The 72,089-nt window shown below is 34.7% G+C and overlaps 2 protein-coding genes across 4 annotated transcripts in view; one reads left to right on the top strand and one right to left on the bottom strand.

Moving 5' to 3' along the window:
* The window catches only part of LOC131157756 (sulfite exporter TauE/SafE family protein 3-like), a 4,359-nt gene extending 3,141 nt beyond the window's left edge, over positions 1-1,218 (top strand). The window contains exons 10-12 of one of the 2 annotated variants that reach the window (XM_058112116.1): positions 323-416; positions 582-722; positions 868-1,218. In XM_058112116.1, coding sequence (XP_057968099.1) covers positions 323-416; positions 582-722; positions 868-953 — 321 coding nt within the window. In that variant the 3' untranslated portion in view covers positions 954-1,218. Of the gene's footprint in view, positions 1-322; positions 417-581 lie in introns of both variants that reach the window. The other variant, XM_058112115.1, reaches the window with a different exon arrangement.
* Positions 1,219-12,698: 11,480 nt separating this feature from the next.
* Positions 12,699-55,219, bottom strand: LOC131157755 (protein disulfide isomerase-like 1-6). 2 transcript variants are annotated; one of them, XM_058112113.1, is made up of 12 exons: positions 54,423-55,219; positions 53,969-54,098; positions 20,468-20,633; positions 20,112-20,230; positions 17,969-18,049; positions 17,779-17,868; positions 17,593-17,664; positions 17,438-17,506; positions 15,286-15,366; positions 14,657-14,791; positions 13,194-13,247; positions 12,699-13,101 (listed from the first exon to the last, which is right to left on the bottom strand). In XM_058112113.1, exons 1-12 carry the CDS (start codon positions 54,944-54,946, stop codon positions 13,006-13,008), a joined length of 1,617 nt encoding a protein of 538 aa, XP_057968096.1. In that variant the 5' UTR covers positions 54,947-55,219; the 3' UTR covers positions 12,699-13,005. The 2 variants fall into 2 exon arrangements, with proteins under 2 accessions (XP_057968096.1, XP_057968097.1); XM_058112114.1 differs by lacking the exons at positions 12,699-13,101; positions 13,194-13,247 and adding an exon at positions 14,298-14,370 and having other exon boundaries at positions 54,423-55,151.
* Positions 55,220-72,089: the final 16,870 nt, after the last annotated feature.

The raw sequence follows: 72,089 nt of genomic DNA, 5'->3' as shown, positions 1-72,089 counted from the left end.
AGTCTATTAAATCTATGTAATGCAATCCTCTGTTTGATTGATACCTGCAAGTAAGATCATTATTGAAGTAATTCCTGAAGAGGCAAAATTGCTTTTTTGGAGAAGTTAAAAGAAAGAGGTGTTTTGTTATTGAATGAGAAATATTGATTTAAATTGTGTCTCATTTCCATGTCCAATGCTTATAAAGGACATTTGGAAGTAGCAAGAAATTATTCTAATGTCCATTTCAAGCTATTCATCCTATGAAGTTGCCATTCAATATGTCATCTTATAGTTGATTTAGTTTTTGTGGATTTACCAGTTTAGAACTTTTTTTGGTCAGGTGTCAAGTGCCACTGCCACTTTTGCCATGACATTTTCCTCGTCCATGTCTGTTGTAGAGTATTACCTGTTGAAGCGTTTTCCAGTTCCTTACGGTGAGTCATTGGGCCAATTTCATTCTGTTTCTGTAAGGTTCAGTGATTGTGCATAGACCATAAGCCAAACGCATTGTGCAGATATTTTCTTTTCTTTATTCAAATTTGTATTTGCCGATGTTTGTTGGGTTGATGCATTTATTGTTTTCCAATCCATCTTCGCAGCTCTCTATTTTGTTGCCGTTGCTGCTGTTTCTGCTTTGGTAGGGCAACACTTGGTAAAAAAATTGATCATCATACTGGGAAGAGCATCTCTAATTATTTTCATCTTGGCTTTCACAATTTTTGTGAGCGCAATCTCACTAGGTAAGCATGATTCACTAGGATGCAACTCCACTCAAACATCCAAGATTCTTATATTGAACCTTGAAACAGTTGGAATTATCATAATGGAAGGATTTCCCACCATTGTTCTTAGCTCTGAAATGTTTTTGTTTTGTCCTTTTAACAGGTGGAGTTGGCATTGCAGACATGATTAAGAAGATTGAGGAGAAGGAGTACATGGGATTTGAGAGCCTATGCTCAAGTGATGCTTGATGTTGAATATTTCTCTTTTTTTTTTTCCTTCCTCGTCCTTCCTAACCCCTCCAACACACTAGTTTAAATCTCCTTGTTGCAATTCTATCTTTGTAAGCTTCAAGATTTTCTTGATATTTTTGTTCCAAATTTTGAATTAGTCGGATCAAAGAGATAATTGTTGCTTTCAGTGCAGCAGCCTCTTAAATTTTATGTATGCTTGGTGTTACGGACCCCAAAAATGTTGAAATATTTTTTAAAATATATGATATTATGGGTTTTCAAAGTCTTCCTTTTATGTGCTTTCTAAAACATTTAAGGAGTATTTAATGTTATATGGGTTTGTCCCACATTGAAAAAAGCCAGAAAGGAAAGGTCATTAATAAATGATAAAGTGGAATAATCTCTTAAAGTTGGTTTAGAGAAATTGTTAGTGTGTACTCTAATGCTTCGTACCGTCCACAAATGCACTCGCGCACGCGCATGGCATGGGCTATAGGGGGCTAGTGGTGCATTTCTAATTTGCAATATTTTTCTATTTTATTCTTACAATTTTAAAACGCAGAAAAAGTTGCATTTTCTTCTTGTAAGTCTCAAAGTGGTGTATGTACTTACCACCCCTAAACTTGTTGTGAATGAGAATGAGACTTTGGCTCAAGGACGTACAAGGCTTAAATGGGAATAAGATGATTATATATGCAAATGCCACATTTGTAATTCAATGTCAAACAATCTGTTCGATCTTTATCAGAATATGGCTATTGAAAAAGAGTTTTTGGGTTTTATGGGTTCTAAAATATATGATTTTATGGGTTTTCAAAGTCTTCCTTTTATGTGTTTATATAACATTTATGAGGAGTATTTAATGTTGTATGAGTTTGTCCAACATTGGAAAAAGTTGGAAAGGAAAGGTCATTAATAAATGATAAAGTGGAATAATCCATAAAAGTTGATTTAGAGAAAGTGTTAGTGTGTACTCTAGTGCTTTGCACCGTCCACAAACGCACTCATGCACGCGCGTGACATGGGCTGGAGAGCATTAGTGGCGCATTTTCTAATTTGCAGTATTTCTCTATTTTATTCTTACAATTTCAAAACGCAAAAAAATATGCACTTTCTTCTTGTGAGTCTCAAAGTGGTGTATGTTCTTCCACCCCTAAACTTGCTATGAATGAGAATGAGACTTTGGCTCAAGGACGTACAAGGCTTAAATGGGAACAAGATTATTATATATGCAAAGGCCTCATTTGTAATTCAATGTCAAACATTATGTTCGATCTGTATCAGAATATGACTACTGCAAAAGAGTTGTGGGATGCACTTGAAACTAAGAATTTCATAAATGATGCGACTAGTAAGAAATTTCTGACTAGAAAAATTTTCAATTATACCATGGTTGATAATAGGTCTGTTGTAGAGCAATTTCATGAAATTATGCATATCCTTAACCAGTTTACTCAACATAAAATGAAAATGGATTAATGTATTTCTGTTTAGTCTATTGATAGGTTACATCAATCCTGGAAAGATATTAGAAAATCTTTGAAGCACAGGAATGATGATATGTCTCGTGAACAATTGGACCAACATTTCCAAGTTGAAGAAGTGTTTAGGCAGAACCAAAAGGTGCAAAAGAGCATACTTCCAAAGTGCATATGATGGAAGAAGGAGACAGTTATAAACAACCCCAACATCCCAAAAAAGACAAATTGAAGAGGAAGTACAATTTTGTCAAGAATCAAAAGACCAACACGCATCTCTAATATCATTCACGCAGTGGAAATAATAATATAACCTCAACAAAATATATCAGAGTTCTATATCTACACATATAAATCCATAATAATTACAAACTCATTCCTCATTTTACAAAACTTGAATAAAATATATATGACATAAAAACTGAAAACATATTCGTTCTGGTACCACTCACAAAACTATCTCGCCCTGAAGCTATCTAAACTCGATCACCCGGATAACCTGAAAAGATTAAATCATTGACGGGGCGAGACATCTCTCAATAAGGAAGAAATAATTTATAACAATGTGTGACTAAAGTGTTTAATATATAATCAAAATATCCATACAAATGCGTTCACAATCCACTAGTAGCCAAAGTAACATGCTCATAATCACAACATGGTCAACGTCTTTGTCATCCAATCATGTGCCCACCTTCATAAATATTTTATTGATAATTCCCGAGAATAGAGAAGTCTACCCGCCCATACAAGTAGATTTCCTCTGCTTTAGTGCTAACACCAGAGCACTCACCTTTCTCAACAAACCCTCGGGTTATGTATCCAGGTAAAGTCTCCAAGAATAGGGAAGGCCACCAGCCCATACAAGTGGCTTCCTTCTACTTTGGTATTCACAAGTAATTACCAGAGTACTCGCCTTCCTCAGCAAGCCCTCGGGTAGAGTAATCTACTTTACCCAAAATACTTAATTATTTAAAATCACACGTAGCCAACAATATTCATTTCACGGAACCCCACACATATATGCATTTCACAATCAATCCACACAGGATAATCATACATTCCTTAATCATACCCACACAGGGTCTACATCCACACAATATGTATTCGTCTACATAGAACTCTAACACACACATCCATACAGACAAACCAATCACATAGCATATATATCCACACAAGACTGGTCCACATAAGACTAATCAAACCACACAGGTTAAAAAAAAACACTATGTTCATGGTAAATAGGTAAACAACCTCCTCATATCACTACCAATGTTTACCTCCCAATATAAACGCTCATATAAGGACCTCCTCATACCACTGCCAACGTTATATGACGGTTATACTAGGTACGATATAACGACCTTTTCATACCACAACACAAGTCAACAACAAACCTAATATTTCAACACATCCACAATTCTACCACAGTACACACAATCATCCGGCATTTTCAACCAAATAGAGTTCGCAATCCAACAGTATTCACAATCACAATGATTCATTATTCACCGATGCTCACAATCATTCAATTAATAAGAATGGTTTCAACCACATAGTTTTTCCCAATATAATATATATATATATATATATATATATATATATAATCAGTATTTTCAATACCAGGATGTTTCATAAAATTATACCTAAATATGTAGAAATTATACCCGAAATTAGTCATTTAAAATTGTTAAAAAGCTATTATAAAATATTTCCTCTTACCTGCTCCTCGGGATTCCTGCCTAAAATCCAAACAAAATGAGACCTTGTATTCCAAAAATTCCACATTCCTCAAATCTTAGAAAAAATACTCATATAATACTTCTTAGGCTCCAAATAACAATATTTGTTAAGAAAGTTCCAAAATAACACACTTACCTTGGTTTTGGGATGTTTCCCAAACTTCTCAAATCGAAAATCCGCTTCACCTATATTGTAGAGAATCTTCCCAAGAGTCTCGTGGTAGCTTTCGATCGTCGAATTGAGTTAAATCCGGCCCAGAATCAAAGAGAGAAGGTAGAGGATCTGTGGCTTAGAGAGAGAAACAAAAGGAGAAATGAAATTCTCGCTGAAAAATTTGATTTCTCCCTATTTATAAGCAACTTGCCACATGGCCTTGTCGACGAGACACCTAGACTCGTCGACAAGTCCAAGAACACCACTCGTGGACAAGATCGGGAACTCGTCAACGAAATTCAAGTATTCAAAACCCTCTCTCGGTAAACCCTCATCGACGAGACATGCTACTTGATGACGATGCTTTGAAGACTGCTTGTCGATGAGAAAATCCAACCTGTCGACGGGCACCTGCTCATTTCCTTTTCCAACTTCTTTTCCCTTTTCTTCTATTTCCTCTTTTCCCTTATTATCCTTCTTTGTTATTTTAAATAGTCAAAATTTTTTGGGTCATTACAATTATAGCGGATCAGATCTTTGCTTTGAGGATTTCCAAATTTTACCCTAAAATTGAGGGAAGGGTCTAAATCCGTTTTTGGTTCGATATATCTATGTTAAATAGGATTGTATTGAAATTATGTTCTTCAATTTTTAGGTTTTTGGGATCCCGTGTTGCTGTTTTGGACGGTTTAGGTTCGTATTTCGGTTTTCGAGAAAAGGTAAAGAGATTCTGTTTATATCAGTTATTTTTAAAATCTGAATTAGTAAAACTGTGGTTTACGATGATATGTACGTTTTGAATACTTATTTTGGAAATTCTACTAGGTGAAATTATGGGATTTTTCGGGTTTACAATTTTTGGAAAAATTGGGGTTTCGGATATCATCTCAGTTTCTATTGGAAAATCATATATTTGAATAAACTATAATATAGAGATGACTGCACCTTCATTTATGTTAAAATGTATCCTTAGATCAAATGTTGTGTGATTATTTATGTACCCAAATAAGTGTGGCATGAGTTGGTATATTTGAAATAATTTGAGTTGTGAATTGTTGAAATGAGATATAGGAACTGTGGTTCCAAATTGCTTTCAGGAAACTGTGGAAAACTAATGCTAGTTAAATACCGAGGTTCTCTGTGATGATTGTTACTATTTGGTTAGCATCCGGTTTAATTATCGACGAGTTGTGGCATCCTGTTCGCTACCGATGAGCCAAGACATCCGGTTTAATTCCAATGTGGACAGGTGTGTAATCTGGTTTTAATTCCAATGAGTCGAGACATCTGGTTTAATATCGATGAATCAAGACATCTGGTTTAACTCCGATGTGGACAAGTGTTGTAATTCGGTTTAATTACGGATGTGGACGACTATTTGTGAACATACTGAAATTGCGAAATGTTATGTTTTAATGTTGAAATAACACTCATATGCTCACACACCGATATAACTTGATTCGCCCTTACTGAGAAGTGTCTCACCCCAATTTTACACATGTGTTTCAGGTCCTTCAGGCAGCTGAACCTAGCGTTCTAGCGATTTGGGAGTGTGGTTTTGGTTAGCTTTTTATAAGTACTTGTGTAAGTACTAAACTGTAGTCGTTGCGTCATTTTGGTTATGTAGACACTCGAGAGTTATGTTTTGTATTGTGTTGGACGTAGACTCTGGTATGGTATGATATGGTATGGTATAATGAATGTAATTGGTTGAATTATTCTGCTGCGTATATCATGTGTATGTGATTGTGTATAAGGTATCCATGAGCCCTACAGGGTCGGACCTTCGTTTTGTATAGTATCATGGATGTTTGTATGATACAAAGATAGGTTAGGTTATCGAATCACACCCTGGGGCCCATTTCTAGGTTCGGGGCATGACAATAATGGTAAATTCAAACATATTGGCCTAAGTCATAGTTAAGTGAGGCAATTAATTACTAATGGTGTAATTACCATAGATTTTGTGAGATCAAGACAAAATTTGGCTAACCCATTAACAAAAGGACTTGCAAGAGACATGGTCTAGAAAAAATCAAAGGGGATGGGACTTAAATCCATAACTTATAGTCACCAATGATGGAAACTCGACTTAACATTTGAAATTTTCAAACTCTTGAGTTCAATAAGTAAAGTACATTATATGTAGTAACTGAAAGCACTAAAATGTATATGTGTCACATAATCCATCCCAAAGAAAATAGTGTCTTGTACCTGTAATGTGAAAAAAGGTAAAGGTTGAGCTTAAGATCTTAATAGGATTATAACAGGTTCTATGAGGTTCTTTAATTATAGCTGTACCTTTGATAAACCTACCTATATGAGTGTCAGAAGTGGTGTCACTTCCTATGAGAAAAGGATTTATCTCTAAAGCACTTATCAAATTGATAGACGCAAGGCCAATCCATGTGTCGGCTTTTAGTAACACCCAAAGATCTGATAATTTGTGTGTGATATGTATCTGGTTAATCAAAAGAGGATTGTTAGTCCAAAGTTCGTTTACTATGAAATCCTAATCAACTTTGATATTTATTCATTAAGTAAAGGTTCAAGTTCTAAAAACACCTTCATTTATGTATAAATTATCTCTTATATGAATAAATAGTTTTTCATCTATATTTTGAAAATGGTGGGGGGAATGTTGAAATATTTTCTAAAATATATGATTTTATGGGTTTTCAAAGTCTTCCTTTTCTATGTTTTCTAAAACATTCATGAGGAGTATTTAATGTTATGTGAGTTTGTCCCACATTGAAAAAAGTGGAAAAAGAAAGGTTATTAATAAATGATAAGATAGAATAATCCCTTAAAATTGGTTTAGAAAAAGTGCTAGTGTGTACTGTAGTGTTTCGCACCGTCTGCACACACACTCGCACTTGCGCGAACGTGGTGTGGGCTGTAGGGTGCTAGTGGCGCATTTAGTTGGTTTACAAGCACTTAACACTTTGGACGCTTGCATTGTTACGAGATTGTGACCGTTGATCATGATCAGATAACTTAAAAATTAATCTTATTATATTTTTAAGATCAAGTAGCGCAACCAGGAGACCAGGTGCAACCTGGTTTACGGTACCATCGACTGAACATGAATGAATAATTGATTTTCCTGAGAGTCTCGATCAAGGCACGACTAGGTCAATGCCTGGTGCGACCCGGTCAACACCTGGCGCGACCAGGTCCACGCCTAGTGCGAGCAGGTCGAATCTGTTTCGTGATTTAAACAGATGCAACCTTTCGAAAAAAGCATAATTCTATCTATTTAACGCAAACTAATATCAGATTATATTTTAGGTTTCATTGTATCCTGAAAACGTATTTACTGACTTAATACACACCAATCTGGTAGAGACAAATAACGTTTTAAGGAAAATGACATAATAACGTGCTTTGAAGCATTTTCTAATGTGTAATATTTCTCTATTTTATTCTTACAAAAAATAGGACTCAAGCAAGGGTCGTGTGGCACTCGTTGAGAGCTCTCCCCCCCCCCCCCTCCTTCTAAAAACACCAAAAAACGAATTAGCAAATAGTCACATGTTCAAGCCTGCAAGCACGGGTGCCACATAAGTCTCAATACCTATGAGAAACTAGGACTGATACAATATCACACGAGCAAAGACGTTCATATATACGAAATGATACTAAAGTAATAAGATATATCACAATCCAAGGCAATAAAATACCATAGTAAAAAAGACTACTTGTATTATTCATATACAAGAAAATAACCATATAAATATTAACACAAGTAATTAAAAATTCATTATAAATCCTTAAAAATACAATTAGAACATATCTCTCTCATCCCTTTTACCCCCATTACATTCTCACTCCCTACCACTTGACCCTTTTGTTGAGTTTTTCCCATTTTATCTTTTTTTTTTAAATATTAAATAATACCTTTTTTGGGAAAATAATTCTCGGAATAACTTTGATATAATCTCGATAGTCGCTACTTCAAGTAGCGAGATTTGCCACGTGTCATTCCGCTCCAAAAAAAAAAAATTTAATATATATTTTAAAAAAAATGATAAATCGGGAAATAAATTTTTCTGGGTAATAAATTCTCCTGTGTAATAAATCGGGAAATAATTTCTTCTGCGTAATAAATCGGAAAATAAATTCTTTTAATATATATTTTTTAAAAAATGATAACATGTTTTGGAAAGATAATTGAGCAAAGGGACTAGTCTATTAGCACCTGCACTTTGGATTTAAAAATTATTCTCCCAAGAAAACGAAAGAATATTCAAAATATCGACACGAAAGTTATCTTTTTTATTTTTTTAAATGCTCGCAACCTTAATAAATTATCTTTTAATTATAAAATTTATGGATTATTGATATATAAATAATGCAATAAGATAACTTTAATTTAAAAACTCAAGCAAAATTTTTTTAAAACTTTATATTAAATCCTCCACTCCCATAATCTCCTAAAAAATAATAAAACTGAAAATTAAATCTAGTTTCTTAAAGTGAGAACCGAAATCAAGCTATAAAATAATGTTTTAAAGAATTTTTTGAATCGATATTTGGGCAGTTTGTCATTTTTATTTTTATTTTTATTTTTTAGGTTTTAAACTGATTTACTTCTATTTTATAACTTCTAAATACAAATAAACTGCTCACTCAACAAATTAATTTGTTTAAAAGCATTTGACCTATTTTTAACATATATATATATATATATATATATATATATATATATATATATGATTTTTTAATGGTTACAAAATATTCACTTTTTTAATTTATTTCATATTATAAAAATTTAAAAATAATTAAAATAAAATTTAAAACTCTTTTATAAAAATGTTGAAGAATGAGAAGGTAATATTTTATGACGCCCAAATATTAAACTCCGGCCCTTAATTCACGAATATCTTGATTACGTTTAATAATTGAATTCTAATTTTACACTCCTATTAAAATTTTCATTTTTACTTTAGTAATTGTTTATTTTGAGTAACTTAATTAATTGCTTTAAATTTGCAATTAATTATCATCACAATTCAAAATCTTAATAACTTCATGCTAATTGAAGTTACATTCAAATTATGGTTAAATGTATTCATTATTCAAATGGGAAAATAATGAATACCAATTATCATTTAACCTTATATTTGATTTTCCTAAAGTGGGAAAATAATTGTTATTGTAAAACGATATTATTTTAGTTTTGTAACCACAAATAGTAATTGAAGTACTATTTTTATAATTGCTAATAATAATTGAATTATTTTATTAAATATATAATATAATATTAATATTTTAAATTGTATCTTAAAATAACTTATTGCTATAAAGAAAACTCCCTATAATTTTTTAATTTTATTTTTTTAACTAATTATATTTGAAGTAATATTCTTTAGAAATGGTCAATGATCGCATAAATTGACGGAAAATGATTCATATAATCGACCCCACTTAGTGTGATTAAGGCTTGGTTTTGTTGTTGTTGTTATTGTTGTTGTATTTGAAGTAATATTTTTTGTGATGGCAATTAACAGTCAAATTAATAGATTAAGTATTAAACTATTTTATTATTATAATTCATAAACAAATATTATTAGTGTCATTCTATAACTCTTTTCAAATATTCAATTGTAAAAAATACTTATATTACATTATTATATTTTAATTTTAATGTATACATTTTTTAAAAAAATTGATATTGCACAAGGTCTCTACTAGTAATCAAAATTATAATGATTTTAAAAATACACATTAATCCATATAATCAAAAATCTATTTTCTCAATCATACTAAATAAAATCAAACATAAATGCAGTATTCTTTTAATTTTCTTTTTTTTTTTCTATATTTCTTTGCTTGTAAACGAATAAATATATTTTTTGAATGTTAGAAATTGAAGAATGCCCCAATCCACTATATGCATAAATATTTCCCGATTTATCATTTTTTTAAAAAATATATTAAAAGAATTTATTTCCTGATTTATTAAGTAGAAGAATTTATTACGCAGAAGAATTTATTTCTCGATTTATCTTTTTTTTTAAATATATTAAAGAATTTATTTTCCAATTTATCACGCAGGAGAATTTATTACGTAGAAATATTTATTTCTTAATTTATCATTTTTTTAAAAAATATATTAAATAATTTTTTTTGAAGCGACACGTGGCAAATCTTGCTATTTTAAAGTAGCGATTACAAGTTATTTTCAGAATTATTTTTTAAAAAAAATATATTATTTAATATATTTTTTATAAAATAAAATAAAATGGAAAAAAACTCCCCTGCACTAGCTGACTTGGTCCCAGACGACCTCAGCATAAAGCACATGTCTGCCTTCATCCATCCCATCCGCCTGACATTGCCACAGAGTTGGTCTCTCTCTCTCTCTCTCTCTCTCTCTCTCTCTCTCTCTCTCTCACACCATTGATCTCAGTTCACAGTTCATGATTTAACCAGAGCCTGTGGGATTCAAAATTCAGATGATGTCAAATTCATTTAGGTCTTTGTGCCATTGATTATCATCCAAAGGGTAACTTTCCTTACTCTTTCTCAACCATGCCGAACGATGACTTGTCCGGCGCCTAAAACTTGACAATGACTCTTCATGGATTCTCCTGTAAATTTCTTTGCTTAAATTCTAGGTCATCTAATGATAAGAATGATCAGTGACATCATACAAAGTTAAACCATCATTACTCATATTATAAAGAACTGATAATTAAGAACCACACCAAACCCAATTAATCCCAATATAGGAAGCCTCCCTTTCAAACTTGAAAAAATATAAGGTAAATATGGAAAAATCAAAGAAAATAAAAATATATTAAATTAATGAATAAAATTTTAATTTTAGATATCATTAACATTTAATTTTTAAATTTTTTTATTATATAATACAAAAAAAAAATTATTTTTAGTATTATTTGGTATTAGGAAAAGATATAATGAAAAATAAATTTCTTATCTATTTTGAGACTAAATTTTTCTTCATTGATTTGATATACTTTTTTTTTTTTTTTTTATCTTTTTCACTTTCCTTAATTATCAAACATGAAAAATTAGACTCGCTTATGTTTTCCTTTCCTTTTCCTCATATTTTACAAGTTCCAAATGAGCCCTCAAAGGAGACCCACTTTTCAGTTGTGAAAATTATTTTTTATTTTTATTTTTAAAATTTTTTAAAAAATTATTAAAATTCCAATTTACTTTTTAGTTTTATAAGATTCGTATTAAAAATGCAAAATAAAAAGTTTATTTAGTTTTGCAAAGTATTATTTATTTTATTTTTTTTTGTTTGTAGGTTATATAAGATAATACATTGAATCATGGATTTTGAGACTTGAATATGAAATTATGTAGATTTGAAAAAATATTCCATACATAAACTACACAAATCAAACTCATGATCTAAATTTCATGCCCTCATAGATAAACTAAGAGTTACAAATTAAGAAAATATTTATAAAAAAAAAAAAATATTTTCTAACTTTTCTGCATTAATTTTTTTTAAAAAAAAATAGAAAATAAGTTGGCACTTTCATAATTATTGAAAAAAAAAAAAACATAGAAATGAAAACTAAAACTATTTTCAAAACAATATGATCCCAAGAGACACAAAACCTGTTACTATTGTTCATTTCTTTGGTATAAATATGGTGAAACTTAAAAATAGCTATTTCCTTTTTGTAATTCTTCAAAAACTAAAGATGAAAAAGGAAAACTATCTTCTACAATTAAACATATGCAAGTGCTGTTTGGATTTCAAGACTTAGATTTGAATTGCATGGATTCAGAGTAAAATCAGTATAATTTTCTTCTAGTATTTCATTCAAATTTATTTAAATCCAGATCAAAAGATGCCAATTCCACAGAAAGGCAAGTTTCCTGCAGGTTCTGTCACTTCTCTGCTGCGTAATTATTGCTATCTGAGACATTTCTGCACGTTATTCAAATGATCTTTTGGCAGCAAGCTGGCAGTACAGTCTGCTCCGTATAATGCAAAGCAACCCATCCATGAAAATCACGTGATTATGGTTTGCCGAAAATGCATATTTTGCAGTCGAGGATACTTTACTTTTGGCCTTCCTACCAACCAATCTGATACCGATGCAAAATAAATTCTAATCTCGTGACAGCAAAGTCAGGGTAAAACACGGGTAATCTACATTTTCCGGTTTGGTTGGTGCGGCTTTGGAAGATTGCAAATTGTCTTTGCTTGGTTAACGGGTGCACTAGTTTTCCTTCATTAGGTGGAGAGGTTGCACTCTCCTCTAGGCATCAGTTTTCCTTACCAAACCATGGCCAAGACTAATGCTATAACAAATGCAAGAAATTGAAAAAGAAACTGTTCATAGCGTTCACGCAAACTCTCCAACATTCATTTCAAACTCGAACCCTATTCAATCTCTTTTTCACTCTGCAAGCTGCTGAAAATCCTTTTGACAGCCATCAATATATAAAAAATTATATCAGAATAGTCAAAATTTTCTTGCCATAGGGTACACTATAGGCATCGTTTGAGCTTTGCAGCATTTGTTTTTATGGAAGGTGGATGCTTTCCATTAGATTAACTCCACAAGCAACCTTGAGAATATTAAAAGCACCCAACAACACTAGGTTACTAATATGAATAGACTTGGCTCTCATTTCTTCTTATTTTATCTTTTTAACCTGTTTTTCTGGTTGATAAATCAGACCAGTTTTTGTCACTAATTCTATAATTCATCTTTGGTAACTTCATCTCGGGCACTCAAATTTTTGTTGATGAATGCTGCTAATTCCTTCAAACTGGATTTTGCAGAAAGCTTGATCTGCACAGGAAAATGCGTCCAAGCCGTAAGAAGGCTAAATAAGTCAAAACGAAATTGAACAAGTGAAAATTGTAATATCATGAAATAGTTACCGGATTGGATTTATTGCCTGCTGCGTAAAATAGAAGAGTTGGATAATCAGAAACCTGCAAAACCATAACTCCTAAGCATACTTCTTTTGTCGCCCATTATTTTCTTAACTCTATAACTGTCACATAAGACTGATACATAATGGATTTTCAGGATCTTGATATCGTTATAGAGTAAAATTTCACAGTAAAAGATCCATTACTTGGCATCGCTATCTTTTATTATTTCCTTTTTTTTGTGCCTAACAGATTGATAGCGTATATTATCTTACAAGCATAATATATTTAATAGGCCTCCAAAGCTCCTATGGATCAAATATATGTGCCTGCATGTATTTCTATGTCATTAATTTATTTATTTCATAATTATCATATTCTGTGATCTACTTGTCAAATTATTCATATGATGAATCAATGATTTCTTTACATTTAAGGACATAAGGAAATATAATTTTCCCAGTCCACAACATTTTAGAACCAGTATAAAATTATTATCCTTGCTAAACGATATTAGTAGTTTGAACTAAGGATTCATAATATGCTACAAATCTTACTAGGTAGAGCTACGCACTTATCAACTTATTTATATGATTAGTCAATGATTTGCTTACGTTTCTGCTCATAAAGAAATATAATTTTCCTGTTTATAACATCTTAAACCAACATAAATTTACTGTCCTCAATGCTTACTAAACGATGTTAGTAGGTTGAACTGAAGGATTGATAATATATTACAATTATTACTAGGAAAAGCTAGGGGCTTAAAATATGAAAACTTTTACTAACACAGAGAAGGTTGTGCAAGCCTCTAAAAGCTTTATGGTGGTTACACCTGTTACTTGCGTTTTTTTTTTTCGCTACACCTATTACTATTATGTCACACTACACATTACAACTATTCAAAACCATTTTTATTTAATCTTATAAATTTTTGCCCCTTCCCCTCTCTCCAAAAATTGTCCTTGCACCATTTTTATTTTTCGTAGAAATTTGCTTGTCTAAGGTCAGATTACTTTTGCGTAGCATGCACTAACAAACACATCAGCATAAAATATTTAACTAAATGATGCAGTACATGACAAATTTGGGATGATTGGTCAGCTACTCACAAAATTAACAGGGTTCAATGACTCAGTCCAAACCTAATGAACTCGAGGACATGGCATGATTTTTATATGACCTGGCAGAACGTGTTTCAGTATTTCATCAATTGTTTGAAACAAGTAAACAACCAACCCAAATTGAATAGAAAAGGAGGTGATACTACAAATTAAAATAGTAAGTTGCATGTTTTGTCAGATAAGACAACATAAGGTATGACAGTTCCAGTCTCAAGATAAGAAGACATTAGCTATAACTCAGCCATTTAAGCCATTCCTGTTGCCTTAAATAGCACTTTGAATAACCTCCCTATTCAACTTCATTGTCAAAAAAATCATTATTCTAAAAATTTTTAATATATGTACCTGGAGATATGGATGCTCATTAGCAGAAGCATCTATCCTGGCAAAACGTAGATTTTCTGATCCTTTGAAGTGCTTGGCCAACTTCTCTATTTTCTTGCTTGTGGTCTCACAGCCAACGCACCATGGTGTATGAACCTGTTTTGAAACCAATAATAATCACTTCAAAAAGTTCTCAATAGTATGACATGAGGCATTATGGAAGTTATCATAGGAAAAACAAAAAAGAAACATTGCAGCATAAATTATACCATGTAGTGATAAGTTCTATAGTTTTCCAAAATTAATTTTTAGGTAGTGCCAGATCAGGGACAAATGCTGGTTATACAATTTCAGGTAATTCATTTCATACTTGGGAACAGTTTCTTAGCGTATTAACATGCTTACCCAGGAGAAAAAATTAGAGCAGATTACAGCTTTACAAAGCCAAAGCATGCCTCACAACTTCATTTTCATCACTTGATTTTCTATTTAATCAGCAAGGTTATTTCGCTGACATAATCCTGATGGTTCATCAAAGAGCATGGATACACTTCTTTTTTTGTGGTTTTATTTTATACTCAAAAAAATAATAATGTAAGAGCCTAGACTTGTGGAGTAAAAGGTAAGCATAGGAGTAAAAGTATGCAAACCTCTAAAAAGACATTCTTGGTATTGCTCAAAACCAAGTCATCAAATGTCTTTCCTACTATAGTTTGGATGCGTGCATCTTTCTGCAATATTCACAACCCAAAGATGTTAAGATTGCAAACAAAAAAGAAATCATTCAAAATAACATTAGTTCACGCTTCACAATAAAACAACTAAGTAAATAAAAGGTTCTTAAATTCCCACCAAGTTCAACCAGCCCATCTTGTGCTTCTACAGAATTCAAACAAGTCAGTCTGTTTTCCTAAACACTTGTTTTAATGTAAGGGCTCACTGTGGTGTCTGAGTTGCATGATGGCCATGGTGAACATTACACTACCAAATTATAAACTACAAATGCTATACAAAACACAGCAAGCTTATTCAATTTTCATAGGATTTCTAACCATCCCTAAATAAGAAAACTTAAGCCCTTTTTGGTATATCGTTGCTGTTTCCTGTTTTCTGCTTCTCCACAGTGAAAAAACAGATTATAAAAACGCATTTGTTTCTATCGTCAGTTTTCTATTTCTATTACTAGGTTTCAGTTGTTTGTCAAAAAACTGAAAACCAGATTTTATGGTTTTCAGTTATTTTGGCAACTTGTTGCTAGAAATTTTAATATCCAGAAATAGTTTTTGGATTAAATTATTTATTTTATTTTTAAATTAAAATCAAAATTAAATGATCATATAAGTTTAAATATAATGAAAAGAAAAATATACATAAATTTTAAAAAATAAAAATAAAGTCAATTACAAAATACTTTTCCTATTTTTCAATTGTCATGAATAATAAATTTTTTATTGTAAAGTAAAATTCGAAAGTAGAACAATTAAGTAAAATAATTATAATAAATTTTATCTTTATTATAGTAACTTTTTTAATGTTTATTATTTGTAATTTTATTATTTTAATTATATTTTTATAATATTTTGATTTAAAGATGAAAATGAGCATTTTTTTAATTAAGGTTTTAATTTGTATTAGTTTTATAAATGTTAACCAAACAGGTTGCTGGTTTCTATTTTTCATTTTTTTTGTTTCTGGTTTTTTATTTTTGTTTCTAGTTTTTGTTTCTCTAATTTTTGACAATGATACCAAACGACCTCTTAGTAACCAATTACGTGAACCCATCATAAGACACTCTATTAAGCAAGAAATGTAAAAAACAAAGACATACTAAAAAAATTGAAAAAGTGTTTCGGAAAAAAATAAGCACCAAAGTAAATATAAAAAAGCAGAATTATTGTAAACAAATTAAGTTTTTGCATAGGAATATAGGAAAGCAATGATATTAGATTAAACATTAAATAAATATACTATAAAAAAAAAAAGTAGGGAAAGTTCCTTTCTAGAAAAATGATGCATTCATGAAATAACAGGACTTATGAGAGATTATTCTATATAACCAATATTTTTGGTTTCAACCAGAAATATACATAACAGTAGCAATGAAGGAATAGAGTTGTTTCAACCAGAAATAAAGAGAACAGATGTCACAAAGGAATAGAGATGTTTTTCAACCAGAAACACGGCACATTAATAACAAACACCACCACCACCACCCGCAACCGAATACCTAACTTCCCCCCCCCCCCCCCCCCCCCCCAAAAAAAAAAAAGTAAAAAATAAAACTCCAGCGGTGAAAATATTAGATCACCAAAAGAAAGAGACAAAAGAGTCTTTGTTTTTAATGTTTTTGTTTAGTCTTGGAGAGTCTCATTTAGTCTCAGGAGATTTCTCAACTCCCTCTAGTAAATTCTCTTTCTATTAATGATATCTTCTTCTGTTATTAATAAAAGAACGGAAAAAAAAAAACAAAAATCACAAAAAACAATAAACAATAAAAAAAAACGACGACGACAACAACAACAAAGATCCAAGAAGGATTTGCTAGAAATATGATGTGTATGCAGCTGCACTGTAATGAGGTGTACACAAATACATCTCCTGTCCTCTATGGACAAAGGCATGTAGCAAATAAAGCCAGGTACAGATCATGAACAAACGTCTGTAAAACACCTTCAAGGGTCCATAGGAACAGCAAGTTTCTTCAATAAAATCTGTTTCTTAATCATTTTGGTTTCTATTTTTCAACTGGTTCCCCAAGCTTGGGTTAAGTGATTGAAAAGGTCCAAGGAATGTGACACTCACATTATCAGGTACTGGCTGTGATTTGAAATATGGTGACAGGCTATTTTGCAGAAGCCCCAAACAGAAATCCTACAAGAACCAATTCAGAATATCATTTTAATTGTCAAAGGTAAATATTTACTCAAAAATTAAACCAGATGAAACAAAATTGTTACTTCTATGTTTCTTGGTGTCGGATCTAACTCTAGCAAATACTTTGAGCTGATCTTGTTATCAAAAGCAGTCACCTATTAGTCACAAAGATTCACATAAATTTATTGCCCTAGAAAATTTTTTAAAATATAATAATAAGAGAACAACTGAAATTTGTAGCAAGAATAATCACTCATTGTGAAACTAACAACTGTCGTTTCTGATTCTTCGAGCCCAAATAAAGTTAAGTAGGGTTTTGCAAGGTTGTCATTTGTAATGTCCACATATATAAACATTATCTGCAGCCAGAAGACAACGTTAAAACAGTAAAACTAACCAAAAAGAAAAGAGCAATCAAGCAACTAGCTGCACAAGATAAACAAGCAACTAAGCAAGTACCTTTGTTCTGAACTTTCTGGCAATATCTTGAAGAGGCTCAAGAAGTTTCATGAAGTCATTAGCCTCTGCAAAGACTAGAACCTAGGATAAAATTGAAGACAGATCATTAAAAGATTTGCCGCATAAGCATGCCTTGACACAAGCAACAATATGAAAATTCAAGACTAAGCAGGTTCAGGAATTGAAAAAACATGAGATAAAACATTATATAATGGAGGATATAAGTAATCACCCTAGATAAAGCAGAATAGTAAAGAACCGACACCGAGTAGTTCTATAACAAAGCAATCAGAAAAATTGGCATTTAAAGTTGTCTTGAAAGAAGTGAATTCACCAAGGAATCAGGCTCTTGTTTTTCTGATTCAGCAACAACCAAGCCTATGCCTAATTTGCAAAAGAAAAACAATACATTTCTTATGTTCAAAAGACTCCATGTAAACCAACATGGAAGTAATGAAAGTCAAAAACTAAGTAATAATAAAAAGAACTCCAAAAATCCCATAAAATATAGCTCTGCCTATAGAAATGTTTCAAAGCCATTGAAATGAAGGGGAAAATGTAGGTAGAAGACAACTTGTTACAGCAAAAATATGAGAAAATGGAAAATTGTGTTTAAGATGGGTTTAGGACAGGTCAGTAAGGTCAATTGGCAGGTCTTCTAGAAGTTAATCGTACTGATGAAATTTGGGGAAGAAGGCTGCAAAATGTAACTTCACAACTTTTAGCTTCTTATGATTGGTCCTTCAATTCTCTTCTGTGAATTACGTTCAAAATACATCCAGACCATAGAGAAGATTTTTCCCTCTTCAGCTTCACCATCACTACAGATCTTAGTCTCAAGAAGAATGGTAGACAAGCCAATGGAAGACACCAACTTTTAGCTAACGAGTGAAACTATTATTTCAAAGAACAAAAATTTAGATGCATCTTTGAAGTAGTGAAGTTGTCACTGCTGGCCATACGACATTATAATTCAGAACAACACAAGCTGATCACTTATTCAGAGGATGGAAAATATTCATATGACACAGCACCTTGTTTGAAAATTCTGTTTAAAGAGGCTCACTGCCCAAGCTATTGCTTTTCAAAAGAAGGCTTCCAAAACCTGTTAATTTAAAATGTGTCAGGAAGACATTCACTTAGGTTAAAGAACTCAGGCAGTGTTTTATTTATTTGTTTGTTTGTTTATTGGATTGCAAATTTAGCATATCCTTATAGAAGAATAAGAGGAAATATTTTTTATTTTCGAGGTGAATTCTGGGAAATGTATACTTAGTTGCCGACAGGTATAATTATCAGAAATGCCTGGTCAACTAGCCATGGGCTTCCCTCATTCAAAAGTGTCAGCAAGTTTTCCCCTAATTTCATTAGTAGTGTCCAATAGATCCTGCATATAAATCCAAACCAGAGACCATTTGAACCAGCTAGTTAAAGACAGATGGCAATTTTAGTTTTTCAAATAGAGAAAGCTCCCTATAGTAAAGACCTAGCAGGGAGTACAGTATAGTATTTTTGAGTCCAGGCATAGTGTCACTAAGGGCATTTGGGTTTTTATATGGGGCTAATAGTATAGCAGATAATTTTGCAGGGGCTTCATGGGCGTAAGCACACTGCTGAACCATGTGAATTCCTGTGTTCTCCTTTTTCTTCTGCTTTTCTTCAAATTGGCTGTTTGTACAACTTAACCAATATGAAGATAAGTACACAAGTGGCTAGTTGCCAACTCTTACCCTGGCAAAAATGGAAACTAAAAAATAATTTTTAGGCTTCTAAAAGATGTAGGGTCAGCAACACTTCACCAGAAACAAAAGATTCATAACAGATTGGGTGTTTTACACCATCCCAGGAAGGCAGAAATTGAAATATGTATTAATGCTGTTCTTGATCTTTAAAGAGATTTCAGAGTAGACAAAGTTGTATGTGGGAGGCCCCTCATCCATTTAATGCTCTTCCCTTCTACCAATGCATTATAAAATTCATATACCAATTGAAAAAAGAAGCTGAAGAAATAAATAATGAAAACTACTAATTTCAATCAGATTGCTGTTATCAAAAACAAAGGTAGCTAATATAACTTGAAGGATACAGAACAATTATAAAATCGAAGAAACAAAAGAAAAAATAATAATATTTTTACAGCAACCTGGAGTTTGATAGAGCTGGTGTAAACTCTGACAGAATTCAGCTCCGTCAATGTAGTGACCAATGGAAACTTGTTATAGTCCAAAAACTGCAATATGTCGTACAATTCAAAGGTGCCTTCTGCAAAACCAAACAAATACATAATTCATGTGAGTAACACACTAACAAAAATAGCAGTCAAAGATGAAACCACCAAGCATGATGCATACAAGTCTCTGTTCCTTTAGGGGGGAAAGAGGTCAGATGACTGACCCCACGTTGATAATAACAGTAATGGAACAATTGGGATCAACAACACATTGAATGATAATTCATAACAGCAGTAATGCATACATTGTCAACAAAAAACCAACCTACCATATGCAGTGTGTCTTTCTGGTTCACTTTTGACAAGACCAACAAAATGCTTCACAGTTTTAATCTCTGGGAATAGAACCTTGGCAACCTCAGTGTTGCTCACTTCAACAAACTGCAGTTCATTGTCAGAAGTTGCCGCTTTTACAAATTCCTTATAATCAGGTCCCTGGAAGGAAGTTGCATATCTTTTAAGCATATCAAGTAGAGGATCAGCAAAATTGAAGCACAAAGAAATCTGATTTATAGACCAATCTTGATTTGTCACGGTCCACTGATGAGAATCCAACAGACAAACAAGAAGGGAAATACAAGAACACCACATACATGCACACAGAGTCACAAGCACACACGAGAGAGAGAGAGAGAGAGAGATCAGAGCTAAAAGATCTGTGTGCCCACAGATCAATACAATATACACTTTCCAAGTGATTGGCACACAGACACTTGTGTTTCAATGTATTTAAAATATGTACCAAAAATTCTAGCGTTCCCCACTTTAATCTGTATTCAGAGTCACAGGCACACACACAATCGAGAGAGAGAGAGAGAGAGAGAGAGAGAGAGAGAGAGAGAGAGACCAGAGCTAAAAGATCTGTGTGCCCACAGCTCAACACAATATTCACTTTCCAAGTGATTTTGCATACAGATACATTTGTGTCCACTGTTTTCAAAAGATGTAACAAAAAATCTAGCTCTCTCCACTCTAGTCATCTATATTCATTTTTATGATACAAATTGTTAAAAGTAATGGACAAGAAACAAACAAAACAGGCAATAGGACCATGGTTTTAAATAACGGCCGTTACGTAACGTAACGGCCGATACGTAACGTAAATCAAGGGCTCCGAAACCGATCCGGGCCGATAATGCGGTTCGGAAAAAATTCACAGCCGTTACATCTCCGTAACGGTCCGTAACAGCCGTTACCCCTACGTTACACTCCGTAACAGTCCGTTACGGACCGTTACATACCGACAACTTGCAGAATCTGCTTTCTGCTGCGCAGCGTTCCTTTCCCCCTTTCCCGAGTCCCAAGCACCCATCTACCATTCAATCTACCTAAATCTAACATTCAAAGAACAAAAATACTTACTTGCAGTTTTGTTGGCCGAGCCGCTGAAGCTATAAGAAGGCTTCACGCCTTCACTCCTTCGAAGCCTGAGTTACTCATCTTCGCAGCCTTCGTTTCCTGAATCCTGAACCTAACAAAGTTCTTTGAAGCTTGAGTGGCCGAAGGCAGCTTCATCCGCCACCGCCAGTCGTCGCACTCGCCGCCACCAGCCAGCCCTCTACCAGGTCGGCGTCGTCGCACTCGCAGCCACCAGCCAGCCCTCCACCAGTCGTCGCACGAAGCTTCGAGGCTTCGAGGCTCCTCCATCCTCCGAGTCGCCTCCCCTCTCTCGGTCTCACTCAGAGTCTCAGACTCTCTGCCCTCTGCTCATCTCGCGTATGAGATAAGCTTTATTTCAATAACACTCAACACCCACAACCACATCTTAAATATTTTATTATGTTTTTTTTTTTAATTATAATTTATTGTAAGTAATGTTTGTTAAATTGAATTAAAAAAAAAAAGAGTAATTTAATAGAGTAAAAAGCTTTAAAATTTCAGATTCATTTAATATGCAAATTGGTTCCTAAACAATTTAAGCATGTCATATTCTGTTTTGATTAACATACTTTTATTCATTCTTTACGTATTCTTTCTTTCCTTTTGGTTTCATTGCATATAAAATATATATTATTTTAAAATAAATGACTATGACATGGCATTCCAAAAATATGGAGTGGACAATTTCTCATGTTCTATTTCTATGCTATTTTATATTTGTGAGTAAAACAACATTTTGCATAATTATTTCCCCTAACAGCATTTTTTTTGTTGTAAATTATTATATTCATATACAATATCAATTTCATTTATATGGTATCGCATTAACATTTTTTGAAAGCTGACACCGTTAGAAATAGACTAATAGTATTATGGTTACAGACTTCCAAGATACAACATTAGTACAAAAAATACTCTTTTCTAGTCTTATGCCTTGCCTATAGATGCAGCTCTTGTTTTTTTTTTCTTTTCAAAGATTAGAAATCTCCCACATCTTAAACTTTTTATTATGTTTTTTTTTTAATTATAATTTGTTGTAAATTATGTTTGTTAAATTGAATTAAAAAAAGAGTAATTTAATAGAGTAAAAATCAAAAAATAGTAATAATTATGTAAAATAAAATTTTCTTAATTTATAAATATTTTAATTGTCTTATATTTTTTGAAAGGTAATTAGGAAAATTTAGTTTTATCACATATTTCCTATTTATAAATATTTTTTAAGTTTTAAAATATCATTTTGACGTTAAATTTAAAATTAGGTAAAATAAATCGTTACATGATCTATTTTTTGTTTTTCAGTTATCAAATAAAGTAAAAATTGATAACTTAATAAAAAACATTTTAACCTAATAGTTAATATATTAATAATTCAGATTTTTGCTAATTACTAGTTTACTACTGGAATTTGTAGAAAAATTTTATTTTAATCCATAAATTGAGAAAATGCTTAAAAAATTAAATAGAAAATTTATACTGTATGGATCTCTATTAGTGATGCTGTGATGTATATAAAAGTAGAGCAAGTTTTTTCCACCTTTAAAATTACAATGTTAATTTCTTATAGTTATAAATAAAAATAAAATCAAGTTAAAAAAATAATGAAAATACCTTTTTAAAGAAAAAGGAATATATTTTTTTGTAATAAAATATCTAATATTTTAATCCATATACTGAGAAAATGTTTAAAAAATTAAATAGTCAATTTGTAATGTATGGATCTCTATTTGTGATGCTATGATGTATATGAAAGTAGAGCAAAAATCTTTTTCACCTGTTAATTTCTTATAGTTATAAATGAAAATAAAATCAAGCTATAAAAAATAATGAAAATATCTTTTTAAAGATAAAGGAATATATTTTTTTTGTAATAAAATATCTAATATTTTATAATTTTGTTTATTTATATATAAAAATAATAAACATTACTTATTATTTTTAATCAAATATTATACTTATTTTTAAGTAATAAGTATTTAAAATTAGGACTATTTAGTACTTATTATTTAATATTTACTAAATTACTAATTATATTATTCCTGTCATTGTAGGAAGGTTGTAACTTTGTATTTTCTTTATATTTTGTGTAGAGATCATCAAATTAAGTCTATCAATATGTCACGTGATAGAGGAAATGAAAACTTACCTAGTGAAGATATTGGATGGCATTTTGGTACTGCGGTAGACGGTAATAGACATGTTATTATGTGTAAGTTATGTGGGAAGATAATCAAAGGGGGCATTACACGCTTGAAACAACACTTGGCACATAAAAAGGGTCAAGTAGCTGGATGCTCAAATGTGACCACACAAGTAAGAGAACAAATGATGAAACATCTACAACAGTATGCTGAGAAGAAAAGAGATAAACAAAAAAGGCAAGAAGAAGCAGAAGCCCAAATTAGAGGAGATTTTGAGAATTTGAGCGATGAAGAAGACTTGGAAGAAGAAAGTATGAGATTTGCTTGACAAGAAAGCATGCGATCACAACAACAATGGGAAGAGAGACAAAGATTTCAAGCAAGAACAACTGGAAGGGGTAATATTTATGAAGAGGGAGGTGGCTCTGGCAGTGGTGCTACCAGTGGTTTCAATAGAGCAGGAGCTCGATCTTATAGTGGTCGAGAAGCTGGAAGTAGTGGACGACAATGGATCAATCCTGATGCCCCTGAAGCTAGACTAAAGGCAATGGATCCTATTTTAGAAAGAAGCAAGAGTGCGAAACAACCAAAACTCAACACAAAGTTACTGAAAGGTTTAAGAAGTAAATTAGGAAAAGCGGTTGGAAAATTCCTAATTTATAATCGGATTCCAGCGAATGTAGCTGACTCTCCATTTATGCAGCCTATGCTTGATATTGCTGCAGAGGTTGGAAAGGGGGTGAAGGGTCCATCACCCTATGAGATATCTGAAATTTATTTGGAGCAAGAGTATCAAGAAATGAAAAATTATAGAGCTTCTTTTGCTGGAATATGGAAAGAAAGAGGTGTAACACTTATGTGTGATGGTTGGTCAGGACCAACTAGAAAACACATTATAAATTTTTTAGTTTATTGCGATAGAGGCACCGTGTTTCATAAATCAGTTGATGCCTCTGATGTGCCAAGCAGAACAGCTGAATATTATTTCAGGTAATTTTCTAATTTTAATTGTATATGCAAATAGTATTATGGACTTGCATGTTTTTAATTAAATAGTAGTAATTATTGAATTTATAATTTCATTTCAGATTAATGGATGAGGTGGTTGAAGAAATTGGAGACAAGAATGTTGTCAAAGTAGTGACTAATAATGAAGCTGCAATGAAGGCAGGAGGAAAATTATTAATGCAGAAGAGGCCCAATCTCTATTGGACAGCATGTGCAGCTCATTGCATAGACCTTATTCTTGAAGATATTGGTAAGAAAAGTAACGTGAAGAAGGTCTTAGAAGATGCAAGAACAATAACCTCATTTATTTACAACCACACATGGACAGTGAATTTCATGAAGAAATTCACAAATAATAGAGAGTTACTTCGCCCTGCCATCACTCGATTTGCCACAAATTTTATTGCTTTGGAGACTATTGTCAGGCATAAACAAGCACTAAGGGAAATGTTTACATCTGATGCTTGGAAAAACTCAAGGTTTGGAATGGCAAAATCAGGCCCAGCATATGATTCAAAGAAAATTATCTTAGGCAAAGAGTTTTGGCAAAAGGCCTCTGATATAATTAAAGTGCAAGAACCCTTAGTGAAAGTTCTTAAATTGGTTGATAGTGATGAAAAACCAACTATGGGCTTCATATACGAGGCAATTGATAAGGCGAAGTTGGCCATTCAAAAAGATTGCCGGTTTTACAAAGACTATTGGAAAATTATTGACAACCGGTGGAGTTTTCAGTTGCACCAAGATTTGCACGCTGCTGGTAAGTGTAAATCAAATACAATTTCTTATTATTTTAACTTTTAAATTATGCATAGTTGCATTAGAAAACTATTGATTAATATGTTTCTAAATTTAATTGTAGGGTATTTTTTGAACCCACAATTTCTTTATGGTGCCCCACCCTCTCCTGAAGTTGCTAGAGAAGTCATGGATGGAGTTAAAAAAGTGATAACCAAGTTGGTACCCGATATAGATACTCAAATTCGGGCTATTAATCAAGTAAGTATTAGTTCCATTAAATTGAATAATGAATTGTTCTAGTATTTAATAATACTTTTAAGAATAATTATTAATATATCTAATTAATTAATTATATTTCACAATCATCCTTTTTTAGTTGTTGCTATATCGAGATAGGCAGGAGACTTTTGGAACCCCGTTGGCTCAAAGGGCAGTAAAACAAACAAATCCTGGTAAATATGGCTATATAGCTAAATAATAGAGAATTACTCTATTTTCTCTCTTTGTGTTCAAATTTGACTTTTGAAATACGCTATACTAACATAAAACTCTTTTTAATTATTCATGCAGCTGAATGGTGGATTCATTATGGCTTGTGTGCTCCTGAGCTCCAAAGAATAGCAATTAGAGTTCTTAACCAGACCACATCAGCTTCGAACTGTGAGCGTAATTGGAGCACCTTTAGCCTCATCCATACGAAAACAAGAAATAGATTAAAGTACATGAGACTACAAAAACTTGTTTTCGTACATTACAACATGAGGTTAAAGTTAAGACGTACAATGAGAAGAAGCCAACGAGAAATTGAAGAGGGTTTCAATCCTATCAATTTGGACTACATTTTCGAAGAAGATGATCCTTTAAGTCAATGGTTAGAGGAGAGAGAGACACCACTACTCGACGGTCAGGACAATTCAAATTGGTTAAATGAAGAGGTTGGTGATACTACAGAAGGAGGTGATCAACCACCAATAAACGCGCATGATGATTCAAGTTCAAGTCCTGAACGCACACAAAGTGATGACAATCTTGGTTTGAGCCCACCAAGTGATGATGATGGTAATAGTGGTGCTGGAGCTGGGGTTGGGGGGGGTGGCAGTGGTGGTGGTGGAGGCGGCGGTGTAGAATATAATTATGGATATGATACAGGGACATCATTTGGAAGGGATATATATCCTTCTGATCCTTATGGACTACATGACATACCTGAAAATTATGACTAGGGTATTCCTCCAGGGCACCAATCTTCACAACCCAGGAGAAGGAGTGCTCGTGGTGACCCTAGCGATTCTACTGAAGATTCATATGGTGTGGTTCGTAGTTTTGGCGACTTTGGTTTAGATGGTTTATCATCACAATCATATGGATCTCATCCAGCATATCCACATTATGCATCTCGTGACTCACATTTTTATCCCAGTGGATCAGGAATCTCAGGATCTAGTGAGTCTTCTTCTACACACTACCCAGAGCCAGCCCCTGCCCCAACTTATAGACATTATTCAGGAGAATTTTCATCACCAGTACATTTTCAAGAGCAACAACAAAATGACGCAAACTTGGGTTCATTTAACTATGTATTTCCACAAGGATGGGGAGATAATTTCCCATCCCAATCTCAAGATACAGATGCAAATTATGAAGACCCTCCACGTCATTCTTTTTGGTGGTGACATGTGTTATGTTATAAATTTGTAATATTGTATTCATGTATTTTCAACTATTTATTGATATTTGATATTAATCACTTTTTAAATTCATGTATGTGTAATCACTGTAATGTGTATATTGACTTATTGAGTATTAAGTCTATTGAGTATTGATTCATTTTTAGTAACTTTATGACTTTAATTAATTGATTCTTACATTTCTACATCTTTTTACTCATTAAACTAATGTAAACTATAAAAAAATATGCTTTTTTTTTGTAAACAGCGCACTAAAATTAATATAAAAATCATAATGCCTATTAAAAAGCATTTGTAGGGTGAATGAAAGCCTGCAAAATTCATTAAAAATCATGTATTAATGGATTTCATGCTTATTTTTTAATTTTGGCATGGTTGTGCATGTGTGAAAAAAATTCACGACCGTTACGCCCGCTTCCCGTTACGTAACACCCGCGTCTCCCGCGACCCGCGACACCCGCGACCGTTTCGCGACGTTACCCGCGACCGCGATTTCGAACCATGAATAGGACAACAATGAACAAATACTAGTCTCCAAAAATTTTATGAACCAACTACGTTCATTCCAGCTAGGACTCTGCAATTGGTTGGTTCGGTCAGTTCGGCCCAAAATTTAAGGGAACTGAACCTTTTCAGTTTAGCCAAGAACAGAACCAAACCGAACTGAAATTTTCCCTTAACCGAACCAAACTTTTCAGTTGAGCTCCATGAAAACCAAACCGAACCAATCATTATAATCTAAATCCCCTCATCTGGAACCTCCACAATCTCCTCAATTAAAATATTAGCCCTATTGCATATCTAAAGATTTTTTTCTTGCAGATCACACAAGCAATTGTCACTCAAGAAACATCCTCTTAATTTGGTGGAGCATAGCTAGAGATTTCCAGGAAAACCCAACTTCAACAGCTTAAGCCATCCTTATTCTAGATAGTGGGGTTAAGAAAAAGACCCAATGAATCAAATTACAAAAAATAAGATTTTTGAGATCGTCTCACAATGATTGAGATTAAGAAAAGAAAACATGAACTCATAAATCAAACCTCTTGATTTCCCAATACCACCCTTCATGATGGCAGCACAACAAAGGGGTCATTTGGTATTACTGTCAAAAATTACAAAAACTAAAACTAAAAACGAGAAACCAGCAAACTTGTTCGCTTAATATTTATAAAACTAAAACTAATTAAAAACTTAATTAAAAATGCACATTTTCTTCTTTAAGTCACATAATATTATAGAAATATGATTAAAATAATAAAATTCCAAAAAAAAATACACATTAAAAAACAATATAATAAAAAAAAATTATTATAATCATTTAACTTAATTGTTAAACTCTCAAAACAAAATTTACAGTTTACAATAAAAATTTATTGGACACGAAAACCGAAAAATAATAAAAATATTTTGTAATAAATTTAAATTCATATGATCATTTTATTTTAATTGTAATTAAGTGCATAAAATGAATGATTTAATCTAAAAGAACTATTTCTAGATATTAAAATTTATGGCAATAATTGTCAAAACAACTGAAAACCATAAAATCCCATTTTCCGCTTTTTCGCAAAAAGCTAAAAACTGCCAACATAAACAGAAAACTGACAAAATAAACAAACGCATTTTTATAATCTGTTTCTTCAATTTGCAGAAACAAAAACAAAAAATAAAAAACGACGACAATACCAAATATGCCCAAAGCTTTTTCCCAAATTCAGATTCTTGTCTCAAAGAACATCTTCTCTGTCCAATACTAGGGCCAAGATCCCAAACTTGAGAGCCAAAATTTATGATCTGAGAGGAGAGAGCCCTTGTAAGATTTGAGACCTGAGTAAAATCAGCCATATGGAATCGATAACACTGCTATAGAGCAAATGAGAAGTGGCAACGAGATTGTAAACCCTAAGGAGGCATAGGGGGGTTAAGGCAAGTAGGATGAGAGGTTAGAGAAGAGAAACAATGAACAAGAAGATATTTTCGGAGTTTGAGCCTTAAGGAATTGCTGACCACTCAATCCCAGATCATGTTGCTTTTATGTGTGTATTTTGGTGTTCGATTCAAACGGTTTTTGGATTTGCAAAATCGACACTGAACCAAATATGTTTTGGTTTTAACATTTTGAACTGAACCAAACCGTTTCAGGTATGAAACTGAACCGTTCAGACTGAAATGGTTCAGTTTGATCAATTTTATCAGTTCAACCAATATGTGCACAGCCCTAACTCCAGCTTTAGATTTAACAAAAAATGGTGAATATCAAACCACAAGACAGGCTATAATATCCATGCATGGCCCTTGAATAAGTTGAATCACACAAGTACAACACTCAATTTAAGAAATAATGACCTACCCATCCCATAGGCATCACCATGTTAAAAGGAATGGAGTTCATTGCTTTGCGTTAGTTGGCAAAGCCATCTATATGTATACATAAAAGTTGTATAGATGCAGGTACTTCTATTCCCAATCTTCCAGAAACAGTTCTATTTCTACAAAAGAAAGCCTGCTTAAAATTTTAAAATATAATTTTCAATTTTCAACACCACCAATTTACACTTTACTGGATCAATGAGTCAGATGTTTGTGGGAGATGACTTTATTGGATCAGCCATCATAGAATCAAATCAAGGCAAATGAAGTTAAGGCATTATAGTTTCTCTTGGAAATTGATTTCAAAAATCAAAGCTCTCCCTTGAAGGCAGCATGTCTCTTGAGAAGCCACTTAAGAGCACATTTTGACTCTCAACAACATGCAAAGAAAGCTGAAGAATCTACTAAACCAATGTTTTTTTGTGCAAAAAAAAAAAAAAAAAGGATGTAGTCAATATATCATATGCTTTTTCACTGCTGAGTAGCCAGATGTTTGTGCGAGACAACTAATGCAATGATGGGCATTTGTTGAGTGTCTTCCGACTCAATGACAGATGAACTTTTCACTTGGCAAGGGCTTTATGGGAGGCAAGCAAAAAAAATATTAGATTCTTACCTCCTCCTGTCATTTTTGGGACCTTCAGGAAGGGAAGGAACAACACAGATTTTTTCAAGGGGCATAGCTTCCAACCCATTATGCAAGTTTTAAAAAATAGGTGGTTTAACATACTTTATTATTGTGCTACTCTCTCTTCACAATTAAAGTCCTTCTGAATAAAATAAAAGAGTAAGGTTCAAAAAAGCAATACTGGAAGTCATTGCTCAGTATCAGCATGCTTTTGTGGCTGGAAGACAGATTATGGATGCTGCCCTTATTGCTAATGAGGTGGTGGATGCCTATTTGAAGGAGGGAAAAAGGGGTCTATCGTGCAAACTGGATATGGAGAAAGCATTTGAACATGTGAACTACCACTTCCTTCTTTATCTCCTCAAGAAAATGGGCTTGGGGAGCTCTGGTGTAGTTGCATTGCTCAACGCATCAAAACCTCAAGCTAGTCAGTGCCCATTAATGGCTGCCCTTCTAATTTCTTTCGCTCCTCAAGAGGCTTGAGTCAAGGAGATCCCTTGCCCCCTGTTCTAATCATTTTGGTTATGGAGGTGCTTAGCCTCATGCTGATGAAAGCTACTAAAGGAGCAATCTTTATGGATCTCAAGGTGGGCAGAAATGGAAGGTTTATAGAAGTTTCTCATCTCCTTTTCGCAAATGATACTTGATTAAGTGTCAAATATTGCATAATTAGGTGCTTAAATGTGTTTATTGGTTATTACAAATTGGATTAAATGCCTAAGTTATGCATATTATTTTAAATGAAGCTCAATTTATAACATTAGGATTTTTATTTTAATTTTGCCCGTAAACTTACGAGCACTTGTGTTTGATTATTGCAGGGTATTTTCTGGAATTAAAGGAGAAACAAAAGGGAATAAAAAGTGGGCCGTGCACAGGAGAGCATGGAATTTATCCATGCTGAATTTGAAATAAAAAGGGCTGCATGGCCCATGCAAAATGGAAGGCCAAATAGGCTGCACACAGCATAAAGAAAAGGGGCTGAGTTAATAGGGCAGCAGGTTGGCAGCCAAGGGCAGTATAGGGTTTGAATTTAAGGTGAAGGAAGAAGAGGCCATGCGCAGCATTGAGTGGGAGGAGAGATAGCAGCACATGAAAGCCCAAATTGATTGCATGGGCCATGCCATTGGCATGCAAAAGGAGGGCAGCTTGGGGAGAACAAAGAGTGGGCTGCAGCCAACATCTAGGAGGATGTAAAATAGGGTTTTATTTAGAGAAGCAAGGGAGCAGCCATGCACAATAGATAGGGACAGCAGCAGCTTGTGTGTGGTTTGGCCAAGAGGCTGTGCGCAGCACCAAAGGGCAGCAGCTTGCTGCGGCCAAGCTGGGATTTTCCCACTTTTCTTCTCCTTCCTCTCTTCTTCTCCTCCTCTCTTCCTTTATCCTTGTTCCTTTATTTTTATTGTCTTTTATTTTTCTTATTTTGAATGATTTATTGTTGATTGAATTTGTTCCAAAAATTTCGGATTGCAAACATGTTTGGCTAAGTTTTACAACTTGGGTTGCAGTTCAATTTATGTTGCTTTCCATGATTTATTAGACTTTCTTTGATGTTGTTGTTATGCTTTTATTTGGCTAAAACCAAAAATTGAAGACGATCGTTGATAAATCTCTTGCTCTTATTTCTTGTTTTGTTGTTGACATTAGGCACAGCAAAACCTTGATTTAATCTAGGATTTTCATCAATTAAGTATTACATGAATTTCGGTTGATGCTTAGTGAGGGTAGTTATTCCGTTGGGACTTGGCAAGTTTACTTGAGCTTAGGTTTGCGTATTTCATCTTATTAATGCCTTGATTGGATTAACAAGAAGAGGAGTAATGTCCAGGAAACTAGTAAATGGTGGAAGCAATGGAAGTTGGACCCGTAACCCAAGTGTTTGATAATTTGCTTTAGTAAATTTGCTTTGTTTTGGCTGCGTTATTGGATTTATATTTTTGAATCTTGGTAAGATTTCAATCTCATTTTAGCATTTTCTAGAGTACTTCCCATTTTTGTTTACTATTTTCATAAACATTAAAAAAAACCAAAAACCAAAAACCAAAAAGAATTTTACATAGCATTTTACATCATCATATTTTCACTAAACTTTCACAAATACTTAGATAATTAGTGGTCCTTGTGGAATACGATCTTGGATTTATCCTTGATACAACTTGACACTTCTACAATTGGAAGCACATTTCAGAACAAGTCAATACTACAATTTTTGCAATGATGGCCCCCTTCTTATCCTCAACCTTCAATGCATTTTGCTAGAGTTTGAGGCTGTCTCAAGCCTGAAAGTGAACCTTGGCAAAAGTGAGCTTATTCCAATTGGAACAGCCAGAGGCCGGGGGGGGGGGGGGGGGTCTTCCTTGTTGGTCTTCTGGAGTGTAAGATGGGATCCTTTCCCAATAATTACCTCAGTCTCCCCTTCGGAGCCAAATTCAAAGACAAGTAGGAGTTTGGGACCCTATTGTCAAGAAGTTTGAAAGGAGATTAGTAGGATGAAAAAGAAATTTCCTATCAAAAGGAAGCAGACACATACTTATGAAGAGCACTTTGACAAATCTTCTAGTTTATTACATGTCCCTCCTACCCTTACCACCCTCAGTCACAAGGAGATTGAAAAGAATTCAGAGTATTTTTCGGGGTAAGCTTAGGGGAGGAGTTTAAATATCTCCTTGTTAGATGAGTGGTTAAAGAAGCCATTTGTTCGGTAGGTTTGGGGTTGAAATCCCTCTTCACTTTCAATAAAGCCCTCCATGGGAAGTGGTTATGGAGGTTCCTGAAGGAGAAAGACCACTTTTAGTGGGGTATTATTGTTTCTAAATACGGGCATGAGCATAATGGTTGGAAAACGCACAATAGAAGGGGACCCTATGGAGGGGGAGTTTGAAAATTCATCAGGAAAGATTGGGATGAATTTTTCCAATTTGTGACATATCAAGTGGAAAGTAGGGCCAATGTTTTCTTCTGGTATAATGTGTGGCGTGAGAACAGTAATCTTAGAGCTTTCTTCCCTTCCATCTACAGCTTGGCTTGCGACAAAAATGCCATTATCAGTCATCATCTCCAAATCACTGATCAAGGAATTTTCAGGAATATTCCTTGCACAAGGAATGTCGTAGATTGGGAACTTCATGCACTCTCTGACTTTTACAGATTCTCTATAAATTCTGTTACCAAAACATCCCCAACAAACCGAAATGGGCTTTGGACAAAATTTGTGTTTTCATTGTTAAGTCTCTCTACAAGAAGCTCTTTTCAATGGGAACTAATTATAAAAACTCCCCTTGAATTCACATTTGAAGGACAGCAGCCCCCCTCAAAGGTTGCCTTTTTGTTTGGGAGTCTGCTCATGGAAATATCTTAACCCAAGACAATCTGTACAAAAGAGGGCATACAATCACAAATAGGCGTTTTTTTCGTATGTGTTGGCCTAACAAGGCTTAATCTTATTTTAATGATAACAAGTCAAGGATACTTAACATGTTTGTTTAAGTATAGTTTTAGGGCTTAAAGGTATTCATGAGATCAAGTTCAAGTATTTGACAAGCTTCAATGAAGTTTGTATTTAAAGCCATGAGTAATGAGGAAGTTAAAGCATATTGAAGAAATGGTTCAAGCTGGACATAGCATGGAAGCTAAAGCATGAGGACTAAGATCTTAGATAGTCTAATCTTATAAAAATCCCATGTAAGTACTTCACAAATCAATACTGATGTTTGAAGCTCTTAGGATAAATCATTGACTTAGAGACCCATTCTTATACATGGAAAATATTTTCATAAAGTCTCAAATAAGTTTTCTAAGTTATATATTTAAGATTTGGAACCAATCTTTGAAAAACATAGAGTGGCCAAGTGGTCAGGCGACTGATAGGCTACTGGATTTATAAATAAGAGGGCAGAACAGGAGCAGGCGACTGACCCCTTAAGTCCAGTCGACTGACTCAACACTGACTTTCAAAATGCGCTAATTTTAAATAGCTCAGGCAACTGACCCTTGGGCCTTAGTCGACTGAAGTCCATGTTTTAACTTTTAAACAACACTGATAAAGTTTCCAAATTTGATTTCTTGGCCTCCAAGCTTAGAGAAAACTTGGGGAAAACGGTAAGAAACTTTATTGTTCTATATATACATGATATTTTAGCAAATTATAAAACAACATCAAGCATATACGAATCATAATTTCAAAGTTATATTGCTGAAAGCAATTCTGAAAAGTTGTTGTGCTATTGCTGAATTTATTCATGCACTTCAAATTTGTTCTATTGATTTTCTCAATTCTAAATCAAAACCCTAGTGATATTACTCTGAGCTTCAACTTCTTTATTGTTTTTTATTGAAGTATACTGAATTTAACTTGTACAAATCTGCTCTAACTGAGAGTATCTCCTTGTACGAATCAAGTTGTTCCTTGTTTCTTGTGTTTTTTTGTTTGACGGTTTAGGTTTGTTGAATCATTGAGAGGGTTATTCTCATTAGAGAGAGATCTCCACCTTGAACAGAGAGAGGATTGCTTCACTTGGTAACGAAGTGGAAAGGAAATCCTCACAGCGTGTTGCTTGAGGCAAGGACGTAGGCCGCTGGCCAAACCTTGTAAAAAATTCCGGTGTCCAGCCTTTCTTCCCTTAACTTTTTACATTCTTGCAAGATTATAAACTGTGTATGCTTATTTAATCATTAAGAACTTGCTGGATATTGGGAATTTACTGGAATACTGATTTTGATTGTATTTGAATCAATGAACTATATTGGTTGTGATTGTTGAATTGAAAATTCTGATCAGATTTAATTACTGAATCTCTGAATACAAAAGCTGAGGTAAAACAAGTGTGATTGATTATTCTATTGAGGCAAAAATTGCAAGATACTTAAGATTGATTTATTGAAGTTGTATCTTGAGAATATTATTGTTCATTGCTGAAAAGTAACACTGATTTTAAATATTGCTCAACTATTGAAGCATTGAAATTTGGATTTGGTTCATAATCTTATATTTACATTCATATATACCTAGGATTGCTATTGGTATAGTATGGTCGCTGATTAGATGTTTGTGATTGTGCGATTGCTGTAAACTAAAATAAAAGGGTAATAATCAACTGAAATTCTGCAAAGAAAATTTTAATCACCCAATTCAAACCCCCCCTCCCCCCTTCCTCTCAGGAGTACACCTTTAATCTCAGTATGGCTGATGCAGAATCAGTCAAACACATTCTTCTCCACTTCCCCCAGACAAGGAACTTGTGGAATTTGGTTCTATCCTTGACTGGACAGCAGTGGGTTACAGCAAATTCAGTTGGAGGGGAGATTTGGGCTTGGAAAGGCATCAGGGGCACCAAGGAGAAGCAAAAGGTTTTGAACATCATCCCTCTCGCCATCTTTTGGTATGCTTGGAAAGAAAGAAATAAGAGAGCCTTCAAAGATACAACTACTCCGCTTCATATCTGCAAAGACCAATGGTTTGCTGCTGTTTCCAGCTGGCTTCGTGGGCAAGCTGTTAATGGTCATGATGAAATCCTTGATGTTTGCGACTCTTTAGATTGGTTGATGTTTTGTTCCATGATTGGCATCCCCTTGATGCCTTGTTAATATATTTTCATTTTTATTGACCAAAAAAAAAAGATATTGCAAACGGAGGTGTTGATAATGAATTACGTTGTTTTAATGTTTATTGCATAAGTGTCATTGCTTTCATAAGTTACTTTGCTTCCGCTCATATCTGCTTGAATGATAATGAAAGTGTTTTGTTGGTGAATTGTGGTAAACGCTAAGCTGACTAGTTAAACAAGAGGGCTTTAGCTAGCGTCGCACGGTCCATTCACAAAGGTGTGAAATATTTGACCCATGACAAAGAAAGGACTATTTGTCCAAAGATACAGGAAAGACAGCCATTTGCCCATAATTGCTTCCAAAGAACTATCAATCCATTTAAATGCCCATTTTTGTCTCTCTAAATAATCCATAAAAGTGTCAGTGGCCTAGCATCCCAAAGCATTTTGTTGAACTTTTTCTAGGATGAGCCTCCTCAGTGCGAAACTTCCTTTTCAACAGTATATGTTGTTAAACATTTAATTCCCTAGGTTGCATAAATAAGCTCCCAATTGTCTTCACCCAAGAACAATGCTAGCAATGGTTAACAGATTCTTCTTGCTCCTAGCACAAAAAGCACATATTCCCAATATTCTAGCTTGTCTTCTTCAGATCATCAATAGTTTGGTTCCCCCATGTTGCTTCTCAAGTGGGGAGAGGGAAAAAAAAAAAAAACACCTTAGGTGGGGACTTGGTCTTCCAAAGGTCTAGAGTCTCCAAACTGCCCTTCCTCACCTCTACCTTTCATCTCTAGTACCATAGAGCTTCTCGCACAAAATAAGGTATTAACTTAGCTCTACCTCACTGAAATTTCTTCTGAATGCAACATCTAGGTGAACTGGTCATTTTCAACCCTCAAGCAACCTGCAACCATAGCCCCTCCCCCCCCCCCCCCCTTTTTCAAAAGAAGAAAGTATAAAGAGCGAGGGAACTGATCCTTTGAGGGTCCTTCACCACACCAAGGATCAGACAAGAAAAAGGCAACACCCCATCCAACACTAAGAAAACAATACCTTTGGAAAAATCATCCTACCCTCTCCTAATATTCTACCACAACCTACTCCATGAGTAGGGCTGCAAACGAACCAAGCAGCTCATGAGCGGCTTGGGAGCTCAGCTTGGTAAGATCTCATTCAGGTTCGCTTATTATCTAAATAAGCAATTCCTAAGCCCAATTTTTAGGCTCCTTCAATTTTAACGAGCAGAGCCAGAACACAATTGGGCTTGGCTCGGTTTGGCTCGATAATAAGCTCAATTTTAAATTTAATAATTAAAATATTTTATTTTTTTTAAGTTAAAGAATTAACTATTGGTACACACAAATCAACCAAATAGTAACAAACTCAAAAACACCTAATAGTTATTTATTTATTTATTATTTAAAGTTAAAAAAATGTGGAAAAGGAGTCTAATATAGAAGAGGAGAGACCCAGGAAGAGTTCAATCTTCCGATGTGGGATATGGAGATAAGAGATTGAAGTAGGGAGAAAGCATGGGGGAGAGAGGCAAAGAGCAGCAGGCTGCATTTTTGTCCCACATCGGAAATACAAAGAATGTTAGCCTCCTCAACAGTTCATAAAATCCCTTGCCCAGCTTCCCTTTCCATCCACCTACCCACAAGGCTGCAGGCCAGCTCATTGCAGGCCTATATTGCCATTGATTGATGTTGTGGGCTTGCATAATTATGGTTCCTCCTTGGCTTATAAGTTAGATTTTGGGCCTGTTTCATGATGGGCTAAGGTACTTTATTTTAAGCCCAATTAGCCAATGGCCTCTAAAATTTCAAATATTAATCTGGGCTGCCTTGGTTTTGTGTTAGTGGTTGAGACCGAGCCAAGCTTGAGCCAAGGAATAAATTTTCGAACTGAGCTCGAGCTTGATTTTTGCAGCTCAAATTAAACCGAGCTTGATCTCAAACCGAGCTATTTTTCTTTCGAGCCGAGCTTGAACATGTTAAAGCTCGGCTCGGCTTGGCTCGTTTGCAGCCCTGCCCACGAGGCCTTCAAGTCTTCTTAGATAGCCACCCATTATGGGTCTCACCAAATTTAGCAACAACCATTAATCTCCATAAGATGTATTTTGCCTACAAGAATCTCCACAACTATTTGCCTAGCCTGCCTTATTCGTGATCATAAAATCCAACATTCCCACAGTTTAAATATTCCCCTCCTCGCCACATGGTATTTCTATTTCCTTCAAAGCTACCTAAAGCTAAAACGACCTCCTTTAAATGTTTTCAATCTTCCTGAAGACTGATCTGGGAATTAACCACCCCACATCGCAATGAGCTCTCTTTCTCTCTCTCATGAAGCTTACCCTACATTTTGTTTCACTCTTGCTGCATATTATGTTTGTGTTAGTTCATGATAAAGTGGGGGAGGCTATTGCTTCATTCTTTCTGGAAAAAAAAATCAGATAAGCAATTGGTGGGTGAGATTATTTTCAGTTGCAGCAAACTGGTTCTCTGATGGTTTTTCTCTGTTTCTTGGAAGTTTGGACAAGGGTTTTCAAAGTTTTCAGGCAGGCAATGTCACATATTGGGTGGCAATTCGTGCGACAAGGGTAGGAAATTTTTTGGAGTCAGGGCATGACTGAAGAGGTAAGAGGTTTTCTGTCTTGTTCATGGAGGTTCCAAAGGTGATGGTTGGCTTCAATTTGAAGAAGACTTTAGAGAAATGTTCTTCCTGGCACTTATTGTAAAGGTAGCAATAAGATTGTTCTTGGGTTTAGTCAATAGTTTACTATGCATTTTGTTTAATTAGTATAGGATTATGTGTATTGGGAGCTTGTTCGTAATATTTGTGTAATTTAGGAGTCTGTTTGTAGTTTCATGTAGCTTCAGGGGTAAATGTGCAATTTTTTGTGTTATTGGCTTTCTAATAAATAGAGTGCGAAAGCCATGTAGGAGCAGGTTGGATTTGAAGTGAAGTGAAAGCATACTTTCCTCTCTTCAATTTCTTCTACTCTCTCCCTTGGCTGGAGATCCTTGATGCAGTCCTGCATCTTTCAGATGGGGAGAAAATAAATCCAGAGGTAGCTTGGGTTTCCTTTGTGGAAGATGGTGCGTTGAAGGCTGGGTGGGTTGGGCCTGGGTCTCTCATGATGGTTTTAGACCTGGTCCAAATTTTATATTAAAATGGGGAACTCATTAAAACACTGTTGGGCCGGTCTGTCGAGCAGGTCCATAATCAGATTCAAGAAAAAAAATTGGGCATGTTGCACAAAATGAGGAAACTCAATTATTCCTCAGGCCACCTTAATGGGCAGGCCCAAAATTTCTTAAAGCACAAGATCTCCTGGCTGACTCACATCTCCCCTTTTGAATGAAGCCCATTTAACCCTTTGAAAGCCCAAGAGGTGGTTGAATTTGATCAAGGCTATAAGCAGAAGATAACTTGATGGTGCTTTGTTCAACATCGAAGCAGATACATGGTGGCCAAGGGGATAGATGCAAAAGCTTCAGAAATAATAGAGGAAAGAGGCAGATCTTTAGAAAGGTTAGTTTCTAAAAAATCAACAAGTTTATTAGAGGAAGAGTTTTCTCCTGTAGAAGAGAGCCTCATCAGTGAGTTGTATACTGGGGAGGAAAAAGGGGAAGGTTCCTCTACGAAACATAATTCTTGTGAGGATGAGATTCAGGTTATTATTGTAGGTTTGAGGGAAATACTTCTGTAAGAAGCAAATTTTGTTAATTTTGAGTCAAAAGGAATATGGTCACATAAAGGAAGTGCAGATGGGCTTTGAAATGAGGAAACATTTTGAAGAAAATTGAGGTGCTTCTGGTTGAAAAAAAACAAAACAAAACAAAAAAACACCAAAAAAACAAAAACTCTTAGGAGAGATTCAGGAGGTGTTTTAAGTATAGTGGAGGAGCCACTTGGTGAGAGGGTTAGCATCTGCAAGGAAAAAAAAAAGTGGGGGATGTTTCAGGTGATGATAGTGAAGGCATTAGAAAGTTTGGATGTGATGGGGTTTACTTTGGACGAGATGCAGAATCAGAGTGACTATATTTCTGGCTCTTTGATTGTCTTGGGGATTTAACGTATGTGCTGCCGCCTGGGATTGGAAAGGATTAGTATTTTTTAAGATGTTGGAAGGGTTAAAGAGCAAAGGGTGGTGATGCTGTGATGGCCACCACAGTTCAAGAGGTTTCTAAGAAGGATCCTCAAGCTTGGTTTCTGTTGGATAAATTGAGCCTTCAACTGTCTGGTAAATTTAAGGTGGAGAAGAGTCAAAAGGAATTAGCAAAAAGATGAGAAATTGCTATCTGGGTTCCATTTCCTCCCACGCAGAAACCTTTTAAAGGGCCATCTTCCTCTACTTTGTAAGCATGGGACTAACATTTCCACAACCAGAATACAGAGAAATGGGGAAAGAACATCCTCTTGCCTTAGCCCTCAGCTGGAGGCAAAATAACCAAAAGGAACTCCAAACTAAAAATCTGACTCTGGATTCTGCAGATGCAACTCCACACTCATTTCCTCCTTTTTGGATTGTATATGAGACACTGCCGTTAATGCGGTCATAGGCTTTTTTCAGTTTTTAGCTTACAAATAACTTCTGGAGTGTTCAACCTTTAATCAGGAGTTGGCTAGCTCATTTTCAAGCAAGGCTGCAACCGAAATCCAAGTGCCCTCTGAAAGTTGAGGTGTAGTCCCAAGAGGGGGGTGAATTGGGTTATTAAAATTATATTTTAATTCTTTTTCAGAATTCTTAAACCACTTGTTAATTTAACAATCACACAGCAAAGCTTAGTTACTTAAGCAATCAACCAACAATCAATCAACAACTTTAAATTAAACAACCAAAGATACCAACTTAAGATATAATATGCAGCTTCTTGGAAATTCTCAGCTTTTACAAGAATTCAAGACATTTGCTTATTTGCAGCCCTGTGAATATATGTAAGCCCTATGTTGATGGATTTGATTTCTCAATATAATGCTCAATATGAAATCCAACACTCCTTCCAAGAACTTGAACTTTAAATAAACTTTCAGTTAATTAGTCTTGGGTGTTAACCAATCAACGTACTCTCTTACGGTTTCTGCAATTTATATTGATCAACTAACGTACTTCCTTTCGATTTCCACAAATTCCAAAATCAAATTAATCTTTGGTTTATTTAATATCCAATCCACGCAGAGTATATGTTCAAAAATTAATTCAACCACGCAGTTAATATATGCTGAAAAGTAAAGAGTAACGAAGGAAAGTGACACCACGTTTTTTTTTTAGGTTCGGCTTATCCCCAGCCTACATCCTCGCCTTAGGCCAATACCACCTAAGGATTCCACTATACCGTTCCTTTCCGGGTGGAACAAACAGTTACAAGCAATACCCCACGCTTAGACACTACTTAAGTAGGCTAGAGCAACACCTCTCCAAGTGATACCCCACACTCAGTCACTCCTTCAATAGGCTAGAGCAACACCTCTCCAAGTGATACCCCACGCTTGGTCACTCCTTCACTAGGCTAGAGCAATGCCTCTCCAAGTGATACCCCACACTCGGTCAACGATCCAACAACCTGGAATCGTTAAGAAACAAGAAACAATATCTGCGTACAATAATACTCTCACAAAGAGCAGATTAGTACAATTTCAAACACTATGTACTTCAATATTAAATATCAAAGTAAAATACAATGAAGCTCAAGTAAAAATTCACCAAGTTCTTTCTAGATGAGAATTAGCAACTCGGAACTCAGTAGTAGGATGTTCGGCACTTCGGTTGTACAAAGAGTTTAGCAAGAGAGAGCAGCAAGATAGCAAGATGTGCTTTCAGCTTTTGAAACAGATTTTTCATTTCTTTTGTTCTATATTTTATTTGATTTGCAAAACCATGTATTTATAGGCTTAGAAAAGTTATTTCGTGTTGCCCAAGATTACTTGGAGTATCTTCCAAGTTTTTAGAAAATTTGGGGCACAAGAAACCTTTATTTGAAATTTAAAACATTTAAAATTTCTAACCGTTAACAGTGTTCAGACAACTGAAGTATCAAGTTCAGTCTTCTGATGTTCCTTAATACACTAAAAAATTTGAACTGGACACAAGGTTAAACGATTGAACTTATTCTTCAATCTTCTAAAGTAATTCTTCAGTCTTTTGAAGATGATCCTCAATTGTCTGGGCAGACCAAATTCAGATTTTTCATTTTAGTTTTCGAAAATCCTCTTTGCTCTCTTGCTTTGATTTCTTATAAAACCTTTTCTGGGGTTTTGAAATAAGGTCTCTAAGTCAATGAATAACCCCCTAGAAGAGCTTTCAACATATTTCACAAGATATTTAAATACGAAGTACTTACATAAAGACTTCTTAGGACTTTTGACACTCTAAGCACTTAGGTCTTCATGCTTGTCTTTCTTTAGCTCCATCTTGTCTTCAAGCTTCATCATACTTTAAGCTTTTAGCAAGCCCTCTTTAACATCCATGCTCTCATGATCTTCAAGCTTTATTAGATCATCTTTGAATCTATGACTTGACTCTTTAAGCTTCATTTGATCATCTTTCTTTGAAGTATAAGCTTTGAATGATCCTTGTGCGCACTTGACCTTGTATTTTCTTTCTTGAGTCCTGAAATATCATCACTTAACCAAATATGTTAAGTTCCTCTGATTTGTTATCATCAAAATAAGATTTTAAGTCTTGTAAGGTCAACACCCTCCAATAAAGCACGCTAATTACTCCCTATAACCAAGTCTATTAGCCAAAAATTTTTATACATGAACTTACGAGACTAATGGGTGTGTAGCCTTTTACATCTCTATAGGTTGCATTAAAAGTAGAAATAAACTTTCCCATGCTGCGAAATTCCTTGAAAAACTCCATTAAGACCTCAGGTTTTAGAAGAACGTCATTGTAAAGCCATCAAGACCTCAGGTTTTTCCCCTTCCAGCTCTTTGAGTGCACTAAGAATTTCTCCTTCTAAGAAAAGAAAGTTCCAACCTCAACCTCTTCTGAAACCAGTACAGGGACAAGTAACCCATTTACTTCGGTTCCCAACTGCAAATTTATTTTAAGAAGGACCTCATAGAATCGAGTGATTTTTCCTTTAATTATCTCTTCTTCTTCAAACACCTCTCCTTGTATTTCAATGATGTTTGATATCAACTAAATTGCATATTTTGCAAGAATTAGCAGCTCTGTGGAACAACATGGTATTTTTGTCCCCTTCCTTGATCCACAGTTCCAGAGTTCTAGATTTCTATCTCAACAAAAGTTCCTACTCCATTTCAATAAGTCTGGCCAGATTGTATTTTGCTAAATTTTTTCCTTCAAACTCAACTCCAGACAGCTCTCCTTGAATTTCTTTAGCATTCAAAGCTTTATTTTCCTCCATTATCATTCTCTTCCTTAGACCAATACTTCTCTTACAACATCTCTACTCCATGTCTTCAAATTTTCTTTATGCCCTTTCTGCTATACTTCCAATCTAAAGCTAGCATTTCCTCTCCCTACCCGCATACCAACAGGTTCCTAATCGAAAAGTTGAAACCATTAACCTTCAAAAACATATTCTTAAATCTGAAGGGATTTGCTGTTTCTCACCTGCCACACTCCAATAAAATAGGATTATGATCTGACAATGGTAGTCTAGAAGAAGTTCTGGTGAGTTCCTGGGTATTGCTCACCCCAAAAAGAGGATATGAGGAAACTATCCAACCATGAGAAAACAAGGTTTTCTCTAAAATTAAACCGAGCAATCCCCCTCTCTCAAAGGCAGGTCCATCACAGCTTCAGCATGAATAAAATCTTCAAATTCCTCACAAGCTGCTCTAGAGGCAACCACTGCTTCTCTCACTGGGATGGAGAACCAAAGCTGCAGTCTCCTACCATGCACCAGGGTTCCCGCCACCTCTCCCTTACAATAATCAATCTAGCCACAGCAAGCTTCTTTACTTCCCCTTCTTCTCTCCCATACAAACTGCTAAAAAGCCAAATGTTATTATCTGGTATGAACTTGAACTTGCATGAAGCAGAGCATATTCCTATTAAATCTTCCACCTTTTCCAGCATATCACTATTCCATGATAAAATTATTCCACCTGCTGCATCTTTAGCTTCCAAACCCTGCTACCCGAATCTTCTGCAGCCCCATAAGGTCCTAACTACCTTGTGATCTGATTACGCGTCAAAGTTGCGTAATTAGGCGTTTAAATGCATTAATTAAATATTATAATTTTAATTAAATGTCTGATTATGTTCAATACTTTAACATTGAGCACAATTCATAATATTTGGGTTTTTATCAAATAATTTACGGATTTTTGGTATTTTATTATTGCAGGAAATTCTTTCAGAAATTAAAGTCGAAGAAAAATTTTTTTATGAGGCCTAATGATAAGTGAACAAGCCATGTGTGTGTGTGGCAGTAAAGCGTGAAGGGCGATGCAGGCTTGTGTGTGTGCGTCAATGTGACTGCGGGCCGTTCAGCTGGGCTGCGTTGAAGTGGCCATGTGCGGAGCCGGGCGAGGGCAGCTATAGGGGCGCTAGGGCTTGAGGCGCAGGGGGCATTTGGGGACGTGCTGCGTGCGGCGACCTGGGGTGTGACAAGCAGACCGTGAGCACTGAAAGCAGAGGCAATCTAAGGCAAAGGCTTGGGCGTGCTGTGCGCAGTGCCAAGGCATCATCGGCTCGGTGCTGGGCGTGACGTGGCCGTGCAGCATTTGCGTACTCTTCTTCTCCATCTCATCTTCCCTTTCCTTCGTTCTCATCTCTCTTCTAATCTCTCTTAGTTCATCTTTTACTTTTCAATTTTGTTTCTTTTCATTTATATATTCTTTTGTTTTATTTTAATTCTTGAAGCATTTTTAAAGTTTAATTTTTCTTTAGAAGCATTAATTTTGAATGTGTTTTTTATTTCCTGCTTTAAATAATTGAGGCTTTTGAATTCTGTTTGGGGGTTGTTCAATTTAATTTGTCCTTTTCTTATTTAAATACTTTTTAGGATTCAAACAATGTCTTTGAATGAAATTAGTGTTTTTATTCAGTAAATTTTGTTAGAATTTAATTTTGCATGATCTTCGTATTAAATATAGTATTTTTACTTAGTTGGACTTTGTTTATTGTTTAGCATAGTTGGTTTTTATTTAGTTGAATGATTGCAGGATTTATTTCTTTCATCATTCTGGTATTGAATCTAGCATTTAATCAGTTATTTTTATGCATGTTAAATTGTTAGTTAGGATTTAAGTTGTTCTATTGCAAAAATCTCAAAAACCCTAGGAACTGAATCTAAACTGTGCTCAGTAAAAATTATTTTCTTATTTTCTTTTGGATTTACATAAAGTTTGGAATTAATCTGCATTCCCTGAGGAGATGATCTGGCCTTTGGGCTAAATATTACACAACAAAACTCATATACTTGGGATAGCCTTTGCGCTGCTTATATTTAGAGTGAGTCAAGTTTTTGACACCGTTGCCGAGAATGTCAAATTTAGTTTTAAACTAGTGGTTTTTCTTTTATTTTGATTTTTCTCATGAAAAAGAAGAATAAAAAAAAAAAACAGAAAAAAAGAGTTTTGAAGAAACTATGACTGCACCTGCACCACGCACTCTTATGGATTTTTTGCAGCCTACACAAACCACTACACCATCATGCATTGCTTTATCTGATGATGCACTTGATTTCACAATTAAGCATGGGATGATGTCACTGATACCTCAGTTCCACAGGATGGATTCTGAGAGTCCTTACTAGCACTTGACGGACTTTGAGTTGGCCTGCACTACTTTTATTGCTAAAGCTGGAACTGATGAATTTACTAAACTTTGTTTATTTCCTTTCTCTTTGAAGGATAAAGCGAAGATGTGGTTTAATTCCTTGAGACCTAACTCTATCTCTAACTGGAATGATATGGAACGTGAGTTTCTGCATAATTTTTTTTTTCCTTACAAAGAAACTCAATTTTTGCAGGAACAGATCAGTCAATTCATGCAAAGAGCAGATGAGACATTTCATGAAAGTTAGGAGAGATTTAGAGATCTGGTTAACATGTGACCCCACCATGGATTTGAATCATGGCGTCTGGTCAACTATTTCTACACTACTTTGACTCCTGAATCGAAACAGTTCGTTCATACTATGTGTTTAGGAGATTTCTTCAACAAGGAGCCTAATGACGCATTGAGTTTTCTAGATTATTTAGCTGAAAATACTCAACAGTGGAACACTAGGATTAACAGAAGATCAATTGCAGCTCAACCATTAAGAGCAATACATGGTGGAAAGTGGTATGAACTGAAAGATGATGTTGATGCTGAGGCATGTATAGCTGAGATCACTAGAAGATTAGATGCTATGGAGATGGAAAAAGAGAATAGTACAGAGCAACTTTGGAATCAACCTCCTCAGTCCTATGCACCACCTTATCAGTCGTCATATCATCAGGCTACCTTTCAGCATCAGTATCAGCCACATCAGATTTCTCAAATCTATTCTTTAGCAGCACCTGCTCCACCGAAGAAGTCTCTTGAGGATAGCATGGCACAGATGGCTAATACACTTCAGCAATTCATGGCAAGCCAAAATGTGATCAACTCTCAAATTTCTCAAGCCATCAACGAGATAAGCACCGATTTGACTAGGCTGAACACAACATTGAGTGCATTGGAGATAGATGAATCCCCATTTCAAGCCCAGCCAGATACTCAAGTGCAGTCTGCAATCGTGGAGCCGTCATCCTCTACTAAAGTGGATGCCAGGGATTGCAATGCCAAAACAAATCTCCATAGTGGTGAGGTGACTGGTACACCAGATAGGAAGGCTAACCAGAATGGTGAGAGTTCAAATTTTAAGGAACCAGGTAAAAATTTTAATGTTGATGTTTCTGAAGAACCGAAAGTAACTGCTCTGAAACCTTTGCCTCAAAGACAGGTTCTTAAAGAATTGAATTTCCTGGAAAACATATTAAATAAAGATCCTTTCTTGTTAAAACAAGGAAGTCAATCTGCACATGTTTTGTCTGCGACTTTGAAGAGCAATGATATATTTGAGGCTAACTTCTGTGCAGGTAACAAAATTGATTCATTGTGGCGACTTAAATTTGGAGACTCACCAGTTCAATTTATAAACCTGCACCCACCAGATGAAATTCCTCATGAACCTCCTCCAGACATACTGTGATGTTACACTTTCCTTTATTTTCATTTTGTTTTATTTTTAATTTATTTGTAGGTACATTTTAACTTAGTTTCAATTTTTTTTCTTTACCCTTACTTCTCCACCCGGGCACTCTTCTACTTCCCTCAGTATCATTCTTTTGCTTCTCTTTTCAATCATTAAGGACAATGCTATATTTTAGTTAGGGGGAGAGAATTTGCATGTGCAATTGTGTGTGGTTCCATCTGATGAGTTTCAATGTGATCATTGCATGTGGTGTTTGAATGTCAGTTAGCTCTACCTTTAGGAAATACTGGTATTGAGCTCAAAGCTTGCTGAATTCCTTATTTGTGAACGTTACATGCCATTTTTTTTTTTCTTTTTGAGAATATGAAACATGCAGGATGTAGTGCAAATCAGAGTTTAAATCAAAAGAGAACTTTATCCATTTCACTTAGTTGCAACCAAGAGAAGGATGTTGAAAATTTTGCTACACACACTACACAGGTCAGAAGACTTAGAAAGACTACCTTAGATCATTTTTGGTTGATGTATACTTCAATTGCTTGGGAATTTAATGAACCAAATCCTAATGGCTTAGGGAAAAAAAAAGAAAAAGAAAAAGATTGAAGCAAATGAAAATAAGAAACAAGTCATGGATCAATTGCAAAAATAAAAGAAGAAAAAGAGAGAAAAGAAAAAAAAAAAGGAAATAATTGTGTATTGGAAAGGGCTACCTATTACCGGGGTCCTAACTAAACAAAAAAGTGGGTGCCTTTTAAAGTGTAGTAGCGTGAAAGCCACCATTACACATTCATGCACTGGAAACAGTTACCTACTATCGAGATCCTAACTAAACAAGAAAGTGGGTGCCTTTTAAAGTGTAATCGTGTGAAAGTCGTTAATACAATGGTTTTGAATTAGAGTAAAACCGTGCGGTTGTCTCAGATTAACTGTTGTGATTAAAACCGTTAATGTCTTTTGGTAGTCAATCTTGGAATTCTAGCCTTATTCTCATGCACGTGAGCTTTGTTACATTCCATTACCTTGGTTAGTTTACTGGAATTATGGTTGCTAATCCCCTGGTCTGAATGCATTCACGTTATTTGCGAGAGACTAGCAAAACGTTAGTTGGGGGATGTGATTACGCGTCAAAGTTGCGTAATTAGGCGTTTAAAATCATGAATTAAAGATTATAATTTCAATTAAATACCTAATTATGTTCAGTATTTTAACATTGAGCTCAATTTATAACGTTTGAATTTTTATTCTATTTTATCCATAAATTGACGAATATTCATGTTTTGTCATTGCAGGTGATTTTCATTAATCAAAGTCGAAATTAAATTAGATGCGAAAGCCATGCACGTGAGGGTCAAAGCTTTTCATTGAAAGAGCCGCGTATGTGGGGTTCAAGGAGGATAAAGAATTAAATGATATAAATGGAGGCGTTATGTACAAAACGAAGCTAATTAGGCGAAGCTAATTAGGCAATTATGGACAGTTTCAACATTGCTTCGTAATCTGGGCATAACTTTCTCACTTGAGCTCCGATTGAGATGATTCAAGATGCTGTGGCACGCCAAGAAAAAGCTTTACAACTTTCATGTTTTGAGTTTTGAAAGAGACTAACTGCATCAAGGTCGAAATCGGACATGAAGTTACCATACGCTGCTTTTTGGGAGCTGGGCTGTGTATTGGATTATTGAAGGAGGCCCATGCTTTTGCATGGGCCATGCAAAACGTGAGGGGCTGGCTGCCATGCGCTGGAGCTAAAAACTAAAGGAAGTAAAGGGGGTTTTTGGATGGGTTGAAAAAGTCAAGAGAGTAGGGCTTTAATGAAAAAAGCAAAGCTAGGCTTTTAGGGTTGCTTTAAGGTCTTCTATATAGGGTGGCTTTTGGAGTTCTTTTGTGGGGAGAAGTGGCGCCGCACAGAGAGGAGCTGCTGCCTCTCCAACGTTCGGCCATTCTTCAATCTCTCTATCTCTCTCTCTCTTGTTTCTTTGTTCTTTTTTCTTTACTTTATAATTTTTTAAATACATTGTTTAGGTTTATTTTATTCAAGCTTTTTGTTCAAGTTCAATTTTTGTTTAAGCCAATATTTAAGTTTAATTTATTTTTGAAGCTTTTGTTTAAGCATTTATTTGCGTTTGTTTTTAATGGAATCATCATTGAAGTTTAAGTTTAATTTAATTTTTTTGTTTGAATCAATTGTTGGATTAAGTACTATTTTTATTTAAGTTATTGATCGGGTTAAGTTTATTTTTTTTGAGTTAATGTTTAATTGTGGATTTTATGGTTGAATGTTTAATTTGAGTAATAAAGTTTTCATCATTGGTCTTTTGTCTGAAATTTCAAATGTAGGATTTATTTCTTGTCTAAATGTTTAAATAAGGATTGTTTTCCGCATTTAATTTTGTTGTCGTTTATCTTATTGTGTGGATGAATCATTGAGTAAGAAATATTAGTTGTGTTAATTTTCCCGTTGTTTATTTACCGTTACCCGTTTCTTGTCATTAATTTTATGCATGTGATGTCCATAGTTTATGTTTTGCTTCGTTTCAATTTCGTCACAAATTCTTAAAAACCCCAGAAATCGAATCTGAACTGTGTTCAGTAAACTATGTTTTCTTATTTTCTTCTTTTTGTTTTACACAAGTTTGGAATTAATCTGCATTCCTTGAGGAGACGATCTGGCCTTTTAGGCTAATTATTTCACAACAGAACTCCTATACTTGGGATAGCCTTTGCGCTGCTCATTTTTAGAGTAAGTCATGATCGTATTTCTCCATGTTCGTCTCTTGAAGGAAGACTAGATTTGGTTATACTCCCTTAGCAAACTCTTACGCACAATTCTCTTACATCTAACATCTGTCATGCACTCCCCTCTTACACTGTCATTCACTCTCTTAATATTCTATAATATTATTTTCAGGTTCATGAATCTTGATAAGAAACATCATTTACTGAACTTAAGCTGCTCTCCTGACCCCATCCCCTTTCCCAACTCACTTGAGGTGGTTGTTAGAGCACTGTAGCCTTTTTAATTCACACTTCTGTTTGCCTTCCCCATCTGCCTTCTTCAATATACATTTATTGGATTCCATTATTCTGTTTGATATGCATTCAAATTTCAAACTACCCAAATGCTTCCTCCTCACAGCCTTCAATTGACACCCTAACAACCTTGCCCACATCCACCATTCTCCTCAGAATCTTCTTTGAAACCTCACTTTTCTTCCTAACTTCCTCTTCTCAGGGCAGAATCACCTGAAGAGGACTTCAGTTATTTAAAAACTCTGGCTGATCAGCATACTCCAAAGTATTACGACTCCTCGAACTCCTACACAGGGGCACCATCCATACAATGTCAACTGTTCTTCTTCCCTAGTGCGTCTGGCTTCCACTGAAATTTCATCCCTAATATGTCTTGTCTTTCATCTGATTTTTCAGCTTTAACTAAGTCTCCCTTTCCTTAATGAAAGTCTGGAAAGGGTAAAGAAGAAGATAAAAAAGCTAGGGCTGTAGAAATGGTTTAGTCGGTTATTAGATATTACCATTACATAATAGTAGTGGTGCCTTCTGAAATCTACGAGACATTATCAATGGATCATAAGTATCATGATTCACACCATATCATCTGCCACAGTGGCATAACGGCCACTATGGTCCATTACATGCCATTATAAGGTGTTATGTCCCAGCCTGTTTGCGAATTGCTCTAACAATTTTTTACATCAATTTTGTGCTTTTAAAAAAACACTTCTAGCTTTTAAAAAACTTGAACCAGTATTTCAAAAATGTATTCATCATCCTGTCCAATAAGTAAGAATCAAACTCAAATTAACCAAAGATAAAGAAATTGCCCGTTATGTAGGAGAGAAAAAGGCAAACCTTAGAAGTTATTTCATATACCATTGAAAAATTATGTTTCTCACACACATGTACATCCTTCAATAGCCAACCCCACCTAATGGGACTAAGGCTTGATTGATGTTATTGTATCTAATCTTCAATTGCCAAAAATAGGATTAAAATTTACATTCGATACTTGCTCCATACCTCATATCCTTTCATTAGATGTTTTTGCATTCATGTCATTATGCTATAAAATATGAAATAGAAATACGTTTCATTGTTTATCTTTCATTATTTTAACGATTTTTTAGTTTAGATTAGATTTATACTTCAAAAAATAGTGTAACAGGCACAAGGATTTTTCCCCTTAGCAACAAAAGAACCTATATAAGATTCAACATGTTTAGGATACGCTGTGGTCAGATTTTGGTAAAAATTATTTAAGCCTTTAATATGTAAGATTTTGGAGTCAAAACATGTGAATCTATTAAGTTTTTTTAACAAGTTTGTTACTGCCATAAATGAATTCACAGACACAGCATCATATGTAAAATCTAAAATAAGCGTGACCCACACACTGCAGCTCTGACATTACGCAGGCTGCCACCATTTTTCAAAACTATGGTTGCACATAAATGAACCTTCCTGGGTGCTGAATGCCTTTGCAATTCACTTTTTGGGCAGAAGACCTTATAGAATCACCATCAAATGGGCCAGCTTTGTCTTTTGGATTCCACTGGACAACTTCATGCAAGCCCATTAGACCATTCTTGCAACCCATTTTAAGAGGATTTGAATTTTGAAAGCAACATTTTCCACTGAACGCAAGCCAAAGCAAATAGATCTGACCCTCTAGTTGTCGTGATCTTGTCCTCCTCCAACAATCAAATTTGTGAAGCACTGTTTGAACCCGCGAGCCCCTTCAGGTTCGTCCTTTTGGATTGCTCCTATAGAGGATGAAGGAGCTGCTTCTAGCCAAACTAGATCCTATACCTCCATCCACTCCATAAAACCACTACTTCTGCTGGCAGAAGCCCCCTGTAAAATTTCACTTTCAGCCTACCCCAGCCTCTAGTTAAGACTCAAGATTGGGATGCATCTTGAATTATTATGAATTTTCAAAAAATTTGCACGCCTTTAAGATAAACCTCAACAAGTCACATAGGAAGAGTGTTGATAAGTACTAATCTCCAATTGCATTGTCTTTGAATTGTTTACTTGAGCTCTAATCTCCAAACACGTTAGTACCATGAACTAGAGTATTTTTATTATTGTTATCATTCCATGTAAAAATGTACAATGTTGTGCATCAAACAACTGCAATGCACATTCAGTTTCAAACTCAATAAATTTTCAAATTTTATTAAATTCTCCAAAGCTCTGTGAAAAGAGAAAACAAATCTTACAGGCTTGCAGTATTAACGGCTATAATAATAAAGTCCACAAACTAGGTAAATAATGTAAAATTTTAAAAAATACATAATCTATTTGTAGCATGCTTCTTTAAGGGTTGGAGACCTTAATCAAAAATATAGAATAAATTCACCTAACTTATTTACTTAAAGACGAAAGCCATCTCAAATCTTTGTTCTCAATACATGTAACAGAACTACAATAATTATTCTGTGATTAAGTTGCTGACATTCTCTTACTTTGGATGGTTAATTGTATGCAAAATATTTTTTCAACAATCTGATGTTGATTTTAGTCAACAGAATTACCCATGAGGGCCTATATGGCTGTTCAGTCTGCATTACTTCAACATCTCACGCATGACTAGAATCTTCAATAACCATATTACCAATCAACACATCTAAGCAGATACAGGGTTTCAAAATGCATTGTTGCTTTGATGTTCTTAAGATGCCTGTTGGTGGCTTAGCTAATGTATCGGCCTTAGCCCAACCCTGGTGAGATATCATCCGTTTTGGCCCATTAGAATTCACAGTTTTGCCCCTCAAAGACACTTCACAACATTGAAACTTACTCTTACTCAATCCTTATACAGCCAAATCTCCCTAGTGTACCTGATGTTGGACACTCCAACACCCTTGTAATGGTGGCTCGCACCTCTTCATGAGACCAACCCACATGGCCATATGATCTCGACCTAATTCTAGTGGAGTATTGTCCGCTTTGGCCAAAGGCACCCCGACAAAGTTACGATCTAATACATCATCATATGATCAAGATCTCCCTAATTCTCGATGTTCAATCTAGAGAGGCTCCCCCATCTAATCTGACACCTCAATAGTCATAAAGAGCGCCCCACACCTCTATTTGAGACCACCCACTTGTTACTACTCTCAAAGTCACTCTTAAATCAAATGCAACAATCTCAACCAACTCCAATGAGGCACTGTCCACCCGTTGGGTCTCACAGTTTTGCCCAATAATGGCATCTCCTAATACGACCAAAATCTCCCTACTCATACCAGGTGGAATCATAACACACACAAGCAATGCTAAGCTTGCAAACATAAGGGCGACAATATAGAAAAAGAAGGCCTAAGAAAGGTAAAAAGGGGAGTGCAAGGAATCCTCCAAAAAAATAAAAATAAAAATTATACCAAAAGATCCGTTCAACCACATTGCATATCACTCAAAGAAAAAAACCCCAACAAAACTCGAAGGAAAACCCCAAAGCAAAGCTAAGAACAGAACACTATACCAAGTTACCAATGCAGAGATGGAGGAGTAAACTAATCCCAAAAAATCTCACTCCATTCATTCCGCAACAGCCAAAGAACACTAAATCATGCAAAATGTCACAGAAGCACACTCTTTCAGTCTTTCACTTTACTACATTGAACCTAACTCATGTAAGAGTAATGTGCATCAGAGTGCAAGGTTAAGCTGGTTAGCTTTCTACTTGAACGAGTCCAGTCTCTCAATTCAATATTCTTGTCAAAAGATCATAGAAGAAGGTTCATTCCCCGTCTCAATGATGGTTGTAAGTTGATGAGACATAATATCCAACCTCCATATTACAAAACCGTTATAAAAATAACTCCACACCAAAGTCAAAGCAATCAAATTCCAAGTGAAAATTTACAAATGACATATCAGATTAAAAGAATAAAAATTGCTAAGGGCTGCAGAAAGAGTGATTTGAGTGCTTTCTTTCAAAGCAATGGTAGTACTTCTTCGTCAAATGCCACATTAACAAAGCAAGTATAATATAAGGTGCATAAATTAGGAGACTATCTTAAGTCAAGATTCCACATTTGTTATAATATATCAATCGAGAAAATTTTGACGCATACCTCAAAATTCTGAAACAAGCCAATAACAAACACAGGGTGCTTTTTAAGGAACTCAGCTGCCTCAGCTACGGTGTTTAATCTAGTAACAGGCACACCAGTCTTCTTTCTCACCCATATCACTATTTCTTCCCTGATTAAAAATTAACCACCAGTAAACACTTAAATATGCAGTCCACAATCCTACTTTCGCAAGCAACTGAAAATTGAATCAAATTTTGTTTTCACAATTCCCCCCCCCCCCCCCGGGGGTGCAATCGCTCCAAGGGCAAGAAAAAGACCAGAACAGATTATGAATCTCAACATTGAAACTAGATATTATGTCCAATAATTTAGAGAAAATATGGCCTAGATTGAGCTGAATAGAGAAAAATGAATCCATTTGCTGACCCAGATCAATTACGGAACAAGGCACGTTGAGTTAATCGTTGTTTGGCCAAAGGAATAAACTACTTACGACGAAAATCCGCCAGTGTACGCTTGAGAACTCCCATTAACGAACAGAATCAGAGTTGGGAAGCCTTTGATCCCAAGAACCGACGCTGCTTTGGGATACCGGTCCGCATCAAGTTTCGCCATCAAAATAGAACTTCCCAATTCCTTCAGCGATGTTGCAGCTTCTGCAAACTGAGGCATCAGTTCAGCACTCCTGCCGCACCAAGGAGCATACCCAAGAACCAGAACGAACTCATTCCCATCAATAACCCTTTTGGTATTGTCACCGTTCAGTTCAAGCACAATCCTCTGAGCCTTGCTTAAAACCTCGGCCTCAGAAAATTTCACATGGCTTCCCTCTTGCCCTTGTTCTCCTGCTTCTTCTTCCTCGTCCAATGCTATTAGCTCTTCAATCTCCTCCAAATCATCGTCATCGTTGCCATCTTTGCCGGCTTCAGCAGAAATTGTAGAGACCAGGAAACCCAATAATATCAAAAGGGTAAGGCTGAAGTAGATGAATCTTGAAGTGGGTTTAGTAGCACGCATGATGATGAGCAGTAGGCAATAATGGGTTCCGAGACTGCAGTGATTTAAGTGCCGTGGAGTGAAAAGGGATCTGCTTCCGAGGCACGAATTCTTGCTTGTACCCCCCAAATCCTGATGAAGATCACGTAGAAAGTAGATATGGAGGTGCAGTGTGAAAAGTGGAAACACTGTATAATGATAAAATTAGCCAAATTGGGAAATGCCATTTCCCCTTCTCTTTTTTTTTTTTTTTTTTCAAGGCTCTTCCTCTTCCAGTAATGAAGGGACTGTTGCACTTTGCGAATCTGAAAAAATAAATAAATAAATAGGCAAAGAGGATGAGATGAGAAAATCAAAGGGCAAATTCCATTGAATTTTACTCATTGATAAGAATCAATAATTTTAAGAAAAACATGAGAAATTATATTTCTCATTTCTTATTTTTAAACTTAAACAATCTAATTAAATAATAAACTAAGAGTAAAACTTTTTTTCTTGACAAAAAGAAAATAATCAACTTATTGTTTTTTTAATATGTCTTTATGAAAATCTGCTAAAATAAATTAATGGGACTTTCACATTTTTGTGCATTTAATTTTTTTTTTATCAATTTTACTATTTTCAAATGAGTATAAAAAAATTAATTTAAAGAAAGTTTTAATATAATAGCAGTTTTTATAAAATTTAAATTTAGTGAATAAATGAATTATATATTGTAGAATGAAATTAGAGAATTCATGGGATATGTGTTGTTGCATATAAAGTAACAATGACAAAGTAAAATAGTCAATAAATGAGAATCTAGTCATTGTTAATTAGGTACTAAATGGGCGATGAGGATTACCCGAAGATGATGTAGCAAATGGTTTTAGAAGAATATTTGTAGAAATCACGTAATTTTTTTTTGTTTTTTGGTAACCCAAAACACCTTATCTCAAATGAGTGCTTCAAACTCTCCTAGGCAACACCAAACAAGAGTAGCAACAATTCATCCCAAAAAGGTGAGGTAAAGTTAGAGAGTGTGATTATAAAGGAAAAAACAAAATCTTCGAAGTATTGACAGATGAACCCAAATGGACCACTTAAGGAGGAAGCAAGTCTCTTTGTCAATACATTTTTACAAAATGGTCAAAGTTGTAGGGTTTGACGGAAACTCAATGAATAACACGGTGATTCTTCAATTATTGACAATAATCATGTCTCAATCAATCTCATGTATATGACCACGAAATTAAACGATGGTAAACAATATCTATCTTGCACCATCAAATCCATGTAATAATTGTTGTCCCAATATGAAACTATGTGTGAGGAGTATACTACCCTCTTTCCTCTCAATCAGAAATCACAATAGCATGAAGATGAGAGCAGTGACTTCTCGTTGTGTTTATATTTAGTATTAAGCAATACCCATCATTGATTGCTTATACATATAAGACCCACACTAAATTTCATTGGTGCATAAAATGTTCAACACAAAATACACCAATCACATACAATCGTGGACTTTTATTTTGATGTTCTAAAAAGTTTGACATTAAGTATAAATTAGGCATAAAATGGGCTATGTTGATCCATAAAATTCTAACATTCTCCCACTTAAACTACATAGTTTAAGGTTTATAAAATTATTTCTTCAAACTAAATTATATAATATGTGGAGACAATGGTGAATGTTAAATGTGAGAAAGCACCATTTAAAAACACTAGGTCCAAAATGAAATTACACGTATCCAATAATGTAGAAAACCATATCAATAGAGACATTAATATCATACAAGTCAATACACACAATGTAACGATCCAAAAATTCCTGCAATTTTTTTTTTTACTGTTGCAAACTATATCACTCTGATACCCCTGTAATATCCATCATAGCATCTCAGTCCCAAAGTGGGCATCGAGGAATCCCTATTCATAAGATAATACACCTATGCAACGGAAAATATAAAATCATATAACCATAATTATAATACCAGAACTTCAGTATTATTCCCAAAATATAAACACACATCAGTCTAGAAACATCCCTCAAACCTCTTAGAATCTACTCAAAAATATATCTCCCTGAAACACTTACCCTACAAATAGGGCAGTATGAATGTTCCCTCTATCTCTGAGCCTAAACTGCTTATCTAATTGGATCACCTGAAATATTTAAATTACTGAGATGAGACAACTCTCAGTAAGACAAAATATGCTATTATCAGTGTGTGGCAGTTGAGTTTACATGAACAATATATTTTAATCTACTAAAGCTGAAATAACATGCAAGATATAATACAGTATAACTCCCACCTATATGGTTTAAAATATAACTATTTCTAAACTTTCTATATAATTATATTTTTAGTATCTATAGATATATCTGTTGTTTTCTGTAAATCTGTATATATATATATATATATATATATATATATATATATATATATATAACTGTGAAAAACTTCCTTGGATGACTGTATGTCATGATTTAACCTCTCATGATAGGGTTGTGCGGCTCATATGCGGGACTTAATATTGGTTGGCCTACCAGGATAAGTCAACTAAAACCTTTATCGTCAGATCGACCGCCTCAACCCGGACTACCGGGGAGTCTGCAAGCTCTCCCAATGCACGATCAACTACACATATAATCCACACACTATCTAAGATATGTGGTTGCACTCTATATTGTATAGCTACGGTACCGTGCTCTGTAATCCGATTTGTTCCATCAGGGTCTGATACTATATAATACTGTTATATATCTTTCTGATTTACCATGATTCTGTATAACTGTAATAACCATGATTCTATATGTATTAACAATAACGTTGTAATAAACGGATCTGTATAAACTGTAATAATTGTATGTTATGGTTCTGTAATATCTGTATATCATAATTCTGTAATCTATATATCATGGTACTATAAAAACTACATATCTGAATAAATTTGTATATCTGAATAAACTACAATATCTGAATATAACTGTATATCTGAATAAAACTGTGTATCTGAACAAACTGTAATATCTGGATAAAACTGTACATCTGAATAAACTATGTATATCCTAATTCTATAAAATCTGAGTAGAATTCTATACTATACTAATATTTCTCATGCCACACCACTAAATAAAATTCATTAACTATAATTTGTAATACTGCATAATTTCTTTATCTGAAAACCCATAAACATATACTACACTTTATTGGTAAGAAATTCTAATTTAACTGGCGTAGCATATTTCCCTTACCTAACTAATTGGAAGATCTGACTCCAACTTTATTCTTACGCCCACGGCGTACCAAACTCATAATCCTGAAATAATGTACATTTCCTAATTCAATTAACCCAAACTCAGAATAGTAACTATACTCGCCTTTTCCCCAAGCCCATATATTTCTTTAATTCATAAAATTCTAAACTACTAATTATTTATCCATGATACTTGAGTTCCGGAGAACACACCCGTTGGAATCCTCAATCCATGCATGTGGTGTTTGGAAACCAAAACCTGAAAATCACAACACCCTAGTTTAATCAACTCAAACTTCACTATATCTCCACCTAATACAAAATATGGGTTCAGAATAGCCTGATAATTACAAAAACCCTAAAATAACCTACTTACCATGATTTTGGGATGGTTCCTAAACTCCTCAAACCAAAATTCTGATTTGACTAAGTTGTAAAGAATCTCCTCAGGATCATCATGGTAATTTCTGATCATTGAACCAGGGAAAAACAAGGTCGGAAACTTAGAGAGAAGGTGAGAGAACCGGATTTTTAGAGAGAGAAATAGAGAAAAGAATAATTCTCTTGCTGAAAATGCAATTTCCGACTTTATATAGGCAGTTGTCCACGTGGCTTCGTTGACGAGCCACGTATACTCGTCGACGAACTGAAGAAGGGAGTTTGTCGACGAACCAAAGGGTCTGAATTCTCCCCTCTCGGTATCTCTTCATCGACGAAACACTGAAGCTCGTCCACAAACCATACAGGGGAGTTCATCGACGAAACCAGGACGTTCATCGACGAACCTTGCTTTGTCCCTTTTAGATTTTCCTTTTTTCCCTATTTAACTCCCTTTCTCTTTATTATTTAATTGTTATTATCTTCCGGGTCTCTACACACAACCTCATGACCATCACATGTATATGGGTCCAAAATGAAATCATGTTGTTTGATAAACAATCAAGCACTTTTTAAGTTATGGTGTGAATTTAGATTAGTAGATGGTGAGTTGGCTATAAATGAACTTGTTATATCAACTTCAATCAAAAGTGTAAGGATAACAATAGTAAAAATCATATAAATAGTAGATGACTAAGAAAAGAGGGAGATGAAAAGACTTAGATTATAAGAGGTAAGAAGAAATAGAATGGGAAAAGGCTAAGGGGGGAAAAAAGTAAGAGAGAAAGAGATGGAAAAAAAAAAAAGTAAGAGAGAAAGTGAAGAAAAGAGGGATAAAAAAAATTAGACGTATTTAGCATTAGGTTATTACATTGTGTTTGTTAAATTGAGTTGAAGATCCCCTTACAGCAACTATTACACGTAATTATACCCTTCTCGCGTAAAACATACATTAATTCCATGGTTACAAGTATATATTCAAAATATTAAGCCCTAATAATAGAGGACATTTTTAAAACATTTAAAACCTAATTATAAATTGTAATTGTTTCATATATTAAAGGTTCAATTTATTATAATTAACATGTTTGTCCAATGTTTATCTGCTTTTTTGTCTGATAATGAGCGAACTTCATTTGATGACTTAAGTAACTATTGTTGCCTGATGACTGCATGATCTTTGTTGGGTAAGTGGTTATTTACAACTTATGTGTTGTTTAGGTGATAATCGACTTCATTTCTTAGGCGATTTACACTCCACCTACAATGTTTGTCTTATACCTCTTATAGGAAATTCTCCATTTCATCATTAGAGTGACTAAACAACACATGATTCACCTTGCCTTGGCAACCTCTTTTTTAAGGTAACAATTTGGTTGATCGATCATCATCACACTTCGAGGATGTACACAAGGACGGTACAATCACATGTATATCCAACATTTGTAAATAATTATATTCAAAAAGGATATTGATTTTACATGTCAAAATATATACAACCTCATGACCATCATATGCAATATGAGAGTATGATATGAAATTTCATGGCTAAAAAATGATCATGTAATGACCCAAAGAATAATGGTATTTAAATAATAAAAAGGGAAGGAAATAGAAAAAGAAACTGAAGGAGGCAGCAGGCTTCGTCAATGAAAGCTTTGCGTTCATCAACGACATTGCACTTTGAATATAATAATTCGAAAGATTTTTACACAACGCCTTGTTGACGAGAAAATACCGAGAGAGGTTTTTGGGGCAATCTAAAATTTGTTGACGAAGGAGGAAGTTCATTGACGAAATTCCTTAAATACTCGTCGACAATATGATGTGTCTCATCGATGAATTCAGCTCCATAAATTGCTAAAACTCATATTTTTTATAGAATTTCAGCACAAATCTTTCCTTTCTCTCTCTAAAACGCACCCCTTTTCTTCTCTCTTTGATCCCAACCCCATTTTACGCTTGATCGACGATCTGAAGCCACCACGACGCTCCTGACGAAGTTCTCTGCAAGTCTGCCAAAGCAGATCGTCGGTGGAAGAGGTTTGAAATTCGTTTCAAATTTAGGGTAAGGTGTTTTGTTCAGAATATGTTTCCCCTACAGTTATAAGAAATTTTGTATGCAAAAAAATACTGATGTTTTGTTCTGGGGGATGTTGTTTTTAGGGTGTTAAGTGGAGAACCCTGCGGGTGTAGAGCTAGAGTTCAGTGAGAGGCTTTTCAGATTTAAGGTAAGGGAAATATGCTATGCTAGAAAATTTGAATATGTTAATAGAAATTTTACCAACACGTATATATACCAGTTATTATGTAGTTTTTCAGAATATGTGTTCTTAAAGTGTGTGTGGCCTGAGTAGATAATATTTGATGTAGAACTTTATGCAGTTTTTCCAGTATATGAAGTTATATAGAACATACAGATATAGCCAGATATTCACAGGGATTATATAAACAAATATACGTACATATACATCTTTTATTCAATAGTTTCACAAACCATATATATATACATATATATATATATGTATACAGATGTTTACTCAGATCAGTATGTTATAGTTTTATACAAATCAGTATTTTACAAATGTTTATCCAGAATAGTATATTACAGTTTTACTCAAATCAACATATATAGCATTTGCAGTATGCCATGTTTCCTATTACCGTAACATTCAGAGTATACAGACAGAGTGTATAGATATATATATATATATATATATTATAGACGGATACACAGAGATAGCATCAAGATGCTACAGATACAAAATATAGAGATTACAGAATTTACAGTACAGAAAGATAGCGTTATGGTTAGGGGTGAGCAAACGGTCGATTCGGTCAAATTCGGTTAATTAACCGAATTAACCAAAATTTTCGGTTAATGATTTTTATTAACCGAACCGACCGAATAAGAGATGTTAACCGAACCTCACCCGACCGAATTACCTTTTCGGGTAATTCGGTTAACCGAATTTAACCGAATTTATTTTAAATTAATTATTAAAAATAGATTATAATTATAACTTTAGTCTTATTTTTACGCAATCTCAAACTTTAGTCTTATTTTTACGTAATAAAAATAATCTTAAAACTCAATTCATAATTTTAATTTCTCTTAGAATAATCTTTCCCCCATCCCGCGTATATATATATATTATTAGTTTATATTTAAATTTTAATTTTTTATTATTTCGGGTAATTCGGTTAACCGAATTAAAATTTCTTTTAACCGAACCGATAACCGATTAACCAAAATTTGGTACATCCATAACCGAATCGAACCGACCTATTTTTTAACCGAACCGAACCGACCAAAATTGATCGGTTAATTTGGTTAATTCGGGTTTCCCCGAATTATGCTCACCCCTAGTTATGGTAATTTTGGAAACATGATGAAAATAGAAAAAGAGTATATATGTATGTATATATATATATATATATATATATATATATATATAATATCAAATCCCTAAGGAATGATTACAGACAGATACAGATACAGAATATAGAGCACGGTACTGTTGCTAATACAGATAGAGTGCAACCACATATCTCAGATAATGTGTGAGTACCGTCAACCGTGCTTGTAGAGTATGCAGCTCCCCAGTTCACTGGGTTGAGGGGGCCGATTTGATGAGGTAGCAACTAGTCCCGCACTTAGGAGAGTATGCAGTTTGACCAGGCTGAGGTAGTGTAGAGTATAGTGACTTACCTGGAGGGCTGACCAGGTTAAGTCCCGCCTACGGGCCGCACAACCCTGTGATGAGGGGTCAAATCATGACATATAGAGTTCCAAGGATAAAGCACAGTTATGTATATGTATATAGTTTTACAACTTTTGTTGTATATAGTATGATATTAGCAGTATGAATAATAGAAAGTTCAAATGATACATATATTTTAAGCTACTGTAGATGTGATATATGAGTTTTACAGATTTACCAGATCATGCAGTTTTACATACTATTATTATAGTTTTACGACTCGATCGCCACACACTAGTAATAGCATATTTCCACTTACTGAACGTTGTCTCACCCCATTACTTTATCATTTTTCAGGTGAGCCAGTTAGGCGAGTAGATGAGGTTCGCAGATAGGGAGTTTATTTGATTACCCTGGTTGTAGGGTGAGTTTTTGATAGAGTTTTGTATTTTTGGGGTAGATGATACTGGAGGGAATTATTTTGTATGGCTATGGTCTGTATATACTGGATTCTGGTATTGTATAGTATATATGGTTATATGATTTATGTTTCCGCTGCGTAGGTATGAATACTATATATAGGATTACCTGGTGCCTGCTAAGACCCGAGTTTCATAGCAGAGGGTATCAGAACAGTTAATATATATATATATATATATATATATAATATGAAAAAAAATGATATAAATTTTAAGGTCATTACAGATCAACCCTTAATATTTTTTTATAATAACATAACTATCTAAAATAAATGAAACAACAATAACAATGTACTCCCAATAACCTAAGACATGAAATTAGTTAAACCCAAATGAATTACATGTTCTTGGAAACACGAGGAATCATACATTTGTTTAGTAATCTACAACCATGCACTTTGTGGCTATGTGCTTAATGCTGGTCTAGCAATCAAGAATCCTTTTATTAAAAACAAGGTTCAGATCTTATATTCCTTAAGCACATAGATCTCTTGCGGTTTTGAAAGAAGCTAAAGTATAATATTTTAACAATGGTCATAATGGAATCAACAACCTAAAATTCTATGATTAAGTGCTTTGATTATAGTTACTGCTATTTTCTTTCAAAGTTCAAACTAATTGAGTGCATATAATTGTAATTATAACATTAGAGATGTTGGGAAAGTAACAAGACAACAAGCATAGCGGATAAATATTTCCCAAAAATTAAATCTGTGACGAGCAAAATAACCAACCAACAATAATAATAAATCACACACCATAATAGGAACTCCACGATTTTTAACATGGAAAATCCCTCCAATGTGAAGGGTAAAAACCACGGGGCCTATGAGACCCAATAAAATTTCACTATAATAGAGACAAAAATTACAACAGTACAATCACCAAAAATGCTCACAAACTTAAAGCAAAAAGGATTCCTAAAAGAATCACAATAAAATAAGAATGAGCAGAAAAAAGTCACCCGAATGCATTTACTGTCAGTACTACAAAATCAGGTCCTCCAAAGTTCTGAAATAGATCTCCACCGTCCAGATCAAAGGTCGACAAATCTCAAACATGCTTTCCAAATTTTAGTAAAATCGGATCACAAAAGACCATTCGATCATCAAGCTGATGAAGATTGCACAACACACACTACTACCTCTCTCACTACCACGAGAGAGAAACTGAGCTATGGAGAGAGAGATGGCTGTCAGCTTTTAGGCCTGCGCACACAACATGCAGCGCTCCCCTCACGGCTCACCAAAAGAAGCCTTAAAAGCCCCTTCCTTTAATTTGCCCTAATGGGTTTCACGCACATGGGTTTTTTTTTTTTTAATTTATGTGGGTCAGACCCAACAAATCTCCCCCTCTAGCCCATAACAGGAAGGAGACATTCATTAAAATTATCAAACAATTTTGATACAAGCTGCGTCGGTACACAACTCAAGTTCATATCAGCAACATTCTTATTAGTGTGGATCTTCTCAAGTTCAAGCAACTTAGAATCCCAAACATCTTGAATCCAATGATATCTCACATTAGTATGCTTTGATTTACCATGAAATGTTGAATTCTTACTGAGATGAATAACATATTAGTTATCACAAAATAACATATACCTCTTCTAAGTGAATCCAAGTTCACAAACCAATTTCTTCATCCCCAATAACTCTTTACATGCCTCAGTAGCTGCAATGAACTCAGCTTATTTAGTGGACAAAGCAACACATTTCTGCAACCTAGATTTTTAAGACACAGCTCCCCCTACAAAGGTAATCAAATAACCTGAAGTAGATTTTCTCGAGTCCGAATCTCCAGCTATGTCTGAATCTATATAGCTAACCAAAACAAGTTTTTCAGCATCAAAATAGAGTTTCAAATTAGTTGTACCACAAAGGTACCTCATAATCCATTTCACAACATTCCAATGCTCTCTACCTGGATTAGAGAGAAATCTACTAACTACACCAACTACATGAGCTAAATTTGACATTGTGCAAACCATGACATACATTAAGATACCAACTGCAGATGCATATGGAACACTTTCTATGTCTCTCTTTTTTTCATCATTAGAAGGAGACTGTTTACTACTTAACTTGGAATGTGTAGCAAGAGGAGTACTTACCACTTTGGCTTTATCCATGTGAAATCGTTGAAGTACCTTCTCAATATACTTTTCCTGAGATAGCCATAAGTTCTTAGCACTTTTGTCACGTGAGATTTTCATGCCAAGAATCTGTTTCGCTGTCCCAAGTCTTTCATGGCAAACAACTTGCTCAACACGTGCTTTAACCTATCAATTCTAGAAGCATTGTGACCAATAATGAGCATATCATCAACATAAAGCAACAAAATAATGAAATCATCATTAGAGAATCTTTGAACAAATACAAAATTGTCTGAAGTTGTCTTCCTGTAGCTTTGTTAAACCATGACAAACTCGAACTTCTTATACCACTATCCAGGAGCTTGTTTCAAGCCATACAAGCTCTTCTTCAATTTACAAACATAATTCTCCTTACCTTTCACGACAAAACCCTCATACTAGTTCATATAAATTTGTTCTTCGAGATCACCATAGAGGAAAACATTTTTCACATCCATATGCTCAACCTCCAGATCAAGACTAGCAACCAAGCCAAAACAATACGGATTGACGACATTTTACCTACCGGTGAGAAAATCTCCCCAAAATAAATCCCCTTTTTTTGACTGAAGCCTTTGACAACTAATCTAACTTTGTACCATGGAAGTAAAGAATTCTCTTCTTGTTTTAATCTATAGACCCACCTATTTTTCAAAGCTCTCTTACCTTTAGGTAATTTTACCAGCTCAAAAGTGTGGTTATCATGCAGACATTTCATTTCATCTTTTATTGCACTAAACCATTGTTGCTTTTGCTCACTTTTAATGGCTTTTTCATAACACTTTAGTTCTCCCTCATCAGTTAGAAGAACATACTCATCTATAGGATATCTCGTGGAGGGCTGTTGGTTTCTGGTAGACCTCTAGAGTGAAGCTATAGGTGGTTCAATAGTCGAAGTACCTTCCTCATTGACAGTTTCGTGATCTTCCACCACATGATCATTCAGAACATTTGCCTCTGCATCATACTAATTGCTAATCTCAACTGTGTAAAGAAAATTTTCAACAGGAATCGGATCCACGTCAACTGAGCCATCATTATCCTGAAACTGATAATTTTTTGTCTTGCCAATGTCTTCAATGATTTGATCCTCCATGAAGGCTACATCACAACTTCTCACAAGTTTCTTTTCCACTAGATCATAAAACCTGTAGCCAAACTCATCTTAACCATACCTAATAAAAATGCACTGCCTTGCCTTGACATCTAACTTGGACCTTTCATCTTTAGGCTTATGAACAAAGGCTTTGTAACCAAAGACACATAGATGGTCATAGGAAATATCCTTCCCATACCAGATTTTGTCAGGGACATCAGAATGTAGCGCAATAGTAGAAGACAAGTTAATTACAAGAACAATAGTATATAATGCTTCAACCCAAAATGATCCAGGTAGTTTTGCTTCTAAAAGCAAACATTTGACTCTCTCTACCATTGTTCATCCTTTTTGCCAAACAATTCAACTAAGGATTCTTAGGAGGTGTCTTTTGATGTCGGATGTCCTGTTATCTACAGTATACATCAAATGAACCATAAAACTCGCCACCATTATCAGTGCGAATACATTTTATCTTCTTTCCTGTTTCTCTCTCAACTAAAGCCTGAAAATCTTTAAACATATCAAGCACCTGATATTTGGATTTCAAAGCATAAACCTAAAGCTTTCTTGAATGATCATCAATAAAAGTAACAAAATAAAGTGCACCATAAAGTGTCCTTACCTTCATTGGGGCACAAATGTAAAGACCCAAAAAATATAATAATAAAAGAAAAGAAGGAAAAAAGAATTTTATTAAAGGAGTGATAGTAGGCATTCTCGTCCATGAACGTCCTTCTAGATCTCGTCGATGAAGTACACGTGTCTCGTCGATGAGAAGATACCGAGAGCAGGAAATTCAAGCCATTAAGGGTTCATCAACGAACTCATTATCTTCGTCGATGAACACCCTTCTATGACTCGTCGACGACTACACGTGACAAGCAGCCTATATATATATATATATATGAAGAAATCGGATTTTTAGCGAGGATTTTAGTTTCAGTCTCATTTTCTCTCTCTAACTTCGGTTTCTCCTCCTTCTCTCTTCCGATCCGGCTCCGTTTTTCCCTATTTCGACGATCAGAAGTTGCCACGATGATCCTGAGGAGATTCTCTACAACTTAACTAGAGCAGATTACTGATTTAGGATTCTTGAGCACCAATCCAAAATCAGGGTAAGTAAGTTATTTCAGGATTTATGTGGTTATTTGGAATTTCTGAACCCTGAAAATGGGTTAGATGATAATATACAGGGGTTTTAGTTGATTGAACTGGGGTGAATGTAATTTCAGGGCTTGGAATTTGGAACACCGCAGGCGTGATTTAAGGTTTTAACAGGCTTCTCAAGAAACAAGTAAGGAAATAGATTAAGTCAGGTATTTTTAGGAAAATTTAATATTTATTATACAATATTTGTTTCAGAAAATATATGTACAAAATAATGTAGTTTTGGGAATACTGATGTTGAACTGAGAAATCCCTAGAAATAGATCTAATGTTATTTTTAGCAAAATATGTTTTTCCCTGACAGATAGTATGTTATATAGTAGCACTCTCGTGTGGTATGAGTATATATTTCACAGCAATAATAGCATGTTAGAATATTTTATGATTCCACAGAACAAGCATGATATGACAACAATCTATTTTTAAAAAATTATAAACCGTACAAAAATTATATGTTCATAATATTATGATTATTCTATAATGACCTCAAAAATTGTATGCATGGAAATGTAAAATAATAACAATAATGATAATAATATAATTAATTAATTAATTATTATTAAACTGGATTATTTAATTAAATATTATTAAATTGAATTTATTAAATAATTAAAATGATAGATACACACACACACACACACACACACACACATATATATATATATATATATTATTATTATTATTATTATTATTATTATTATATAATAATGTTTATATATATTATATGTATAAGGAAGTTGAAACTTCCTAAAGAAGGAAAGTAATTTCCTTTCCTAAACTAACAGAGATGTAATGACCCAGAAATTTAATAATTAGGAAATATAATGAATGAAATGGATTAATGGATAAAAAGGGGAAAAGGAAGGGATTTTTAAAAGAAAAGCAGGTCTCGTCGACGAATGTCCTGTCTTCGTCGACGAGTGTCCTTCTAAGCTCGTCAACGAAGTCTGTTCCTCGTCGACGAAGGAATCCTGAGAGAGTATATTTTGGAACTCTAAATTTCGTCGACGAAGGTATCTTCTCGTCGACGAAGTCTCTATAGCGCCTCATCGATGAATCCACGTGTCTCGTCAATGAAGCCCTACCTATAAATAAAGAGTTCTTCATTTTTGAGCGAGAATTGTGAAACTCTTTCTCCTCTCTCTCTATCTCTCTCTCTCTCTCTCTCTAAAACGGTTTTCCCACCTTCTTTCCTCGATTTCGGGCCGGATTTGACTCGGTTTGACGATCTGGAACCACCATGAGGTTCGTAAGATCGTTCTCCGCAAGGCTGTTGGCACTAATCATTAGATTAAGGGGCTTGGAAAATATCCCAAAATCAGGGTAAGTGAGTTATTATGAGATTTCCTTAACGAATGTTGTTATTTGGAGTATAGGAAGTAGTAAATAAGTATTTTTCTTAAGATTTGAGTTAATTGGAATTTTTTTTAATTTAGTTAGAATTTTTGGATTCAGGGTCCAAGCGAACGTTGTGGGTATCAGTTCGGGGATCCTACAGGCGTAATTTGAAGTCAAGTAAGGGGGAAATTTATGTATTAAATCAAGTTTTTTATGAATTAAAAAGAATTATGTGTTATTTATGTATATATGTTTTTATGTGGATTTAAAATGTCAGTCATGAAATTTATGTTTTCTGAGCCTAGGATTGTCTATATAGCTATGTATATGTGAAAATAAACGAATGAAAGTGAAAGAAATTTTCTAAGGAATTAAGTAAGAAATGAAATGTATTTTCAGCATATAAATGTTAATTATGGATTGGATTATTTTGTAAGGAATGTATATGAGTTTTATTGTAAAATTGTGTTGCATGAGATTCTGTGCAAATATATGTTAAATGTATGAGATGTAGGTTAAATAAGTAAAATATTAAGAATAAAATGTGATATGGATAATGTTGCTTGTGTATGTTAAATACAACCATATAAATGTAAGACAGTTGAAAGATAGCCATGTTAGAAGATTCTAACACATTTCTATGTGGACTAACAAATGATGGCTAAATACCAGTTGTAATACGAAGGAATGAAATGAAAATGTTATGTAATGAAATGACAATGGAATGACCATGAAATGAAATGACAAATGTGAACGAAGTAAATGGGAAATAGTCACTTAAAGTGAAATGAAATGCAATGTTTAAAGCTATGAATATGAACAGATGTATATGAATGAATAATGACAAAAAGGAATAAAGTATTATGTTATTAGAAGTACCTATGTATGTAGAACATGTTACGATTAGGCAAGGCGAACTCTTCACCTGAGGGCTTACTGAGAAAGGCGAGTGCACTAGTAGCTTCAGATGTGGTAGTAGCTGCATAACGTGCTAGGGCAGAGGGAACCTATTTGTATGGGCAAGTAGATTTCCCTATCTTTAGGGCCTTTACCGGTAAACTATTGTTGAATGCGTGAGTAGGAGATCAAGTTAACGCTTGAGGGCTTACTGAGTAAGGTGAGTGTGCTGGTATGCTTTAGTTGTGACCTTAGGGTTACCTATGTATCAGAGCAGAGGGGTGCTACTTGTATGGGCGGGTAATCACCCCTATCCTTGGGTAATCTCGTGGGTTAAATATTTGCATGTGATTGTTTAGGTTCAGAAAATGATTTCAATGTTAAGAGATGTTTTGAAAATGTAATTAAAATTATATCTATTTACCTCATGTTGGCCACATGCTATTTTAATATGTATGTTTCTTCCCAAACTGAGCTCGTGGGTTAAATATTTGCATGTGATTGTTTAGGTTCAGAAAATGATTTCAATGTTAAGAGATGTTTTGAAAATGTAATTAAAATTATATCTATTTACCTCATGTTGGCCACATGCTATTTTAATATGTATGTTTCTTCCCTTACTGAGATGTGTTTCACCCGAATATGAATGTTTCTTTTCAGGACATCCTCGAGGTCAGGCTTAGGAGTTCGAGGGTATTTTAGCATTTTTGAGGACTATATAAGAAAGGGTATATGTTGAGCATATTTTGGGGATGTATATGTTTATGTTTTATGTCTTTATGTTTTATGGCTATTGAGTAAGGATGGTTGTGAGAATACTGAAATGTTCTGGAGATGTATGTATTTATGGAAATGCAGGTGATGGTTGGTTTTTACAGATTTATAGATAGAAAATAGAAAACTTTGGTATTACGGTATTATAGTATATGTTGTATAGAGATTATGTTTATTTTTTCCACTACATATGTATATTATGGAAAATGGATTATCAAGATTTTATCAGGTATAACGCGTCAAACCCTGGTTTAGGGGTTTGGGGCATTACATTATGGTATTAGAGCAATGATTTTTGAAATTTTGAGAATGTAGGAAATGATTTATACTAGAGTATAGGAATAAATTAGGATGAAAATAGGAGATGAATAGGTTAGGTATTGAGAAATAGGTTTGATGTAGGGAAGTATAGGATTGTGTTTTGTAACTTAGAGGTGAAAATACATCGATGATTTCCTGTGATTTTTTTGAAGCAGTCGACAGCCTCAGAAAAGCCACGATAAACCTTAGATGTTTTTGTTTCTGAATTGTGAGATTGGTCCTTATATGGAAATTTTGGAATTTTATTGGATTTAAGTTGATGATTATGATATTTGGAATTATGATATGGAAATCTTATCTCTTCTCCGTCCTATTTTCAGGATGGACTCTGGAGATGAGAATGTAGAGGATGAAGGAAGGGAAGATTCAGTGGCCTCTAGTGAAGAAGAAATAGATAGCTCTAAGGTGTTGCTAGGTATCGTCCGTCAAGTTAAAGCATAAATGAAGAAGGATTCAAAGGAATAGAACTGTCCACCTATAGGATAGGGCTGCAGCATTAAAAAGTTTATGAGGATGAACCCTCCAGCTTTTATAGGAGGACCTGATCCAGTGGCACTAGAAAATTGGGTACAGGAGATAGAGGAGATTATGGTTGTACTCAACTGCACGGACGAGCAGAAGGTCCGTTATGCCGCTTTTAAGATGACAGGAGAGGCAAAGCGCTGGTGGCTTTCTGCGAAACTGCTAGAGGATAAGAGGGTGGTAAAGATAGCTCTTACCTGGGAGAGATTCAAGAAGCTGTTCTTTGACAGGTACTTTCCTTCATCTATCAGAGAGGAAAATATTGAGGAGTTTACCAATTTGACCTAGGGGGATATGACTGTTGTGGAGTATGCGGCTAAATTTTTGGAATTGTCGCCTTTCGCTCCATTTTTGATCCCAGATGAAGCAAGGAAGGTCAGGAAATTTGAGAAAGGCCTGAGGCGCAGGATCTATGAGCTGGCGGTCGGGTTTGAGGTTCAGAATTTTTCAGAACTAGTTGATAAGACTTCGGTGCTGGAAAAGAGTATCCAAAGCAGCACTGAGTCTGTAGAGCAGAAGAAAAGACCTGCACCATCTGGTTTTTAGTCTGAGGCCAGTCAAGGATCAGTGAAGAAAGGGAAGGAAGCAATGGGCTCTGTGTGTCCGAAGTGTAATAAGAGACATAGGGGCGAATGCTGGTATGGCACTCCGAATTGCTTCAGGTGCGGTAAGCCAGGCTACCACAGGAAACATTGCCAAGAACCATTGCCTATGGTATCTGTTCAGAATCAGGACCGGGGAAAGCAGTAGGTACCACTTGGAAGAGGTGGTCCACCTCGACTATACGCACTTCAAGATAAGGAGGATGCCATTAGAGAGGCAGGTACGAGGTTATATCTAAGATAGTGATGATTTAAGTTAATGAAGAATGATTGAATGACTTATATAATGATATGTATGTTAAATTTTTATGATGGTAGTTAGCAAACGAATTCAAGTAATGTGAAAGATGATTAGATAGTAAAATTTCGAGGACGGAATTTCTTAAAGAGGGGAGAATGTAATGACCCGAAATTTAATAATTAGGAAATATAATAAATGAAATGGATTAATAGATAAAAAAGGGAAAAGGAAGGGATTTTTAAAAGAAAAGCAGGTCTAGTCGACG

The sequence above is a fragment of the Malania oleifera genome, chromosome 6, assembly GCF_029873635.1.
Source record: "Malania oleifera isolate guangnan ecotype guangnan chromosome 6, ASM2987363v1, whole genome shotgun sequence".
In the NCBI taxonomy this organism is placed as follows: domain Eukaryota; kingdom Viridiplantae; phylum Streptophyta; class Magnoliopsida; order Santalales; family Ximeniaceae; genus Malania; species Malania oleifera.
Note: the sequence above shows the minus strand (reverse complement) of the source record. Positions and strands in the feature narration are given on the sequence as shown.

Bases quoted from the DNA above. Each gene is read 5' to 3' on its own strand.
- LOC131157755 (XM_058112113.1), bottom strand. From the start codon at position 54,946: ATGCGTGCTACTAAACCCACTTCAAGATTCATCTACTTCAGCCTTACC. The intron at 54,099-54,422 runs GTAAGTAGTTTA...ATTTTTAATCAG, and splicing joins TACACTGGCGGATTTTCGTC to GGAAGAAATAGTGATATGGG. The intron at 15,367-17,437 runs GTGAGTGTCACA...TGAATATTGCAG, and splicing joins CACAGCCAGTACCTGATAAT to AAAGATGCACGCATCCAAAC.